The sequence below is a fragment of the Vanellus vanellus genome, assembly GCF_965231255.1.
Source record: "Vanellus vanellus genome assembly, chromosome: 10".
Lineage (NCBI taxonomy): Eukaryota > Metazoa > Chordata > Aves > Charadriiformes > Charadriidae > Vanellus > Vanellus vanellus.
The window spans coordinates 23,776,959-23,849,047 of NC_138915.1; the positions used below are offsets into that span (position 1 = coordinate 23,776,959).

The 72,089-nt window shown below is 46.9% G+C and overlaps 1 protein-coding gene across 1 annotated transcript; it reads right to left on the minus strand.

The window, feature by feature from the left end:
- Positions 1-12,748: 12,748 nt before the first annotated feature.
- HTR2C (5-hydroxytryptamine receptor 2C) lies at positions 12,749-60,242 on the minus strand. The gene is made up of 3 exons (XM_082488118.1): positions 59,809-60,242; positions 26,784-26,984; positions 12,749-13,655 (listed from the first exon to the last, which is right to left on the minus strand). Exons 1-3 carry the CDS (start codon positions 60,191-60,193, stop codon positions 12,826-12,828), a joined length of 1,416 nt encoding a protein of 471 aa, XP_082344244.1. The 5' UTR covers positions 60,194-60,242; the 3' UTR covers positions 12,749-12,825.
- Positions 60,243-72,089: the final 11,847 nt, after the last annotated feature.

The following is a 72,089-nucleotide window of genomic DNA, read 5'->3' on the forward strand; positions in this document are numbered from 1 at the left end:
ACCTCCGCAGCTAGAACTCACCCCAAAAAAGATCAGAGCTATTTCAGTAACTGCAAAATATACAAAGTTAGGCTGAAGCCTGCCTAGAAACCTGCCTAGTAACAGAGTGATAAATTAGGTACATCTACTTATGGTATCTGTATGCCGCAGCTTTACAGGCGTGTTTAGGTAAGGCAAGCCGGCTTGGCCCCAGCGGGGGTCCCCGCTCACCCAGCTCACCCTGCACAGGGTCCTCGCCGCCGCCACAGCAAGACACCCCCCACCCGCTTTCTCACAGCGTCACATCCGCCGCACGTGCAAAATTTAACCCTAAGAGGTGGCCAGCTGCTAGTTCTTCCGAACATCCCAAACCATGCTAGAATTTCAGGAGTACGCTTCCCCCCCCCCATGTTTATAGAATTATACTAATTACTTATTTCTTTCACACAGTATTTGCATTACAGTAGTTTAATTCATTTGCTGAAGTCCATAATTAATATTTTCAGTAAAGCTCTTTCAAAATCCCTCCTTTGGCATACTCTGCTCTTATTGTTCCCAGCTCACGTCTGGGTTCCCTGGTGTTTTTACCATCTTAGCCCCACATGTCTGGTGAGGCATGTCTTTGCCAAACATACTCCTTTGCATACCCTTGAGTTTAGGATCTTTTTTCCGTCTTTGACTGATAAAGTCTTAGAGCCATTTGTTAAAGAATAAAAAGCAACCTTTCCTACAGAGCTTTTTTTTTCCCCTAGAGAATGTCAATACTTGTCAAACATATGAAAGCACGATCCTGTGCACACTGCAGGGAAATGCAAAATCAATTTGCGTCTGTCATATTCTAACTGCTTTTGGGAAGCAGCGAAACAGGGAAGGAGAATGACAAGGTCACCAGAGTCTCTGAACACACAAAATCACCTTCCGTCTCTCACTGAGGTCTATTTTCAAGCTGCCAACAAGAGAATAAATTGAAAAACCAGTTTACCTTCTATTACCTCATTATCTATCCTCATAATTTTTCATTTTTCTGACTGGCCTCTGTATACAAGATTTTGAACTGTTTCAACCACTATAAACTGCCAACGGCTGCAAGACACAAGGAAAGGCTGGCGTCTCTCAGGAGCTCTTTACTCCTCTTGCACTTGAGGAAATTAAAAAGTAGAAGTTGTATCTCCCTGGCTGAGGCATCCCTGCGGAAGTTTTCCATCTCGTACAGGCGCTGGAAACTCCATGGCCACTGGGTGTCAGCATCTGTGTTTGGACGCAGAGGAGGAGGAGGAAAGCAGGTGCAGCATCGCTTCCGCCCGAATTCAGTATTTAGTGCATGAAAATTAAATAGAGGGGACAATGGCTCTCTCGCTGTGAGACAGATGAGTTCTGCTCTTTGTGTACTGCTAAGCGGAGAGGCATCACACCTTCGCTCCATCATTCAGCGCCGGGTCGACTGCCGGTAACGTCACCCCTCGTGCTTCATGGCACCGTGACCACAGCCCAGCGCTGCTGCGCTGACCGGAGCTGCGTCTCCTGTGGCATGTGCCAACCAAAACTGGTCCCTGCCTCTGCCCTGCCTCCCACGCTCGTGCCACCGAGCACCCACAGAAATACCCCTTCTGCTCCAACTGGAGGCTCGGCTGTTGTCCCTGCCTCACTCTGCCATGGGCTCCTGCATCCCCAAGCCACCATGGGTCTCAGCACCCATCCTGGAGCCTCCACAGATCCTGGCACCCACCCCTGAGCTACTGCAGCTCCAGGGAGTACCTAGATCCTGAAAGGACGTAAAGCGGCACAGCCCTTCAGGCTTCAGCTTCCAGATGTTGAGGCTTTGGGGATGCAGTAACTAATGATAACATCTAAAATCTAAAGAGCTTCATGGGCCACGGCAGGTTTGCAGCTCGCTGCTTTGTGCAGCAGGGTACATTTGAGATCCCTGTCAAGCTCTTTATGTCTATGTAGAAGCTGAATTTTCTCAGGAGGGTCTGTGGTTCTCATAGCTTCAAGGCAAACAAGTACAGCTGATGCATGTGCTTAACAAAACAATTTGAGGCAACATATTGTGGCTGAGCTGTCTGAACAGCTGAAACGGCTCTGCAAACCGTCTGTGTCAAGATCCTCTTCCCAGAGTAGAGAGAGATAAAACAACCAGCTGACCAACAAGCCACCACAAAGGCTTGCACCAAAACGAGTATTTGCTTCCCTGCCATCCTGGGCTGCTTGCCTCCCGCGCCAGATCGCCGTCCAGACATACCACGGGACTGCTCAGCTCAGGAAATAAAATGCTGTTTCAGCAAGTGTTACGCCACCAGACACATTAAAAAAAAAAAAAAAAAAGAAAACTAATTTAAAAATCATAGCATCATAGAATTATAGAATCATAGAATCGTTTAGGCTGGAAAAGACAATGGTCTTTTCCCAGTCCAACCAATAACCTAGCACTGCCAAGTCCACCACTAAACCATGTCCCTCAGCCCTGCCTTTGCTGGAAGGTGCAAAAGGTCACCCCCAAGTTCCTGCAGCTGCAGTTGGGGACATTTGAGCCCTAGTCATTAGTGATCATCTACAAACTATGGGGTTTTTCTTTCCTTGCCTGGGAAGCCATAAATGGAAGTTGTAAAGGCATGTCACACCTTTGGTGTGCTTGGATATCCCATCTCACCAAAGCACCAAGGACTTGCAGGAGTCATTTTCATTTAGAAAAAAACCCAAGTAATAAATACCAGGTGGTTTTTTTTACAAACAAGGAACACCTTCCTTTAATAGAATTCACTTAATCTAGATATTTTTATGATTTAAAAAGAAACAGAGGGTGGCAGAATGTTCTTCACTGGAATTCACGCAGTGGTGGAGAAAACATGCATACCAAATGGAAACATGATGTTCTTGGGAGAGAAAGCTCTACATTTCAAGGCTAAAATCTGTAAACACATCAGTCCCCGACCACCCAGGAACAGAGTCAGGCTCAGAGCACTGAAGAGCTGTTTAGCTGCCCACGTTTGGAAAGAAAGGTTGCACTGGAAGGTACACCAGATAAACTGAAGATGCCAAGCGCCCCATGTGAACGTGTGCCGCTGGAAGTGTCCAGCCGTGCTCAGCTCCGTCCTGCTTCGGATCTGCTGTCGATTCACCTGTGTGCCCACTGCTGCGGCACTCCACAGCCTTTTCTGCCGGTCTGCTTGAGCAAACCCTGACCTCCACAAGGACTGCAGCCTCCCGGCTGCCCCTGGACACCTCGACCTCCCCTCCCCAAGTGCCCGTCCCTGCATGGCCATGACACACAAGTGCAAATTCAGTAACAGCAAACAGATGCAAAGAGTGTGTTAAACCATCTGGTGCATACTGCTTTCTGCAGGGAATGGCTGAAGAAAATTTAGACAGAATTACAGAATGATCAGGGTTGGAAGGGACCTCTGGAGATGATCCAGTCCACCCCCCCTGCCAGAGCAGGTTCCCCTAGAGTAGGCTGGACAGGAACCTGTCCAGGAGAGTTTTGAATCTCTCCAGAGAAGGAGACTCTACAGCCTCTCTGGGCAGCCTGTGCCAGTGCTCTGCCACCCTCAGAGTAAAGATTTTCCTCATGTTGAGATGGAATTTCCCATGTCCCTTGTCCTGTCACTGAGCACCACTGAAAAGAGTCTGGCCCCATCCTCTTGCCACCCACCCTTTAGATATTGATAACCATTGATGAGATCCCCTCTCAGCTTTCTCTTCTCCAGGCTGAACAACCCCGGGGCTCTCAGCCTTTCCACATCAGAGAGATGCTCCAGTCCCTGAGCATCTTCATAGCCCTCTGCTGGACTCCCTCCAGCAGTTCCCTGTCCTTCTTGACCTGGGGAGCCCAAAACTGAACACAGGGCTCCAGATGTGGCCTCACCACGGCAGAGCAGAGTGGTATGGTCCCTTGATTACCTCCCTTGACCTGCTGGCCACGCTCTTTTTTATGCACTCCAGGAGACCATTGGCCCTCTTGGCCACAAGGGCACATTGCTGGCTCATGGGCAACTTGTTGTCCACCAGGACTCCCAGGTCTCTCTCTGCAGAGCTGCTTTCCAGCAGGTCAACCCCCAACCTGTACCAGTGCATGGGGTTTTTCTTCCCCAGATGCAGTACCCTACACTCACCCGTGTTGAATTTCATTAGGTTCCTCTCCATCCAACTCTCCAGCTTGTCCAGGTCTCGCCGGATGGCAGCACAGCCTTCTGGCATGTCAGCCACCCCACCCAGTTACACAGGAGAAGAAACCTAGAGACAACAGATGCAAGTTCCCAACCTGCCTGTAGGTACCCGAACATCCTTTGCACCCTCACAGGGTCTGACCGCAGAGCCAGGGAGAGCCACTGTGCCACCGAGAGGTCCCCATCTGATGCGTAAAGCCCAGGAGAGGACAGTCATGCCCTTTTAGCTGATGATGTTCCAGCTCTTAACTGTTGAACTGGAAATATGTCTCAACCTTTGGGACTCTCAAATTGGTCTTGGCTGGTAGCTGCCCAGAAGTTTGTGCCCATGCTGCCAGTTTATTTAGAAACACTCACACTGAGAAAACAATAACCTTGCTGCCTGCCAGGTTCAGCTGAGTCCACTTTTAGCAACAGAGAGCTTCAAAGGCCAACAACACAATTTATTTTACTGAAGCAAAAGCATGAAGTTCTTCGGCTGCACAGTTGGAAAGGCAGCAACAAAGAGAAGCATTAAAAAAGTCAGACAGTGCAAGCACAAAGCAGGCTCTCAGCCCTTAAAGCTGCTCACCAGCGGTTCCTCAACTACACCAGCTAATGGCAACCCGACAGGACATTACCTCAACGCTGTGGCTCTCCAGAGCAGGCTGAGACTGGCTCCAATAATACTCAATGTCCATGAAAATGCTCTTGTGGATAAATAAAAGTTACTTACATGACTGCATGCCGTCAGGCTTGGGCTAGCCAAACTGGTTGATTCTGGATGCTTCCAATAAAGCAAATGAAATACGGCTTTATATGATTTGCGGCTGGGTCAGGGCTGGGAACACGTAGCCTTCATGATCCCTTGACTCCATGTTGTCCTACTTGTGGGAGGTGCCCTGACTTGGCACGGCCTCACCTTGCCTTCCTCCAAAATTGTGGCATTTTTCATGGCTTTGCTAGGACTTGGAAGGACCGTAGCACAAAAAATAGCGTTCTTGCTTCAAGATGTTTGTTCCTCCCACGCGTTGGGCCCCGCCGCCAGGGAGGTCAGAGGTGCCGCCGTGCAGATGGCGGGCTTGGCACCCGAGCTCTGCCAGCCGGGACGCGAGGGCCGAGCTGGGCCCTCCCGCTGGACCCCTCTAGCGTAAATTCCTGCGTGAACGCAAGAGCCGAGCCCTCAGTAAGCTTTGCAGTTGCTATTACTGCTGCCTCACCAGAAAGTGCAGTTCCAGGCCTGCAATACTCCACTTGTTAGAAACCTGCTTCTAATTCCTACTTTGTTTCCAGCCCTTTTTGTACGCCAAAGTTTTCCCCTAGCCTAAACAGCTCCTCTCCCTCCTTAGTCAGAACAAGCACTCCCTGACGTCCTGATGGAGAGCTTGCTTCACCCCTCTTTGGATGCTAGGAGGGACAAGCCAAGCTTTCTACTCTCTTCTCATTCTCTTTATGCCCCTGCCTGGACTTGTGTCCCCCCACCGTGACTATCACGAGGGCTGCTGCTCAGGCCCAACACACAGTTCCGTCTCTTTTTTAAAGCAGAAGTGCCGACTAATTACAGCGCAACAGGCAATCACGTTCATTTACCCTCAAGGAGTAAAGATCTGGCTAAGGAAAACCACCGTTTGCTGCATCATCAGCTTTGTTTCACGGAGTCAGGAAGACATCCCACCACTTTGCCGTGGTAGGACAGCCTGGTAGAGGACGCGGGCAGTTTTCTCTTCAGCAACACCTAGGAAAGGTGCAAGACAGACCGAATTCTCCCATGAAGGTTAACCCACCTGCATGCCAGCCTTGTGGCTGCGCTGCAAAAAGAAGGGGGAGTACTTAGCCGAGGGGGCTAAACATTGCCGCGGCTTCACGGGTGCGTCACTGTGACCTACGGAACCTCTCTGAAGACATTCCGGGATATGAACTACTGGAGGAACCGCCAGCACAGCTGAGATCTCTGCTGGGCATTTGCACTTACCTGTTGCTTTGAGCAGTATCGTGATCTTTGGGAAGCGTGGGCTCCGCAGGAGGGGCGCTGAAGTCTTCCTCCCCAAAAAGTGGCAGAAGAGCTGTTCTCGCCTTCAGTCAGGGAAAAGGACCCTGATTAAAATCTTCAGTGGCTTTGATGACCACCCGTCGCCAGCACCGTCCTGTTCTTTTGCAGGAGGAGACACTAACACCCGCAGCACGTGACATAAAACCGCTCTAAATTTTAACAAATACAAGCAGGCAGCGGTCTAACAGGCACCAGCCTACACATCGTTTCTAGTGTATCAGCAATTTAAATAACTCAAAATGCCACAATTAGATCCTATTAAAAACATAGGTTGGATAATTAGGCTGTGTTTTAATTAAACATTAATTTATCCAATTTGTTGAACTAATGATGATTGAAGCACAGGAAAGTTCAGGAGAGTGGATTTAACATGCCCCTGGGTGATGCTGCATGATTCATTTTTCACATCACCTAACACCTGAGTGTTGGTACCCACTGGAGCCACAAAGCAGCAGTCATTGTCCCAGAAAGCTGTTGGGGAACCCGTATTTATATGCGAAGAGATCCTTCGGTTTTGGGGGAAGCAGAACATAAAGCAACATTCATAAGAGATGTAATACGTAACAAGGATTGCTTCACAGTCTCAATTTTCCACCATAAAAACTTGTAACTTGTGTCACTGTGTTATGGTTTGAAGAACCCACAACAATTTATTGTCCTTTAGACAATTATTCTCTCACCCGATGACCCCTCCCCACCTGGGAAGGGGAATCTGGAAAAACAAGGAAATCCGAGGATTGAAATATAAACAGATTCAATAGAATAAGACTAAATCATTAACATTCATAACACTAAAGAGCCAATATCGATCCCTATATCAATATAAAATACCCAAGGATTGTCCTCAGCCCATTCTATCCGTAGGAAGCCGTGCGCTCCCCGCAGTGACAGCCAACGTGGGACACCGCCAGCGCTGCGGCTGCGGGAGGAAGGGAAGGGCTCAGGGCTGCGGCACCGGGGCGAGGGGTTCTCAGGGTGGAGAGAGAGAACTCCTCAGCAAACTTCCTGATTTCTATGGAATGTGTCATTCATGGTATGGAATAACCCTGTTGGCAGCTCAGGTCCAGTGCCCGGGGCTCGCTCCCCCTCATCCCCACACCCGGCGAGCTCGAAAACACCGAGACCTTGAAACCCGCACACCATGGCTGGCTATGGAGTAAGTATTTTCACAAATTCAGACACCGGAGTTTTCTAAAAGTGCCGTTTTCCCAAGCATTAGAAGGGAAATTAGTCCTGTGTTGCTCAAACCAGGATACACCAAACCTTCGAAGCTGTGGCCCAGGAGATCAGCCTTCTGCTGCCTCTTCTGTGGCTGCACTGCGCAGTAAACCCCGCTGGGCAGCGCGCCCTGCCCAGGGCACGCTGTGCCGGCCGGTACATCCAGCACCCTCGTGGAGGGAGCCCGCAGCAGAGTGCAGACATCCTCCCCACGTACACCCTCCTCCCATCAGCAGAACCCATGATTTAGGGCAGTTTTAAACAAAAGTTGTCAGTGTGTAGCTCATTCTGCTTGTTAAAGACCTTGTGCTGTAGTTCTTTAATTGGCAAGCGTGCCTTGCTGCATTGAGCGTCTGTCTCATCGATATCTAAAGTCACTCACCTGAAGACTCTACGTCTCCACGTTGTTACGGGATCGCAGCATCTCTGCACAGCCAAGACATCACATCGCATAGATAATTCGTTGGCTTCTGACAGCTTCAGAGCACAAGTTTCAGTGTGGGTAAAAGCAAACAAGTAAAAGACCTGAGACTTAAAGAAAAACGAGGGAGAGGAAGAACAGTCAATAACAACTTCACAGTGAAAAATGAAGAAAATAAAAGCATTTTTTCGTACATGCACCCCCACCGCTACGTTACCCCTGGAACAGCCCACATTTCACGGCATCACCTACTTTTGATCTCCCCGTCGCAGGTTGCCTCCCCAGCTGCTCAGCTATTCCCATTTTTTCAAGGGAAGACTGAAGCACGATGACATCGCCTGTTGCTCTCTGGCACGTGTGTGTTCATGTGTGTGTATCTCTGTCCATCTTTGTTCTTCTGCTGCACCTGCCCAACACTTGATGGCCTTTGTATTCTTTTTCCCAGGAAAAAGCTTCTGATTGCCCTTTCCGCCCCAGTCTGAAATGGAGACAAAGCCAAGTGCAGTTCTTGGCTTGGCACGTAACTATCGTAATGATACCGTGACCCAGGGAGGAAACCCATCCAAGAGACATCTGCATCTTGATCACATGCCGGACGCTGCTTTTAGAATGCCAGATTAGCATAATCTGTCTGCAAGAATATCAGACACGCTTCATTAGCTCAAAGCTAAACAATAGTTCTGAAAAGCTGCTTGCGGTTTGCTTGGTTTTTTTCTTGAAAATATGTTTTTCCTTTGGAATTTGGGCGTCTGTAGCCAGGGCCCTCATGGCTCCAGTACATCAGATGACTGCAGCTGGCCTGCTGACTTGGAAGGGAAGAGCACTGGCTGCGCTCCACGCCAGTAGGGCTGTCCAGAAGAAAGGCGCTAATGGTTGACCTGAGTCTCTCTGCAGAGGAAAAGGCACTAACCACACTGCTCACACCAACTACTCACACACCACCCGACATCAGCACCTTTAAATTGTCACTCAGATAACAGAAGGAGAGCCACGCTGAGGTGGGATGCCTTGAGGCTCCCCCAGCATTGGCTCTCATCCGTACCACCTCCCAGATGCCACAGCCTCTGGGTAGCCGCTCTTATCTTCAGCGAGCAGAGGACTGAAGGAGCAGGCTCTTGTGCTGAAAGGACAGCTTTTGAGGCCCTCAGAGGTCCCCAAAGCCACCGCAGCTGACTCCATGGATGCCACACCCCAGACTTGGCTCTGTGGGGCAACATGTCACAGATGTAGATGAGCCAGCTCAGGTCTGGAAGCCAGGTCGCTCAGCCCCAAGGCTTTGTGCCTGAGCAAACATGGACAGCCTCGCTTCTGGCCTCTGGTGGGGAAGGCTGCAAGCCCCTACAGCTCAGGAAGGTGCTAGTTGAGGGGCTGGCCCCATGAGTAGACTCCCTGATGCACATCAAACAGGGTGGTCTGCTGGGTGGGTCGGAACTTCTACGTGCACACTGAGTCTCCCATCTGGTTCAGGAAACAAAGCAACCAACACATTTCAGCCTACAGCACCATTTCCAAGAAACTATTTTCACTTGTTCAGTCCAAACTCAAAACAAAACCCCACCACACACGCTACCCGTAAGACTGTACCTGAGCCAAGGTTTGAGGACTCGCACAAAACTCCCAGCGGGTGCTCCCACCAGGGAGTTCCCAGGGGCTTCTTGAGGCACCACCGTGGTTGATGATGACAGCTCAGGAGAAGCAAAGCTGCTGTGGGGACAACCTGACTTTGGTTAAGTTGCAGAGAACTCCATCCATTCTTCAAATTGAGGTAATTTAAAAAAACGTCATTTTTAACAGTTATCCCTGGAGGGAACAAGGAGAAGAGGGGGAATAGTTTATCACCGTCTTTGTATTCAACAAGTTTTGGGGTTGGAAGTGTTGGGATATCTGCTGACACTAATTTCTGTGACTAAGCAACTGTGGGCCATATTTCAAGTGTGGGAGGAGAAACGAAAGCTATCCTCATCCTTATCTTCAGTTTTTCTTGTTTTGTTTTTTGGTCAGGACATATTTTTCACTCAGGAAGGATTTTAACTGGGGACAGATGAAAGAAAGAGAGGGCACGTTCCTTTATTTATTTTCTGATAGACCATGAAAAAAAATTAAGAGTGATTAAACCAACAAACTTTCTTTAATAAATTAATAGCAGCATCACAAAACCCTGATGTGAATGACCCAAAGGAAGTCGGGTAAGTGACAGTGTTTAACCATTCACAAAAATGTTATCACCCGCTGGCCGGGAGAGAACGCAGGCGCTGTAAGGCAGTCCCCTTGTCTGTTTGTCTAAACAAGTGACATACATCACTACGGGTCCAGCTGAGTCGCAACGCTCGACATATTTACAGTTCTGGTGCTGAATTTTTTTAAAAACATTTATAAAAATTCTGTAAATTCTCTGTTCAGCTCCCACTATTTACATCCCAATATAGTAGGTTCCTTTTTTGCCCATACAACAGAAGCGGCAAGGGTAAGACAGGCAGGCTCCTATGCGAAGACAATGCCTGTGTGTGGACTTACACCGAGTTTGAGGATGCTGTGGAATATGAGCTATTCACACATGACCGATTCACACGTGTGCTAGAAGCTACTGTAATTCAACTTATTGCTAAATGCTTTCAAAGTCTGTGGTTGGCTTTTAAATATATATATATATGTATATATACGTACACACGCACATATATATACACACACACATACATGTGTTAGGAAAAGATGTGCTACGAATTCATCCAAGGAAAAAAAAAAATTAAAAAGCAATGTGGTATTTTTGATTTTTCTGTACTGTTTGAGATAGTAAAATCTGACTCGGAGCCAAGGGCAGTCACTGAAGGCACCAGTTTGTGTCTCTGGCCAGTCCTTTCCCTGCTGGTTACCAGACTTTCTGGAGAGGCGAGTGGATTCCCGAGCATTCAAGCCCGCGGGGGTATCGGCGGGCTGGCACATGGTGCATCTCTGCCGCCTTCTGCAAGCAGTAAGCGACGCTCTGCGCCGGGATACCTCGCCTGCCTGCATGGAAGTACCGTGGATTTTCCCCAGGATGAGGGAGAAGACAGGACCATCAACTTCAACACGTCAAGCTGGGAGCGGCCCAGCAGCAGATGTAACCCCTAGGCTGGGTTTCGGTAGAGGCCTCAGTGAGGTTTTTGCTGTACACGGCAATGCAACAGCACAACGGTACACTAAAGCACTAGCAGAATTTTCCACTTCTTCTGCAAGTTAATTTTGGTGGGATGAACACAGCAAGCTTAGAGTACGAGCAGTTCATGTTAGTAAAATGCAATTTATCCGTGCCTAGTGTAAGCTTTTCTGTTCCGAGGATTTTCATAGCCAGAGGCTGTCAGTGATGCTAAAAGCATCCACCTAAGATGGGCACTGCAGCGGGTTTTGTACTAGTTAATGAAGACGTAAAAACCTTACGGGTGATATCTGGCATTAGACAATACTCTGCACAAGGAAAACCGCATGAGAGGCATCACCCCAGAGACACAGTGTCAGAAAGACACGATGCCTTGGAGGGTTTGTCTACACAGGAACACAGAGGCAAATTAATTCAAATTATACATGGTGTGAATTAAAAGCAGATTACTTAAACCGCATTAAATCCCAGTGTGGATGATTTCATTAAGATGTAAGTGGCATTAATATGATATACTATAATTTACTTTGGGAGTGAAATGGAATAAATCAAATTTAAAAGTTAATCCAGATGAATCTTCCATGTAGACTAGCTCCAGGTCTGCTTCTTTCCCGTCCCTGGTCATCTGCTTTTGCACGATGCCACCAGCAAATGATTCCAGTGACATACTCTGTTCAGCTCTGCCCGCCCCGGCCCGAGACAGGATTTCTTGGGACCCTGCTTTATTTACGCCTCTCTCCTGAGCATCCCCCAGTGAGGCGTATCCTGCACCTCACAGCCTGACCCCGACCAGCCCCATGTGCACAGCAGCTTCTGCTCCACACCCAAACCAGTGTTTTATCATCAGCACTGCAAGTCCCAGGATGTCGAAAAATAAAAGCAAATGCTAAACAAGCTGAGGCATAAACAGACGTGAGGACCGAGAAGACAAGAGCTCTTACAAAGCCAGAGCCCTCTTCTCTGGGTCAACCAAAGACCTTGATCATCCAAGCAACCTGTGAAGGCCGTGCCGTCCACACGGAGCACGGCCTGCTCCATCCCAGAGCTGGTGATTATCTACAAGACCAAAGGAGGGCTTTATATAAATCTGAGGCACTCCGTTTATAAAATGGCTGAAGCAGATAACTGGGACACGCTCTGTGCCTCATGCTTCTTCTCCAAGCGCGCAAGTGACCCCAGCCAGGATCGCAAAACCACACCAGAACTGCATTCCCCACCTTCCTTAGGGCTGACGGAGCCTCCTGGGGAACGGAAAGAAAACAGCAGGAGTGGAGAGGGAGTCAAAATTTAACAGAGGTCCCTTGACGTGCAAGATTGCCCCAGTATGGCAGCAAGCCACTACCCGTAAGAGGACACATCTGGCCAGGTGCCTGCACAGCCGCTACGCGTCCCTGATGTCTCTCGCCAGGTTTCTGTACAGTCTTTACACGGCACAAATAAGGGTGAGGATTTAAAGTATATATTTACTGTCAACTTGAAAAAGAAAGGTATACTGACCAAGTCTAGTAGCATGTATTTGATATATAACTATTAACGTGCCATTCTGGACTCCAGCAAATGCCACCTGAGATAAATATTCAGCATTTTTTGTTCATGCACTGGAAGAAGAATTCAAACATTTTGTCCATGACATATGCAAAGTAACTAATAGTTCTGATCTAGTATTAACAGTAAATATAGAACCTTAAACTTCACTGCAGTATATTAATATATATGTTTTTAAGTACTGGACTGGAAAGACAACTCTTTTTTTTTCTTTAAAAAAAAAAAGCTTTGTTCAGAATGCAATATTTACATTGTCCTTTGACCAACACTTACATTTTTACACAATATAATTTGGCTACAGATACACCGTAGCAAAAGGCTCTGTGAGCCACCTTTACACACAGCTCACCCTCTCGCTTACAACGTTACAGCTGTTTATGGAGAGCTCTGAAGTCCCTGGTTGCATTTCAAGGCCCTCAGCTTCATCTAGTTCCATGCTGTTGAGTTCATTGCCATTTCGATAACTAGTTAAAGTCAGATCTTTCCCATATAAAGCTGTTGAAGCAACATTCAGACACTGGTTCTGCCGCAGCGCGGATTTTTTACTGGTCTTGTATTGGCAACGGATGTAATTGGAAAAAGCCCTGCGGTACGTTTTATTGAAGAGTGTGTATACAAGGGGATTAATCCCGGAGCAAACATACCCCACCCAAACGAAGACATCAAGGAGTTCACTCAAGAGGTCTTTATCGCAGGCTTCCTTGCAAAGGACAGACATGACGTTAGTGATGAAAAATGGGCACCACATGATGAGGAACAAAAAGAAGACGATGCCCAGGACCTTCGAGGCTCTTCGCTCGTTGTTGATGGACTGCATAGTTCCTTTCCGAAAAAGCACTGCCTCCTTATTTACAGGAGAGTTCAAGTGAGATGCCCCCTCGTGATTGTGAAGCATTGAAATGTTCTCTGTGTTGTTCTCCTTCTTGAGGCAGTTTACGCTGCTCCTCCTCTGCTTGGGCACCTCTCCACACATGAACACCGTTGCCTGTCTCTGCAGCACCTGGACGGTCAGGCAATACGTGATCACCATGATGATGAGAGGGATGAAGAACGCCATGAAGGATCCAATGAGGACGAAGTTCTCGTCGTTGAGGACACAGGTCCCATTTACGAACACCCTGGAGTCATCCTGCAAACCAATGACTGGGATGGGCATAGATATCCCTAGAAGAACGAGACCAAAAAAGAGACGGTTACCTGGACGGACAGAGCTCCAAAGACGACGCAGGTCTTTCATGTGCTCAACCCGCTGCCTGGAGGTGTTTCAAAGAGCAGTTACTACTCCCAGAAGGAAGGGAAAAACCCGGTGCAACAACGCTCCTGGGAGCACAGCTCCAGGGCTTCAACACCCAGGAACGACTGCGGCTTTGCAGCGCTCCACAGCTGACACAGCGAATGCAGCGTAACTCCTTTATCAAGTTCTTTTTCTAGCATTAATTGCAATTTGTGGGTGTAGGAAAGACAGTCGTTACCCTGCTCTGTTCCAGCTGGCCTCTCTGTGCCTGCCAGTCTGGGGGGGGGGGGTTGAAATCACTGACATAGGGTACGTAGTAGCAAACTTTAAAGAGGAAAATTATCAAAATGCAAAAGAATTGCAGCTATGAAGATCTAGAAGCAAGTTTCTTAAAGACATGAAAATAATCCTGATGATAGAAAAATGGCCACTTTTGCCATGGCATCACAGACACACGGAAGAAAAGCTCCTGGCTTTCTGGGTCCTTATCGTCTCTCTCGGTGCAAGCAGAGAGCGGTCTCTGCGAGCTCTGCCAGCCCAGGCGTATCGCCCATAAGCAGTGTGAAACTGAGGAGTACCACAGAGACGGTCTTGCTTGAATTCTTAGAGAAGGCCACTACATAGTCAAATGAACGTGCTGCAGCATCTGTCCCGTTCCTGTCCCTCTGTCTTTAATACCGGGCTAAAACCAGGAACAACAGACGACGAGAGAGTAGAAAAGGTGCAGCTAAAATGGCAATCAGGTTGACGGGATGGCCTGAAATGAGAACCCCAGCTACAAACCCTCTGGCTGGAAGGAAGGAAGGAAACTTTAAATGATTCAATTATAATAATAACTATGGCACAGCTTCCAGCTACTCCGTAGCGCTAAGCAGACTAATAAGCCTCGGGAATCACCGCACTTGCCAAGGCAGTTTCTCTTGTATCCTGGTGGCACAGCACTTTCTGTGGGGACAGAAAGAAGACGGAATACAGGACTCATGCCAGAGTACTGGATCGCACTTGAATATTTTTCATGCATACTGAGATCTGAACTTTTTCCCTTGATCTGTGGAGCTCAGTCCCACACCAGGACAGACCCAAAACCTTCCAAAGAAATCTGTCCAGACACAGCCAAAAGCAGCAAAAGCAACAACATATTTTGGAATTCCACAACCGTTGTGTACGTGAGAACATGGAAAATCCACGGTGGGCCAGACCTAGTTAGACCGCCACGGGTTCATCTAGCCCTGCCTCTTGTCTTTGGCAGGTACCAGAAGTTTAGGGCCGTGGTACAAAATGGGGCAGCTGTCAGCATCATAGCTTCAAAAATTCCTCAGCAAGAAGTTGCATCCCCACCTCGTTTTTAAAATAACCTCTGAGAGACCCATCTCCTGTGAATTCTTGATCTCATTTATAACTCCACAATACTCAGCAGTATCCAGTTCCACAACCTATCTGTTTGTCATGTGAACAAAGTAGTTCTTGCTCATTTTACATTTCCTTTGACTCCCCTCAGTTCTTCTACTGTGAGAAACAGTGAATAATCACTCTCTGGTCACCTTTTCCACCTTCTCAGTGATTTTATAGACCTTTATCATCCCTCCTGTCTGGTATCTCTTTTGGAACCGAAGAATGTTATTCTATTTACTCTCTCCTCACGCCAAACTCATTTTATGCCTTTGATTATCTTTCTCCGTTTCTTTTCAAATTCCTCTCTGTCCTTTTAAAGAAAGGAAAAATCCTGCACATCTCAGCACTTCGAGAGCAACAGAATGTCTGTTGTTCTCCCTTTCCTGCCCGCCGGCCGCCCGGCTGGCTGTGAGCGCTCACTCTGCAGACACCTCTGTGGGGTTGGCCGTGCCCTTCCTTAGCTCCTTCATCCGAGAAATAACCAATGCTGAGGCCACTGTTGTGTCTGGATTGCTTTTTTTTCGGGGCGTTGCTGAAAACAGCACAGGTCCTAGAACTAATCCTGCAGGACTCTGAGTTTCTAAACAGAAAGATTAACATGCTCAAGAGATTAATCAGGGCATTTTTCCCATTCCAGCTAAGTGTCTTCCAGGATTCCGGAGAATACATCTGCAATTTGTCATTACCATAAAATTACCATTTGCCAGTAATCTAGCAAAGGAATTTCTTCTGAAAAGTAAGCATTATAAATGCCTTCCTTAGCCCAAGTGATAGTTCCAGGACCCGGTCTTCTTTCCCTCTACATGCTAATGTTTATCAGCTCACCCTTGGCAAGGCAGTTGCCCCTCTCCAGTATGTTACCTTGCCTGGGCCAAATCCCTGCAACCGCGATAACTCTCATCCCATCAAGCCCTTGACCCTCTATCATGAAAGACATCTTTCTAATGCCTTGGCTCCATCAGCCCCCAGACATTTGGGAAGTGGTGGGAGGTGGACAGAGCAGCCTTTACACAAAGAAGAAATCCGAATCAATGGCATTACACCGGGATTATATTTGCATGGATAATTTTATGCTTTAGAGCTCTCTGTAACGCATGCCCTTTGAAATAAAACTCCAAAATGAATAACAGTTCGTTCGTGAAGTAATCATCACTGAATTTAGTGTTACTGCTTCAGCCAAGGGAAACGAGATGAGGTTTCGGGATATCTTCATGGTCACACACATAAAGTACATTTGGGAAGAATAACCTAGTTCTGGGAGATGATGAATATACAAATCAAGAGCACTGATGGCAGCCTAAAACTCTGCATGAGCGTGAGATAACTCAGCACTGATGACAGGGAATGAGGAGGTAGCTGCTGGAACAGAAAAGTGTCCCTCATCTCTCTCATAACGAAGGGGGATTTCAAACTGAGAAAGCACAGGAAAGAGAGAGCAACAGGTCTTTCCTCCAATCCAGGAAAATCCCATCGTTGACAGCAGTAGGAAGAAAGATGCCCTCAGAGGAGCTGCCAACACGCATTCATTCAGCTGCCAGCCAGCCTACAGCACTGCCGAACAGGCAGCGTTACCCTCATCTCAGATGCTTCCTTCTGCCTCACGCTTGTCTTTGCAACTCATTCTTTAATATGAGATTTATCGCTGATCCACCCCACAACCCAGCCGTAAAGGGAACGAAGTCTGTTACACGACTTGGGCACCAGAGACCAACTCTATACCACCCCAGGAGTGAGAAGTGAAGCGTGGAAGGTCTCAGCCACTCCAGAGGGGCTTCCTTCGTGGGGAGATACCGTAAAATTGCTACTGCCGTGGTCCCAAATGCACAAATACCCGCTTGCAGACACAGCTCACACCCTGGCCCTGATTTCAGTAGGGTTATCCTGATCAGTACGTGCTGTGCTTGCCATGCATTCCCACGGCGCCCGAACACGGCTAAGCAGGAATGCTTGCTGTTTGAGCAAGCACGGAGAAGGCATTCAACCCCACTTGACTCAAGCAAACCACAGTACTAACACTGCGGTAATAACTCTCCATAATTTAAGAATTAAGGTCAGTTGGTCAGAGAAACCCAACCTCGCTACACCAGCGCGAGGACGCCTTGCCAAACAGGCAAGAGATTCTGAAGCACGCTCCTGCTCAGCCTTACCGCTGCTCAGCTCTCCGAGCCCCAGTGCAGAGGTTTCCTGAGCTTTTGCCTTGCGCCTGAGTTGACACTCTTCACCAACAACCGTCAGGCTGATTTAGTGAGCTGAGGTCTCCAGCCTCGGAGGCGTTTTCCAGTTGTGTCACATAACCCTTTCTTACTAACACAGCAGGGAATTCCCAAAGACAGGCGGTGGTGTTCCAAAAACTTGCAAGGTAAAAGCTTTGCAAGCTTACTGTGTATCACACACTGCTCTTCAGAGCAAATTTGGTCCTCTTACTTGATGTTTGAGCAGTGCCTAGGGCAACTGGTTTTGACCCAGTAAGAAGAGAGAACCAGCCACCAGCAGACAGCAAGCCATGAACGAGTGACAAGTGGTGTTCCTTGGGGGTCGGTACTGGGACCAGTGCTGTTTAACATCTTTGTTGATGACATAGACAGTGCAAGTGCAGGCACCCTCAGCAAGTTTGCTGACAACACTGAGCTGTGTGGAGTGGTCAATACGCTGGAGGGGAAAGATGACATCCAGAGGGACCTGGACAGGCTGGAGAGGTGAGCCTGTGCAAACCTCATGAAGTTCAACACAGCCAAGTGCAAGGTCTTGTACGTAAGGCAATCCCATCACAAATCCAGGCTGGGGGCAGAATGGACTGAGGACAGCCCCAAGGAGAAGGACTTGGAGGTCTTGGTGGATGAGAAGCTCAACGTGAGCCGGCAATGTGTGATCACAGACCAGAAGGCCAACCGTATCCTGGGCTGCATCCCCCGCAGCGTGGCCAGCAGGGCGAGGGAAGGCATTCTGCCCCTCTGCTGCGCTCTGCTCTGGGGAGACCCCCCCGCAGTGCTGCCTCCAGCTCGGGGGGTCCCAACGGCAGAAGGACACGGAGCTGTTGGAGCGGGGCCAGAGGAGGCCCCAGAGATGCTGGGAGGGCTGGAGCCCCTCTGCTGGGAGGACAGGCTGGGAGAGGTGGGGGGGTTCAGCCTGGAGAAGAGAAGGCTCTGGGGAGACCTCAGAGCCCCTTCCAGTGCCTAAAGGGGCTCCAGGAGAGCTGGGGAGGGACTCTGGATCAGGGAGGGGAGCGATAGGACGAGGGGGAATGGCTTCAAACTGGAAGAGGGGAGACTTAGATTAGATATTGGGAAGAACTGTGCGGGCGGTGAGCCCCTGGCCCAGGTTGCCCCGAGAAGCTGTGGTTGCCCCATCCCTGGAGGTGTTCAAGGCCAGGTTGGACGGGGCTTGGAGCAACCTGGGCTGGGGGGAGGTGTCCCTGCCCAGGGCAGGGGGGCTGGAACCAGATGATCTTTAAGGTCCCTTCCAACCCAAACCATTCTATGATTCTATGAACCAGGTCCCTGCTAGGCTCAACACTGGGAGCTCTGTGCACCCTTCTGCCAGGCAGCAGCATGAGTAGGACATCCCTTCTCACCAAAAGCAGATTGCAAAGGAGAAGGTGAATGTGATTTTTTCTCTTGTCCCCTCCTTTAGCTTCTGTCTGACAGAGCAGCGGGAAGCAAGACAGAGAGAGATCCTCCAGATTACAAATCCAATTACAGTCCTTGTCCTAACTGTTCCTTGTCAGATGTTCTTAAGCCAGCAGAACGTTTCACCAAATGGGCCTGAAATGATGCTGCGGACACAGAGTAACAGATGCTCTTCACAGATTCTTAATAAAACCAAACCCAAATAACTACAAACAAAGCTTTGTAAAACATTTACTAGCCTGGTCCAGAGAAAAATATGGTTAAAAAGTCTAAATTGACATTCACAGAACTGAGACTTAAATGAAAAACAGTAATGTTTTTGTGTTGAATATCTTGTTTTCTTCTGTGGAAGCCCATGATAGAGATTACTGGAAAGATGGTTATTTCCACTGAGAAAGGAAGTGATTTCCATTCTTTCTCACAACATTCTTATACAAGAAGATATTTCATTTCCTCCAGGGACAACCACCTCACTAAAGAACCCAGAGGCCTGCGTGTGGGTTTACTCTGTCCTCCCCACGTGTGGGATTCTCAGGGCTGAACACACGAGGGGTCACATTTTGCTGCGGGGACATGGGCTTGGGAACGCCAGGGATCACCTCTCGTGGTGTCAGCACTGGATGCAAAGTCCGCTGTGGTCCGTGGCAAGGGCTCTGCTGATGCAGGTGGGCTTTGGACCTCACTACCATCCTCTTGGCATTTACACAAAGTTTAAAATAAAAAATAAAAAAAACCCCAAAAAACAGGAGAGAGAAAGAGCTGTGTGCCAAGCAAGCCTACGGCTGCCACAAAAGCAGCCTGCGCCGCAAAGCCAAGAACGCTGCTGGCCACGCTAAACACTGCACGTTTAAACCTGTATCTTTAACCTCATGGTTATTATTATAAAAAATAAATGTGGGTTACAACTTTAAGAGACATTCACCTGAATGTCAGCAGCTGCTGTAAGGACGCATTCACGTTAAAGTCTGTTAGGGGAAATAGGAACTGATTCCCCCAACCCTCCCAGAAAAGGGAAAAGAAAACTAAAACACATCTGTGTGGTTTCTTAACAGAAGCGTCCCTCAAAGTGCCTGCGCGTTTCTCCGATAATAACTAACAGACAGCGAGAAGGAAAGCCCAGCGGACAGCAGCCTCCCGACTTGCCTTGTGAAAACGAGAATTTAGGAAGCAAAGCTCTTCAGAGGCAAACTGAGGAGCGTGGGCTTTCGAAGTGTTCAAACCCACAAAAATTCCATATATTCCCCATATGTCAGCAGACTAATTGCAGCGCATTTCATGTGCTAATGCAGCAACAACGCACCTTCAGGGCAGGGTTAGGTCTAGCTTTATCCAACTGTTGTAATAAAACAACAGTGCCAGCTTTGCATCGCTTCAAAGTCAAAGCTAAAAGGGGGCCGAACTTGGGAGGATCTCCCTGCCCGCAACAAGCACGACTGCAAACAGGGGAACGTAATTACCGACTGTGCCTGAACAAGCTGCTGACCTTTACTTAAACCTTGCAAGAGCACTGAACAACCCCAGCCCAGATGGAAAACCGGCAAACGCCAGTAAAAGGCAGAAGAAACGAATTATTTTCCCACCTGCCCTTCTCTTTGGCTAAATTACTCCTCTTGCTCAGCCACGTGCGTTCGAACAAAGAGGGATGGGGCTCCTGCCCTGCTCGCAGCGCGCCCGCTACCAGGGCTGGGCTTCCCCGAGGAATCACACAGGGATGTCTGAACCGGTGCTCAGCACCAGGAACCTCAAACCGGAGACGCCAGCAGCTCCCTCGCCCCTGGGAACGGGGGCGGTGGGATGGTCAATCCATCTTCTGTGCAAAACGCTTCTATCACCGCTTGCTGCTGTCCCCAGCAAAACGTTTCGCTCGCGTCTGACGGCAAAACCAAACCAACCCAGGCGCCCGTGCCTGAAATCCCAAGGGAGTTCCCTTGCCAGGAACTCAGCTTGTTATCAACTGCTATGGTCTTCTTCACCCCGATGACTCTTGCTGATGTGCTAGGGAGATCAATGCCCCTCTCGGGAATCGCGTATAGACACTCAAGCGACGGAATGTCTTCAGAGAAAATAACCTTGTAGTCAATTAAAACAAACGGGCAAGAAGAGGCAGCCGGAGCCCTAGTGTCACGCTCTAGACCATAAAGCAAGGGTTTCTGGCTCACCCACGACCAGAAGACAGGCCCAAAAAAGTTTTATGAGCACAAACCTGCTCTACTGCTCCACCAGAAGCAAGTCGTAGCCTGGCTTGCAATGCTAATGCCACCTCTGCGCTCACTTGAGGCTAACAAAAACTATCAGGATTGCCACCACCGCGGCACCTCTGCCTACGGAAATTATCCACTACGACCCTCCTGCCCGCGAGGGAAGAACGGCAGTCAAACATACACTGTCAGACATTTAATGCCAAACACAAAAAGGCAAAAATACATGAATACAAATTTCTCCCAAATCTGGAGAGAAACTAACGCCACCCTCTCTTAGGCTTTACTCACATGCAACTGTTTTTCTCAGCGAAAGTCCTTCTACCAAAGCAGTGCCTGTGGTCAGGAATTTGTACGCTTTTCCAGGAGGTGAAGGCTGCCTGTCTAATTTTTCCTTTGCCGGTGACCGTTGCCTCACCACTGCTTCCGTGTCTCCAAGGGATGAGCCACAAACAGAACCAGCCTGCCTGGGGGGAAGGGTTTGAATAAAATCCCCATAACTCCATTAGCTGTAGTTTTTTGTTGTTTGTTTTTTTTTTTTTTTTTCCATGAAACGTGTCCAAAGGTTGGTTTGCTAACCAGGGCCTGAAGCCTGCAACAAAATTCGTGGGTGCGTGCTCCTGTCCCAAAGCCCAGCCTCTCAGGAGCAACTGCTGCCCAGCACCGAACAGAGGGTGCTCAGGACCAAGCGTGTCTCATCGGCAAGCTGAGAAAGTCACTGATCCCAGAGACACAGCTATGGGGCAGGAAGGCAAACCAAACCCCTAACCGTGCTCTCAACCCATGACCCGAGGGCGGCTACGTGAATTACTCCAGTCCCTCTTTACCTCCACACGCGACCTGCTCTCAAGCCTGTAAGGAGACTACAATTCCTTTTAGTGTCAGCGGTGCCACTCCGAGCACGTTCCTCAAACTGAGTATCATTTCCCAGCGGGATTCTCCCCAGTGAGATAGGGGGAGGCTTAATTGATACCTGGAGGGTCTTTCAGGACATCGTTAGGACAGCTTGGGCGCATGGGGCTGCTCAGCCTGTGCGAGAGGCACACTTGGGGCAGAAGGAGAAAGCTGTTAGACATCAGATCACTTAATCTGAGATGAGTATTTACTGCTCCTAGCAGTACATGTCCTTCATACGTCTCTAAATAGATCTCAATAAAACAATGAAGTAGTAGGGAAGTTAAATGGGGATGTAAAATCCCTTTTTAAAGTTGAATGGTTTATTATATATACAAACCCCAGATAGCTACCTGAAATCAAGATTATAATATCATTAGTGAGTCAGAGAGAGAATGGAAAGAAAAAAGTCCAATTTTAACACAACACATATCACGGTATTACCATAATGCAACAGCGCATTCCCTTTTTTAGTTACTTATTCTTTTTTCAAACAAACAAACAAAAGACGTGGGGTCTGCTTACGGCAGCGATGCAAAGAGCAGAATTTAAGGGCTGGCCTTAAGTCGCTTATCAAGTAAATTGAATTTACACTGTTACTACGGATGTAAAACTGTGAGCTGGGAAATTGGTAGCGTGTGTAATTTTGGCACTTTCTAGTAAATGACCAAACCTTGAACTTTCTGGGAAGCAGAGGAAACCCCATTTTGGGCTGGCAGGCACACAGCCGGGCCGTGAGGAGCTTCAGAATTAAAAGGTTTTACTTTTTTCACATCAGTAGCAATGTGTGTGCACCCTTCCACATCACTGCAGCTCTTTCATTCACACTCCCAAGGTGATATTTCTTTTATATTAATATCACCCAGTTAACACTTTCTCCTGTATTAGACAGTGCGCATTTAGCGTTTGACTGGCTCCTCCTCACTCCTGCCGAGAGCTGCGCGGGCATCTCCTCTCTTGGCCGGGGTGGCCCAAGGCCACCTTCCTCGGAGCAGGGTACAGGGGGTCCCTGAGATGGTCAAGCCCACACGTTACTAGTGAAAACCTTTGCACTTGCAACTGCGCAACTCTGAAGTCTTGAAACAACATCAAGATCCTGCCAGCAAGCTCACATCTATAATTTATTTTCATTTTCAATGGCGTGGGTGTTTCTGTTGCCTCCGTTTCCATCTCCAGCCTCAGCACGGTGCTATCTATCGCAAAACCTCACGGCACTTCACAGCACCCACTTTTTCTCTAAGTAAACACAGAGAGCTTTGCTCAGGTTGCTTTTGCTGAAACACGGGACAATTGGCGGGGATGTACTTTAATCTGGAACAAAGAGGGCTTTGGAAAAGACCCGTTCGTAAAGCCAATGTCAACAGACAGGAGGACTCTGTTACGCTCCCCTGCTCAAAAACCTAATCATAGGTTTAGGCGTGTGCAACCTGCCAAATTCATAGCTCAATGAGCAAAGAACCTCTATTATATATTTTGCTGTCAGCATTAACATTTTAGGAAAATGGAATGCAAAAGCTACCAAATTAAGACAAATTACATGCTTTTTACTTCCTATTTTAAATTCTGATTCGGGAACTGAATTCAGGATTCTTTACATGGGATGCACGTAACATTTTCTGCAGTCCAACTGAAGCAGGATGTAGGAAATGCCAACTGAGCAGCCCGCGCTTAAGTGCTGCTTTGAGTTTGATACTTCATCATGTACAGAAACGCACAAATTCTTTCGTGACACTTAATACTGAAGGGAGGGTGAATTTATTTAACTTATTTCATCCTCTTGAATATTGCCTGGGATTTCCTCAGGCCTTTCTGAGTGACAAGTAGGTAAGAGATGACAGACAGCAACAATACACTTTGGGTGAGATCTTCTCTTTCGGTCCATGTTCAGTTTATTCCTTTGTCTGCCACATTACTGAATTCATTTACGAAGTAAAAACAGTTACGCTAAAGTAAGCTAGGTACATACCAAGAGTACTTTTCTTTCTCCATTTAACACAACCTTCCGGAGCAAGCCCGAGTAAACGGGTAAGCCCTACCGCATGCACTGGGAAGGGTGGAAATCCAACAGCACTTCAGTGCCCTGAGCAGACTCTCTGGGGAGTATCGATTCTGCCTGTATCTTCAAAAAGAGGGATGCAGGCAAAGACTTCCCTGGTCCAGCGGTATCTGCACAAAGAGGATGAACAGAGCACAAACAGAGCCCAGCGATGCTGTATGCCCTCCCAGCTCTGGTCCCGGCAGAGGAGGGCACGCAGGCACGGCTGCCACCCGCCTCCCGAAGCACTGTGCGCTGCCGACATCCCGCTGAGCAACCGCTCACGGCTTCTTCCTAAAGACTTTTGGGTGCTGCAGAATAAATGCAGCACCCATGGCCTTGCTGTGGGCTGACGAGCCACGTGCCTGCAAAGGAAAAGTGCCCTTCCATCTCCTTTCCCAGCTATTTCTTTTAGTGTTCATCATTTCACCTGTTTCGCACCTTATTATAAATGCAGACTGGTTAAACACCACCCGAGAAAGCTGGGCAGGGGTGAGGTGTTTGCACTCTACAGCAGCACAAAGTCACCTCGCCTGTCCTGGCTTGGGTACTTTTGTTCTTGGGGGACAGTAGATCCCATAATGTTCCTATTTCCATCATCCCGAGCCCATTCCCCGCCCAGTAACTCCAGCAAGAGGTAGGTCTATGGCTGTCTTTACATCCCTTTGGTCAGGCCCCAGCTTTGCTTACTCAGTGAAGCATGCACGAAGTTCCACTTGCCTTACTTTTATTCCTTGGACCCGTAGCCCAAACCACAACTGAGCTCTCAAGGCGCCTGCGCAGGCGGCCGCGCTCGGCACCAGCCAAAATTTCTCAGGCTACCTCTGCAACGCGTAAGGCAGCATGGGCAAAAATCCGCAAGATAGCTCCAGAAATGGAAGCCGGACGGTTTTATTGCCAAAGTTTTGCAATGTGCAGCTTAATGCCGCTGACAGCTTTACCCGGCTCTGCAAGGCGGGGCCAGGGCTGCGCGTCCCGCCTGGCGCCGCGAGGCACTCATCCTGCACCCGCTGCGAACCGCCCACGCGAGTCAAGCCCAAGCATCCCGCGCCCGCCCGCTTACGCGCTGAATTCAGCGGCTTTCCTTCCTATGCCAAACAGGCAGCACAGAGAGTTTAAAATAATAATTAAAAAAAAAAAAAACACCAAAACAACAAAACCAACAAAAAAAACCTTAAATGACTTGATTAAACCCAATCCAGTTTTACTGGGGACTGTATTACCTAGAGGAACCGTAGCAGGTCTGTGGCACATGAAAATTTGTTTCTAACAGATATTCTTGTTATATTAACGAGGAGAGAAGGTACATTTCCCTTTTTTTTTTTTTTTTTTTCTTCTTTTTTCCATAGGCTTTTCCCACGGCAAGCTTCCGCCCCTGCAGCAGCCCGACATCTGGAATCGTATTCCACTTCTAAAGCAGGCAAAACCCCGAGAGAAGTTCAAGCACCTGAAACATGTTTTGCCTCGCAGTACAGCGGTGAAAGCCACAACCACTTCATAAAGGAAAAGTTAAATGTTAAATCTTCGTAAGACTGCATTTTATTCAACCAAAAAAGGCAATAAGGCAGAGGGAAGTGGTCATACAGTTCTTCTGACCCTACCCCAAATGCCCCTTTTATAAAGCACATTGAACAAACGCCCCCAGAAATGTTTTCCTTCACATAATTCTGGATATTACAGAGTCATCTTACTATCGTTTCCCCTTTTCTTCCTTATTTTACTGCTGCTTTATTTATGGGGTTTTATCACAGTGACACAACAGTATCTTCTGTTGTGTCTACTCCTCATTCATGGTCCCTTCAGCCCTGCCACCTCAGCACCGGCAGCACTTCCACCGTGGCGGCACGGTCATAGAATCATAGAAAGGTTTAGGTTGGAAAGGACCTTGAAGACCATCGAGTTCCAACCCCCCTGCCATAGGCAGGGACACCTCCCACCAGAACAGGTTGCCCAAGGCCACGTCCAGCCTGGCCTTGAACACTTCCAGGGATGGGGCCTCAACAGCCTCTCTGGGCAACCTGTTCCAGTGCCTCACCACCCTCACAGGGAAAAACTTCTTCCTAATGTTCAATCTGAACCTGCCCTCTTCCAGTTTAAAGCCATTCCCCCTCGTCCTATCGCTACATGCCCCAGTAAAAAGTCCTTCCCCAGCTCTCCTGTAGGCCCCCTTCAGGCACTGGAAGGCCTCAGTAAGATCTCCCCGGAGCCTTCTCTTCTCCAGGCTGAACAGCCCCAACTCTTTCAGCCTCTCCTCATGGGAAAGGTGCTCCATCCCTCATGGGTGCCTCCAGTCCTCGTGGCTCTCCTCTGGACATGCTCCAGCAGGTCCGTGTCCTTCTTATGATGGGGACTCCAGAGCTGGATGCAGTACTGCAGGTGGGGTCTCACGAGAGTGGAGTAGAGAGGCAGAATCACCTCCTTTGACCTGCTGGGTCACACAGGCGACAAAGCCTGCGCGCGAGCAAGGCGCACCTCGCCGTTCGCCTGCCTCCAGTTCTGCGCTGCTTCCCTTAACCCGCTACCCAAATTTGAGCCAGTTTAACTGCAGCAACTGCAGCCTAGCCCTGTCAGCGGTACTGCCGGGGTTTGCCTTCCAGAGCCTTTGCTAACGCCGTTTTCGGCTTTGTTTACGCAGCAGTTTTATGGTACCATTTGTCTGCGTTACCGTCGTTATCGGCATATCGATACGTACACAGCAGCATTGGAAGCGGCGCTACTCTGAAAAATGACTACTTATTTTGGTCACTGACCAACCGCAATGAAAGACTTCTGCTTCCCAGTAACCATTTGTTATATTCAGGCATGCAGGCCAGGTGCATTAATTTGCGTATCCTCTTAAAAATCCTAAATGAAAATTGGAGCAACACTATTATTCATTAAGACACAGTTAAGATCGTGAGCCGCATTGCTTACCTATGGATATGGTCCAAACTGCAGCAATTTTCATAATAGCCTTGGTGCGGGAATTGAAGCGGCTGTGCTCAATGGGATTGCGTATTGCTACATACCGATCAAGAGAGATGGCACAGAGATGCATAATAGATGCAGTTGAAAAGAGCACATCTAGGGAAATCCATATAGGGCACAACTGTTTAGGCAAAGGCCAAGCATAATCTGAAACATAGAGAGAAAAGAAATGAAAGGAAAAAAGAAAAGGAAATAATTTGGGAAGCTAGGCCATCATTTCTGAGAAACTGTCGGGATATTTTAACTCTACGATACCAGTAAGGGGCAGGTGCGCGAGGAGTGGACAAAGAAACCTCTCCGCACACTCCATAAACCCGTACCCGGTTCCCGCACATCTGTCTTCCATGACCAGTAGCTGAAGGCAAGGGAACATTAATTCGGCAGTGCCTCCAAGTGACCGGCCTAGCTCTGTTCCTCCTTTAACCTTTCCCCCATATCTTTACGAAACGAAATATTACATTCATCTGTAGTTGCCTCATCACATTCTTTTCGTGGATTGCATAGCGCTATGTGGCTTTAACTTTACTCAGATCCTTTCCAAAGCCCTCTTGACGTGTAACTTCTCAGTGTCTGTCTGCTGAGGAGAAAGGCAGCGGACGGTTTTCCTGCAGTCTAACAACCAGCTAAGTGACACTATTTCACCTTAAATATTCTTCCCAGGCAGCGTGCCTTAATAACAGGGGAATACTCGCCTCCTTCCAGAGCAGCTGGGATTGAGTGGCTGAAATTTGAAAAACTCTTTTGAAGGCAGACAGAGCCGAGTATTATTCTTTACAGAAACAAGTACGCCAGCAAACAGAACGGACCAGACAGCTACATCTGGCAGCAGCTGGCACGCAGCTAATTTGGGTGCCTGCATTTATTAATCCCTTTACTCAGCGCTGAAGTACAGCTTGAGAGTAAGAGTGACCCAGAAGGATCCTCAGGGGGCACCGGTATTTAAATTAAAGCTCCGAGAAAATGGATTTGTGAATGATACTCCCACGTTAATGCCCTGAACGCGTTGCGTGAGATCAATAACGTGTCCTGCCAAGCTCGGGGCTTCTAACACACTTATCAAAACAAATCAACAGTATCTACAGCAGCTGAAAACAAGAGAGACTTCATAATAGTTGAATAATGAGATATTCTTGTGTCTTCATTCAGAATGTGGATACCTAAAGCAATCTTGAAGTTTACCCCAAGGATCAGAAACATCACTCTGCAGAATCAACGTTACATTAAGAACAGTGCAGCTCCATCCCACTGATCTCGAATGGAAAAGGAGAAACGTTAGTCTCAGAAAGCATATTTTGAAACAAATTACCCAGCCACGAGACACCCAGGATACCTTACATGCGGAAACCCGAGAGGAACTGAACCAGAACAAATAACTACAAAGCCAAAGCCAGGAACGCTTCACAAAGAGCGGGGCAGAGCGAGATGGACACATTAGCTCATTTTACCGGTGGGAAACCCACAGAAGTGCGAGGTAACTCCTGAAACCCACACAACAAGACCTCAGCTCCGGGGAGATAAACCATTTCTTTCAGCACGATTGCGCCACCCCTACTAGACAGACTGTAAGCGGACTGAAATCCAAAGCAGCAAGCGTTTAAGAGGTCCTTATCAAAAGGAATAAGTAAAGCACTTTGTGGCTGGAGCATCTTAACTTTAAAAGGCACCTCTGCTCTACAAATGAATCCAACTTGGTTATATTATGACTCAGCCCCTTTACGAAGCTACGATCCAATTCTGCTCCTCCTGCTCATGTTCACCCTTTGCAATAGCTCAGGACACCATAGCCATCAGCCTGCAGTTGAGCTCAGAGCTCCAGCTAAGCACCCCTCTGGTTTGCTGCATCTCTCACGATGCCTCAGCCAATGCTCCAGGGGAGAACAAGTCTGATCTCCTTCAGGTGCTACCTGTGCTCCCTGTACGGCCCCAGGCTGCTGCTGCCAGCCCAAGCTAAACCACGTTCAGTCACGCTTTATCCCTCACGCCTTCTCCCTGGGAGCTGCTGGAGCCAGCTTTTGGATAGAGGCTGAAACAATCCATGGGCACGAGACCTGGAGGAAAGCACCGGGGAGCGCGCCCTGATGGACAAAGTGGTCCCTGCGAACACACGTGGGGCCATGGTGGCTGTGCAGCAGCCTCTGCATGGAGGGATGGTGATGGTGACGGTGATGGCTGCTCCCCGCATCGGGCAACCAGCCAGGAGCTCTGCGGTGTCTCCAGAGAGGGACGCCGGGCGCCCAGGCTCCCTGTGCGCCGGAGCATCTCCAATCTCATCTGTGGCTCTGCGGTGGGTACGATCCGACTCGTGACATTTCCTAGACCTGGAAGAGGTTTCTACAGCAACCACCTTTTCAGCGTTATTGAATGATGAATAGCCTCTCTTACTTCTTCCTTCGAGCCACCCGAACGCTTCTCATGCCTGATTCTCCCTGGAACAACTTCTGCTATTGATGGGAACTAGGCAACGGCGTTCCTACCGAAAAATCAGCAGGAGCAAAAGCGACAGGGAGAGGGCATAGCCGCCGTGTGAGGTTAGTAGGTGTCGCCTGCTGTCAGCCCTGGCACGGCAGCAACCACAGCCCCCAGCACATCAAAGAAATGCTGCCCAGAATTACCACGGGGCAAACCATCAGGAGGTCTTTAAAGAGAAAGGTGACATGAGAGCCCTCCTAATGGCTAATCCTTTTAGTCCTGGCTGCCCCAAGGCGCTCCGTTATGCTTCTAGCTGAAAAGGCAGTTAGATGAGCGGACGTTTTACTTTCTCAGGAAGTTGCCTAAAATGATCCGCAATAACAAAATGCCACTCTGGAAACCTGGAGAAAGGCAGTTTGTAACGCATGGCTATACCTTGATAGGAAGGGCATAATATATAACCTATCTCAAAATGCAATTACTTTTAAGTAAGCGTGGTGTGCGCGTTCGAAAAACACCTACACAGCCTACAAAGGCAGTAACCTGTACAAAAAGAAAAGAAGTTTATTCTGTTTCAAATAAATGTACAAAACATCGGAAACATGCCCTGTCACTGTGCCAAGACGCAAACAAGGATTAAAAAAATTCTGTTAATGATGTTGTATCTTTAAAACTACCTTATCCTCGGAAATACTCTATCTGCAGAAGGTAACGTTTCTCTGATTTGTTCTATTTTCTCTCATTTCATACACAAAGAACAGCAATTACCATATATTTAGAAGTGCAGATGACTGAATGAAATGAATTCTTGGACCCCAGCACTCCTAAGCTTTAGTAATTGCATTTCCAATGGAAAGCACGCATCTCAGTCCACATTTGGCTCCAGAAAGAACGAAACAGTGCTAAACACCTGGGTAAGCAAAACCCCCAATTTTTCGTAAGAAACTCTGATTTTTGTACCTTGAATTAATCTGCGCCCTTAAAATCAGTCTTCTGTTTAATGCACTGGCTGGGAGACCAGATAGGAGCGTGCGGGAGGGAATTCGATGAATCCAGCAGGTCAGAACAAAAGGCGATATTTCTTTACCCAGCGTGTAATCAAACTGCAGATTTTTTTTTTTTTTTTTTTTTTTTTTTTTTGCCTGCAGACATTTTGTGGATGCTAGAAGTTTACGCCGGACAAATTCACAGAGAAAAGCGCATAGAAGCCAATTGCAACGATATTACTTTTAGATCAGCGTTAGCTTCTGGCTGTGATCAGGAGAAAAACACCGTGTATGAAATCCTGGAAGGAAACTTTCGCAGAATTCCTGTGTATATCGTTTCAGCCTCCAAAGCGGAATAACACCTCAAGGAACCTGAGATGCTGTCGCTCTTCACGGGAAACAGGGGTCAAACACTCGTATTTAACCGGGGGCCACGGTCCATAGGTGGGATTTCACCTCCTGGGCTGGGACGGAAGAGCAAACCACGGTTCCTGCGTGTCACTGAGCAGCTGAGATGGGCACAAACCGTTGGCAGCGAAATAGAGAAACTCAAAAGCATTTTGGCAAAGTCACGGACCACCTCTGCGTGTAGCTAATTTGCCGTCGGATGAGAGTTCCCTTAAATTTTTTGTGCTTTCCATCAAAGAAAGATGGCAGCAATGAAATCTAATCACTTTTGTCGGAGGTTTGATGCATATGGGCAAAAAGTGTTGTATAACACTGTTATTACGATCACTGTGCTGTTCACGGCGTGAGTCAAAAAATTACCAGCCACTGCAGCGGGAGGTGACTGAATAACCCAAAACACAGCAAATGGAAGCAAAATTAATTATGTCGAATGGTAAAACAGAATTACTCCAGATTGTAGGAGAATGGCTGAAGGAAAAAAAAAAAAAAAAAAAAAAACAACTAAGAAAAGACGCTAGACCCTGCGGCTGAAAAGAAACTGTGGGACTGCAGAAGAGACGGAGTTCGATACAACCCCCCTTCCCTTCTCCCCCAAACCTCGAACAAACTCTCATGAGTTCTCTCATGTTCTTTTTGTGCTGAGCCGGAGTAGACGGGAGTTGTATGTGCACATACAAACACACCACACGCCCCCCCGCTACAAACGCACTGGCTCACTATATTTACATTTTAAAAAATACCTATTGCTTGTACGTATTTACCACTTCTACAGCGCAACCTGCCCCAGGATACCTCCCGGGAATACGCAGTGTAACACTCGGGACAAATCTGGAATAACAGTGACGAAATAACCTGCTTCCGCGATAATAAAGCCAAGAGTTATGTAAAATTCATCCCCCGAGCTTCAGAAATTTGCCATGGCAAGCTCACAGTAAGCCGCAGCAATCAGTTCTTTTCCAACCACGGCCAGGAGTTTGGAAAAGGCTTCAGAACACGTTTGTTGTGTTTAGCCAGTGCTTTATATCTATCGAAAGGGATAAAAGGGTAAAAACCACCCTTCAAAATCGCACAAGAAGACTAAAAGGGTAAAAACCACCCTTCAAAATCGGACAGGAAGAATAAGGGTATATTTTGTCTTTTAGGCTCATGATGACATTTTATATATATACATATAAGCACACACGTATATAATGTATATATACATATGGATATATATATTAAAAAAAAAGAGCTAGGAGATGCAGAATAAGAACTAGAGATGCATATCTGTTCAAATATAGCCTCTTTTAACATTGTTCGGCTTGGCCAAAAACTAAAATACGCGCACTATTTCTCCTTTCGGGGTTCTGATATTTACTGTATTTACGTTTCGCTTTAACTCCTCGTAGGCCTTGAACGAACTGAACTAAAAACAGGAGGAAATCATTACGTGTGAATGACTTTTAACCCCAGGACAAAGCACGGTTTCCCAGCAGGTAACACGGCAACGCAGCGCGTGCTCGAAGCACCTCTTGGGCATCCTCGCGCTGCCCCGGCTCTCTTCCAGGCCGGATGCTGATCTACTGCTCTGTGTGGTGCTCTGACTCTCGGAAAGGCCAATGACAAAAATCCCGGGAATCCTGATTCCCTGAGAAACGAGGATGTGGCCTTGCAGACTGAGAAGAAGAGCGCAACGCTCAACAGCGGCGTTCGCTCGGGTTTCCCTGCTCTGACTCAGAGCAGCGTGAAGACGATGGGAAACAGCAACCCAGAAGATGTACCCAAAAGCCGTCACCTTCCGATACATTTTTAAGCTTTTCAAAATTCTTTCGCGCATTCCAGGGAAATCCACTGCTGTGGGCTGTGGAAAAAAGCCTACCCTTGCCCAGCGCTACAAGTCTTTTTACCCCCATTGCGTCGTTAACGTATTACAACTGAAGCAAATAACCAGACTTTCCAGTATTCGCTTTAAAGTTTCATAGCTGCCACGGGCTTAACAAAAATAGAAAGCAATTACATACAGTTTTAACATTACTGCATTGCATTATTCCCAAGGGAAGGAAAGAATTTAAATTATTCTTCTTATCTAGGAAGGAAAGTATTTCTTAGCTTGAACTACCACATCGCTAAGTGTACAGCTATGTATCTCTGTTTTTTCCTAATTTATTTCCTTCAGAATTACATCGACAAATGACTCGGAGACACCCGTATCACCCTGAGAGTCACACAACCGAGAGTGTTGAAAATCTCTGACGCGCCTGAGAAGTACAGAACGTCTTGCTTGACCACACGACCCCCCCGCCGCGGTCCTCAGCGATCACCACCGTGTCCACAGAAGGGACCGCGCGCGCACGGCCAACCTTCCTGGCTGGAGGAGCAGCTGGGCTCGGGGGCAGCACTGCCAATGCTTCTGATTTCATCACCAATAGAGAGGAATTTAATGTTTTTTTTCTGACACATTGAACTCCTGGGCGCTGGGTTACGTGAGAAATTGAGTTTACCTTTAAGTTTCCAGCCTGCATTTTTCTAGAGGGGGAAAAAAAGGCTATCCTAACGGCTATCCTTTTTCCCTGCGAGGGCGGTGAGCCCCTGGCGCAGGTTGCCCCGAGAAGCTGTGGCTGCCCCATCCCTGGAGGTGTTCAAGGCCAGGTTGGACGGGGCTTGGAGCAACCTGGGCTGGTGGGAGGTGGCCCTGCCCAGGGAAGGGGGGGGGACTGGATGGTCTTTGAGGTCCCTTCCAACCCAAACCATTCTGTGATTCTATGACTGTAAAGCTATCTGGATCCCTTAAATAGCACATATTCCCGCACAGCCAAACACAGGGACGTAATCTATGCGCAAAGAATGCAGATGCCTATTAGGAGAAGGACTGTGTTCTTGAATGCTGCAAGTCCACAAAGGCTTAGCAACAGATGCCCAGAGGAGGATGGGCTCTCAGGTGATATGATGGCGAAGGGAGTGGGAGACACCACCAAGTAAGAAAAGGAGAGTGACACTGTGTCCTGACATGGTGTTAGTGGGACCACTGCTGGCACCCTGCCCCTGGCTTGAACCTCTGCGCTTAGAAGATGCTCTTTTGCCATAGTGCAACACTGCAGAAAGGCTTTACTGGAGTCTGTGCCACCCATCACATCCGAACAGGGCTGTGCCACCGCTCCTGAGCTTCGGTTTTCCTCTGAGCTATTCATTTTTCACCCCATGGAGCTGTCGGCACAAGTGCCCTGGGGCAAGGAGCAGCAGGCAACGGGCACAGAACAGTGTGGTCTCCATGGGAAAGTCCCCCCCAGCGAGGGAGACCCCTCCAACAGCGAGGGACCCCCCCCCCCAACCAGTGAGGGAGACCCCAGCGGAGCCGATGTGCCTCCAAAGGGCTTTTGGTTCTCGCCTCACAAGTTATAGCAATTAATTGATGTGACTGTATTTTATTGCAAATTAAACAATTGAACCCATTACGCTGTTTTGAGAATTTTGAAAAACTGCGTTAGATTTTGCTTTCTATCCAGTACGGCAATGATTGCAGCCTTGACAGGACTTGTAAGAAAGAAGCAACTTTAAAGCCGGAATGGATGTAATTATCTCATCTAGGGAAAGGTTGCTTGAATGTCATTTAAGTAGTATTTTAAACGCAAGGAGCCAGCTTTATCACATACTATACTTAAAACAACCCTGCTAATAAAATGGGATGTTTGCTAAGAAGAAAACATAGAGAACACTGTTGCCACCCCAAAGGTAGCATCTCTTCTCTCAGGGAATAATTAAATTACTCTGGTGCAGTCTGTCACTCCGCAAATCCGTATGTTACGTTCATCGGCAGAGCCTAAACCTATGTTTGAAGTCAGAGGAAGAATTTCTAGACTCAATAATGTTCTTTGCTCGCAGTTTACGCATCTGTAGCTACATCTGGAATTTTTACATTGAGTGACACGGGCAGTTAACGAGGCAATGGTACAATTAATTGAATTGTATCACCAGCTTTCTGCAAAGGGTTCCTTACAGCATTTTAACTCCAACAGAGATATGGTCTCTTCACACAATTCTGAGATATTAAGTTCTTCGTAATACTTTATCTAAATGAAACCACAGTCTAATAAAATAGTCACACCAGCAAACATTTTCTTTTTACTGATGCTTTCTATGTCAGCACAACAGCAGGGTGTCCTTCATTGCAGGTTATGGATCAGCCTTCACCCGGTATTTAAACAACTAATAAACCAACAGTTGAACCAACATCACACTGGAAAATAAGCCCACGAGCAAACACAGACCCCAAATGAATACCTTCTACACGTAAAAATATAAATATTTTCTAAAAAACTGTTTCATAACAAAGTGCACAAACATGTGACAATAACAGGTGGTTTTCCCTATTTTTGATGAAATTGAAAAAGATCCATTATCACAAGAAAGAGCTGCCAAAACATACAGATCGTTTGAGGAAACTAAAATGCAGAACTGAAAATGATGTGGCATTATTCAGATTACAGCTGGCTGCTGAGCCGCTACCTTAGTTGGAACAAAGAAGCCATCTGCTCGAACCCAGAGTTTCTGACATGAAATACAGTTGAGACTATGGCTCTACCCTAGGACTGGCTCTGGGGCCAGGGAGGGGACACAAAACCATACAGAGGGGATTTTTTTCGGTCTTTGGTTTGATTTCGGCGTGAGTCAGTGGCAATTCAGACGTCCTGACAGCTGTCTGGGAGCCTACCTGGGATTAATCCTCCTTCTCAGTGGCGGCTCCCTCCTGATGATGCAGCTGAACAAACTGGGCTCCAAATCCTGATAAAACATTTTGGGACGAGACATAAAGATTTCCTTCGTTTGATGTAAAGGGTTCTGTATTCAGAGAGCACAGGTCTGTTGTCATTAACGAGCCAATGCTTTTACTACATATAGAATCATAGAATCGCTGAGGTTGGAAGGGACCTTTAAGATCATCAAGTTGAACCATTAACCTACCATCACAAAACCACTTCTAAACCATGTCCCCGAGTACCACCTCTACCCTTTTTTTAAACACCTCCAGGGACGGCGAATCCACCCCCTCCCTGGGCAGCCTATTCCAATGTTTGATAACTTCCAGAGAAAATTTTTTTCCTAATATCCAATCTAAACCTCGTCTGACAGAACTTGAACCCATTTCCTCTCATCCTATCACTTGTCACCAGGGAGAAGAGGTCAGCCCCCACCTCTCTACCCCCTCCTTTCAGGGCGCTGTAGAGAGCGAGAAGGTCTCCCCTCAGCCACCTCTTCTCCAGGCTGAACACCCCCAGGTCCCTCAGCCGCTCCTCATGAGATGTGTGCTCCAGACCCCTCACAGCTCCCTTGCCAGAGGGACACGCTCCGGTCCCTCTATGTCCTTCTTGTCGTGAGGGGTCCAAAACTGAGCACAGCACTGGAGGTGGGGCCTCACCAGTGCCGAGTACAGGGGGATGGTCACTGTCCCAGTCCTGCTGGCCACACTATTCCTGATACAGGCCAGGATTATTCCAGGATATTCCAGGGAGATGGCCAATTTAATAAGAATTGACCTACTCACTCTAAACTAACTTCTGCAAATCACTAGCGTTAACTTGGAGCGTACAGATGCAGAAGTTTTGGGGAGTTTTGTTAGCCTGGTATACCTTGCACACCCGGTCAGTATTTTTTTTCCCCACGCGGGTGGAAGAAAAGAATTTCACCTCGAGATATAAAGCATAGTGTGAGGCCAAAGCAAGACGTGCCATTTGAAAACCGGCAGTGATTTTGCCTCCCATTTGCCCGCGGGCTGCTGGATGTGACCAGGATACAACCACGGTTTCGGCTCTCGTTCAGCGCAGCGCTACACTAACGCCAATGGAAAGTGCAACCCACACCCAAGCGCTTCGACGAATTTAGGGATATCAAAGGGGTTCAGTGAGTCAGCTTTCCTTCTTACTGTACAGCGCACCTTCCTCAACAGCAGGAAAGCTGTTAGGGACGGCGGGTTAATTGTCTGGCTGAACTTCATGCCAGCGTGAGTCACAGCGTGCTCGGCTGATAAGGTTAAAAGGCAGTACAAGCAGTCCGTGAGACCGAGAACGGCGAGAAATCGCTTCAAGTGAGGGAAATGAGCCATATTTTGGTCACACTCACAGATGTTTACTTCCATTTCTCTGACATTTCTCAGAGCAAAGGGCTTGCAAAATGCATTCCCTCTCTAGCTTCCTCCAAGCTGATGGGCATCTCCCATTCTTCGTGATTGTTTCCAGTGTGAGAGTGCTCCACAGAAGCCGCTGTAAAAAGCAGTTGCCAAGAAGCCTAGAAATTCTGCTCCGTATCCTTGAGTGCCATCTACTGTCCTCCTGTCACCAAATACCTTAGACACAAACCTCCCACTTGCAATGCGTTTCTGCCGCCCTGCCCAGGCTGCTTCCGACCAAGAGCTACATCTTGCACTGCAGGAGCACTGTCAGGCCGGAGTTCGTCACATTGGAAACTTTCACTGTGGGAACCTGAAAGGTGGTAGAACAGCACCTTCAGCGGCTTTCTCAAGAAGGTCTCCCCTCAGCCCCCTCTTCTGATGAACACTATCACATATGCAGCAATTCCAAGGAAATCTGTGAATGTGGAATCATAGAATCATAGAATGATTTGGGTTGGAAGAGACCTTGAAGACCATCTAGTTCCACTCCCTGCCCTGGGCAGGGACACCTCCCACCAGCCCAGGTTGCTCCAAGCCCCGTCCAACCTGGCCTTGAACACCTCCAGGGATGGGGCAGCCACAGCTTCTCGGAGCACCCTGCGCCAGGGGCTCACCGCCCTCACAGCAAAGAATTTCTTCCTCATATCTCATCTAAATCTCCCCTCTTCCAGTTTGAAGCCATTCCCCCTTGTCCTGTCACTCCATGCCCTTGTAAAAAGTCCCTCCCCAGCACTCCTGGAGCCTCTTTAGGGACTGGAAGGCCACTATCAGGTCTCCCTGGAGCCTTCTCTTCTCCAGGCTGACCCCCCCAACTCTCCCAGCCTGTCCTCCCAGCAGAGGGGCTCCAGCCCTCCCAGCATCTCCGGGGCCTCCTCTGGCCCCACTCCAACAGCTCTGTGTCCTTCTGCCGTGGGGACCCCCCGAGCTGGAGGCAGCACTGCGGGGGGGTCTCCCCAGAGCGCAGCAGAGGGGCACAATCCCCCCCTGGCCCTGCTGGCCACGCTGCGGGGGATGCAGCCCGGGGTGCCGGGGGCTTTCTGGGCTGCCAGCGCACACTGCCGGCTCATGGTGAGCTTCTCATCCACCAACACCCCCAGGGCCTTCTCCTCAGGAAGAAAGTATGAACTTGAAATGCTCACGTTTAATCAACCTGCTCTGCAGGACAGTATGGACAGAATCACAGCGTGGGCATGTCTCTACGTTAAGCCTCAGAGGGAAGGTGGCTTGTGGGCTTCACCTTGGCACGTTGCAGTATTTCTTCCTTTCTTGTCTGCAGAGGCCCACAGGCAAACTCTGCCTCCAGCCCAGCAGCCAGCAGCGCTACGGCCAAGAGACTCACGCCCTGGCCCTGCCATAGGAAGAGATTCATTCAGCCCCGCTGGAGACCGAGCTGGGAGTAGACGCTCAGAGAAGGCTGCCTCGTCCCAGGGGCCCTTGCCGCGAGCAGGGCAGGTCACCTTCTCACCAGCGTCCAAGCACCCGAAGCAACCCTGGGATAGCTGGGGTCCGGCCAGGCTGCACCTGGCCAAAGCCACACCGTCCCTCTGGAGGAACACAGGACATCCGTGCCCTCCTCACCCCACGCACCCCCAACCGGAGGAATCCAGCGCCATTTTAAACCAGCCCTTTACTCCAAACCACCAATTTGTTATTCGGTGCAACAGCCCAACGCAGAATCCCCGAATCCCAGCGTGGTGAGGGCTGGAAGGGCCCTCTGGAGCTCCCCCAGTGCCACCCCCCGCCAGAGCAGGGGCACCTCCAGCAGTGGCACAGGACACGTCCAGGCGGGTTTGGAATGGCTCCAGAGGGGGAGACTCCCCCCCTCTCTGGGCAGCTGTGCCAGTGCTCTGCCGCCCCCACAGGAGAGAAGTCCCTCCTCAGGTTTTGATGTAAAACCACATAATAGGATGTTAAGGATTTGCATTATTGTAGGTACTTCGTACACAACTCATTACTAATTAAAACTGCTCACTACTAACAGAGTCTACTATAAAAGACTTGAAGTTGTTCTAAGATTTAATCTTAGATTATGGTGCTTTCATACCGCAGCATTTACAGCCTATAAAATCACTGTTGTCAAACTGCCGCGTGAGGACACCTCAGAGTCAGCTCAGCTCAGACTTCTTCACAGGTCCGAAGATTTAGAGACACCTCAGAGACACACGCGCCTTCATCCTCACAGCCAAAAAGAAAACAAACCGCCAGCAGCATCAATCCTGCCTGCCTTTCCGTCCCTCGCTGACGAACGACGCGGGCGCACGGTTCTGGGTCCCGGGGAGGGCTGTGCTGCAAACGGCAGCGCGGGACCAAGGGACCCCCCGCTCCCATAACGACGTTTCGGCACGCGGAACGTGTTCCAGATGGGTAACAGAGGCAAAGTGAAGCCTAATGTATGACCACCACCCGGGCACACCTGTACTCCTTGATTTTTGAGTTTTGCAGGAATTGCAGGTCTATTGTAACTTCCATTAACATGAGGTAGAAGTTTAATTTAATAGGGATAAATGAAGTGTGGGCGTACTGATATATTAGAAAGAATACTATTACCCAGCAAATTATAGTGGTCTCACGAGGTGGAAAAGGAAACTAAAGAAATGATATTTAGTTAAGTTATACCATTGGGGTTTTTGATAGACTTGTTTTTGCTTTGTAATCAAGCGCAACGTTATTTTATTACCATGGTTATACTGTTATTACAGGGTAATCTCGCACTTGATTACAAATCAAAACCAGGGATAACTATGATGATAAAATAACGTGTTAACAAAACAATCTAGCAAAACGTAATAAAATACATGTTGCCGTAGATTTAACAAATGTAAATGAGTAATATGGGTGCCATGGTAGAACTAGTTACTCCCAAGACACGAGAGGCACTTATCCCAATATGGAGTAGAAAAAGCTTAGAAAAATCACTATGGAAAGTAGACAAAGTAAGATGTAAAGGGTGTGTTTAAAGGACTTCATCTTGGAAGTCGTTTTTCCTGTGTTCATGCTTGTCGACTCGCCATATCAAACAAATAATCTTGCTCTGCTCGTTGTGCGTCTTGGATGGAGACAGCCAGCTAGATTTTAACAGGAAAGGAGACTCAAGGACTTTTGGCTTCTGCTGCGTTAAAATGCAGTCTCTCCTTCCCTTCGTTTCAGATCAGCTAAAACCAAGGAATCAACAAAAGATTAAACGGCAAATGTCAAATTTTACCCAACAAATTCAAAATTTAGATAGAATCATAGAATCGTCTAGGTTAGAAGGGACATTTAAGATTGCCAAGTCCAGCCATCAACCTAACACTGCCCCAAACCACGGGGCAGTGTGAAGTAGTTACCGTCCAGAACAAATGTGCAGACGTAAGGACAGAGCTCTGCTGCCTCCTAAAACCAGTCATCAATATTCATAGGTGTCAGACACGCATTTATAGTCTTCTGCATCCCAGTGGGTGCCAAACAGGTACGGAAAAAGCCTGTCATACAATTTCCATATCTCAACAGCACCGAGACCTTTTTCTACAGCTGCTGCCTCTGATTGGGGACAGAAATAGACTTACAAAAACAAGCAAAATGCCCAAAACTTACCCAAAATAAACACATTGCAAAAAAAGAAATAATAAAAAAGATCATACATTGGAAGGTGGAAACGGATTGGTCAGGGTAACAACTGGTCTGTCCCGATAACTCCAGCACAGCTGGAGAAGAGAGCCTGCTGCCAACATGTCAACAGGAATGGAAATCAAACCGCCTGAAAAATAACAGAGGATCAACAGAACCTTATCGACCGTCCTGCCTTGCCCATAAAATCTCGTACCTAAGAGCTGATAGAGGACCCGGGTATTTCATGTTTGCGCATTTCTCGTTGAACTTTGTAGTCCTGAACCTTTTTCATCTAGAAACCGAGACGGCACCTCGGAGGAGAGATTCGCTCGCTGCTGTCACCGAGCTTATCAGGGTTCCTGCAGGAATAATAAAGTTTTCCAACAACAAGACTTATTACAAGCAGAAAACACAGAGAGGGCTGGAAAAATGGAATATATATTTGAAACTGATGCATGAAACCAAAATGTTGATATAGCACATATTGGTAATCATAGCCTAGGCTCCCTGACAGGCTCATGCACAAATTCCCCTCATCTCATTAGCATCTTTAATGACAATTTTGGCAGAAAAGCTAGCGAGGATCCATTCTGTTTCTCTTGTGAGTTGTCCATTCAGAAAAGGGTTGTATTGCGTCAATGAGGCAGCGTGCAAATTAGTGCAAGGCAGAGCAATTGGCATGTGGCTGCTCTTCCATCAATGTAATTTCCATTTAATTACCATCCAAGCAGATGAATCACATCAGAGCCTCTTTCCCAGCATGTGCTGATAAAACACAAAGTGGGAACTTAACGCTGCTCTTACCATTAGGTCTAAGGGAAGCGAACTAACCTGTGGGGATATTTGTGCATATTTTAATGAATATTAGACAACTCTAGCACCAGAATTTCAAGGGATATGCCATGTGAATTGGAGAGAGACATTAAAATCATAATTTGCTGAGTAGAATTTAATGATATCAATTTAACAGACAGATGTGAAAGGAAGTAGAAGAAAAATTTGAGTTAATTCTGAGTTAATTGACCCAATCCTGGAAATGTGCATAATTCAAACTAACGTATTACATCGGTATATTTGTCTTACAATACATCTAAGTGCTTTTCAGAGATGTCACCTCGCTTCTCCATATTTCTTTCCATCTCGCGTAAAGCGGCTGTCTATATATGCATCGCCCTGCATAACGGCAGTGATTTTTCCATGCTTCTGAGCTCAAAGGCTGGGTTGGCCCATTACCCACACCGCTTCTAGAAATGGAGTAGTCTGTTCCTCGGGGTCTTGGCACATCACCGTCACTCAGGTTGAGCCCTTAGGCAAGAAATTACGATATTATCATATACATCATATATATGATAATATATATATGATAATATATATATGTTATGGCTGCCCATAACACAATACAGTAAAAGCAACAAATATGGTGGGATGCACACAAATATACCAAATGCTGACATGAGAGATCTCTCTGCACGCGACAACAGACTTCCTGACTGAATATAGGGCATAATTTCCAAACAGAAGAAGGATGAAAGAGTTTTGCAATTACACATTAAGTCAAGACGGGGCTGACCATCCTTGGAGTCCTTCTGCTCTTCCCCTCAGGTCCTCCAATAGCTGCAGCTGCAGCCAGCACAGGAAAATGAGCCATATGTTAATCTTTACAACAGACTGTAAGTAGGACGGTTCCTGGAAATTCTAACTGCTCGTTGGCAAGTGCTGAGAAACACGTGCTACTAACTGGTTCCTCATCCCAATTTCACTCTGCTGGGGTGAGTGAGAAGAGATAGCAAGTTCTCTGCATGAGATAATACATCCTAGATATTTGATTTGTGAAAGTGTTGCTAGATTTAGCTGCAGGCACCTTCTAGGAGGGGAAGCAAGGGCTTTTACGGGTAAGAGAAAACAGAAGTAGAAGTAATAACCAGTACAGGGTGTTTGGGATGGACAGAACGGATGAAGCCGTTAAGATGTATTTCTCGGTCACAGCTCAGGTCAGGCTGCTGTGGTCACATCTGCGCTTTAAGCTGCAGGTCACACATGGGACGCTTCTAAATGCGGAATATTTTATTTCCCACTTTCCTAAGTTAATTTAATGTTTGGGTAAAGATTAAGAGGAGTTGCTGTCCTTTCTGCTCTGCTGTTCCACGGAATGTACTATTCCTCTCTCCTTTTTTCCCCCTCCCTTTTTTTTGTTTAAAAAACAAAAATAAAAAAAAAATCACTCCCTACAAAAATCAGTAGAAGCAAATGCCAGCTCGGAGGCAGCCCCCTTGCTCATTAAGCGGATGCTGCCTGAGCACCAGGCTTTGCCGTGTGGTTGGAGAGACGGTGCACATTTCAACTGGGTCCCTCTCCAGATGGCCAACAGACCCTGCGAACAAGGGAGCCCCGAGCCACAGCTACGGCTGAAGCCCAACTCAGGCGAGTTTGGCTAAGGGGCCCCTGGGACTGGCACCCATATCTAAGACAAAGTCCCTGTAAGAAGCTATCACAGGTAAATACGCACGTACAATGACACGGACTAAAACCAACGCAATCTTGGCAAAATGTCTGCAGTTCTGGCTAAATCCTTTCTCTTTATTTTAAATTCTAAGTTGAAGTTTAATAGGGCATTAAACATACCTAAGGTGGCCGCGTCTCACATGGCCCCCGCGCCCGGAGGCGGAGTTGTTCTTCCTTTCAGACGAGGCTAAATCTGTCTGTGGGAAAAACATTAGCTGTCTTCGTTTTACTCGTTATCTCAGCGATCCACCTGGCACCTTTATAAAGCAGCAAATTTATCTCTGGAACAGTTTATCATCGTAGGGTCTTTCTTTTTATAACAACTCTGCTTCTCTCATTGTCTTGTAGCAGTTTCTGGTTTGCTACAAAGCGTGTAAGTTTATATTTCTTCTCAACTAAACTCATAAAAGTTAATTACACTGAGGCGATGCACTTACAAAGCTACTACTGGATCTAACAGGTTACCGGCATAAAAAGTAAACAAAGATTCACGCATTTTAAAGCATATTTAGCTTCACTGATCTAGAAGCAAATTGGGCGTGAGAAGATTGCACTGACAGCATTAAAACTGCTGTTGTATTTAAACCAACATCAGTGCTCCGCTAAAACAGAAATGTAACTATGCACACTCCCGGTTTTGGGGGCTTTACAATCCGGTGAATTTTAAAACCCATTGCGTCTTCCAAAAAATTTTAGCTAAAGGATGAAATTAAAAAAAAAAAAAAATTGGATCTAAATCTTTATTTGCATTAAATAACAGCATTTAAATTTGTGCCATTCAAAATCATTCTAATGAGTCATACTTGAGCATAAAAGACTTATTTTGGATGAGCAATTCTCAATTACGCTGGGCAGGCAAGACATGCCTGTCCAATTTAGTGTCTCAAATATGAAAAATAGCTCCCTGATTGGATGCGGTATACACGCTGTGGGTAAATTAGAAAACTATAAGGCCATATGTTCAACTAGTGCAGGTAGGAGTTAATCCCCCGAAATCATCCAGAGTATATTTTAACATTTCCCTTCCCCTCTCAGGAACCAGGGAGGAGGACAAAGGTGGACTCCGACGGCCTTTTCTGCCACGTCTGTAGAAGCCGCATCCACGGCAACGTCCCCACCGAGGTGCCGGGGTGATATTTTTACGTGGTTAGTGCTTCCCGCGGCGCGTTTTAGGGTGAGACCACTTGTCAAGCTGAGCTGCGGAGCTGGAAGCGGTGCAAAAACCCCACCTCTACTTAGCGCGTGCCCAGGGCGGCTTCGATGCAGAACCCGGCTCTGCCGCCCGCTTTCACTGCCAATTAGCTCCTGGCTCTATTTCAGACCACAGCCTTAAACAGTTTAGAGAGTATGTGCTTAACTGACCCGGTGATGACTTCTGGTGCCCTGGTGGAGCTGCGAGAGAGGAAATACAGAGAACGGGTTCCCCCGGATAAAACTGCAAAGGGGAAGCAGCCCGGTTTATCCACTTTTGACGGAAAGTTGCAAAGCACGTTTAGGAGGCTCTGCTTTTTATTTTTCACGCTGCAGTGTTAGCGTTTTCTATTTAAAAGCCGCTTCTTGCGAGAAAGTTGAGGTGGGCAAAGAGAGGAATTACAAAAGTGAGGATTTTGTAATAAGGTGCTCCGAGATTTGTCATGGCTTTGCGTGGCTACACACCGACACATACAGATCCTGGCTTCGGCATCCCACCATCAGGCAGACCTGAAAGGAAAGAGGCGCTGGAAGGTGTAAGATATGACTGCAGTAGCTCAGCGTCTTACTTGGTAGCGAACAACAGGACACAGCGAGTCAGAAAGTCCTTTTCACTCCCAGATTGCTGTGGGGTCAGGAAACTCTCCTTAGAATCTCTTTGCGATTTCATTTCCCTATTTGGATCATGTCGCTCAGCAAAATATGATTTCTTTCTCTAAGGTGAATTGGCTTCCTCCGCCGTTTTAAAATTTTTATTTTTTTAACCAAACCCAATGAAATAAACCAAAAAAAAAAAAAAAAAAAAGCTCAACAGTCTCAGCCAACCCAGAAGAAAGGGGTTCACCCCTTTTCCAGCAGGAAACACGGAGCAAAAGAGAAGTGCCGTAGGGAGAACCAGCCTCACAAAGCCACCGCAAAGGCAAACCCAAGGAGCTTTTCAACCCAAACCACAGTAAGCAAGCGAACGCCCGCTGAAATACGAGTTGGGATCAGGCCCTGCACGGGCTGGGAGCACATTTTGGAGCTGAGCTGAATGTTCCACACTGCGCAGCATTAGGTCATCTTACCCAAACAAACACCAGCTCATTGCTTTTCCCTAAATGCACCGTAAAGCTTTAACAGGAGAGCGGCTCACGCTTTGCGTGATGATGCTGAATCCTAATAAACGGCCACACCACGAAAGGAGCTGCACCGCGGCGGCGGGAGAGATCTCCTCAGACTCAGCGGAGAGCAGCAAAACACGTGGGACCCTTCCTGATGAAGGATGCTGCCACGGTCCCACCAAGAGCTACAGTCATGGCCAGGCAGGAGGGGTGTAAAGAGGGTTGGAGGAGGCAGAGGAGTGTTCTGGCAAATGCCCTCTCCTCTCTGAACTCGCTGCCAATGTTCCCACCGACTTTAGCACAGCCAGGATCTCCCCCGGTGCGTTTTGTAGGAGGCCATTCCCTAGGTCCACCTGTAAGCACAGGGGAAAAAACCCACACGATGTTACCTACCTGCAGCCTGCAGATCAAAGCAGAGGAGGCAGTGACGCACGTAGAAAATAAAATCTAGGGTGTTTTTTAGCATTCCGTTTTTTCATTTTTCTACATTTAGGGGAGGAAAAAAAAAAGAAAAAAAAAAAAAAAAAAGGACTTCTCTTTTCTACTTGGCACATCACCTTTCTCCATCTCAGAAATATGGATTCATGCTTCCATGCAGCATTTTCCAGATTAGCACAACCAATTTTGCTCAGGCCTTTCTGCAAGAGGCTCTGTCCACAAAAAAACCCACAACACTGTCCAACCCACAGGGCAAACGGTGGCTCTCTGCAGCATCCCTCACAACCTGCGACAAGCGGGGCCACAAGCACGTTTTGCCACAAAAGTCCGGGATGAGGTCCCAGCCTGAGACCATCGAGCGGTGTACGCATGCCTCGCTCACTCCTGACACCCACCGCTGCCGGGCCGGGAGGACGGCACATCCCCCAACCCGCCGGTGGGGACCCTGCTCTCCAGCGCATGCCCAGGGTCTCCGTCATCCCCTTCACCTCTCCGGAGGGGTGATGTTTAATTAAACCTAACACACGCTGATTCAAAGGGTGTCCAATCACTAAATTCTCTAGCAGCCACGCAACCTTCTCCATGACCAGCCCTCAGAGAATCATAGAATGGTTTGGGTTGGAAGGGACCTTGAAGACCATCCAGCTCCAACCCCCCTGCCACAGGCAGGGACACCTCCCACCAGCCCAGGTTGCCCAAGGCCATGTCCAGCCTGGCTTTGAACACCTCCAGGGATGGGGCCTCAACAACTTCTCTGGGAAACCCGTTCCAGTGCCTCACCACCCTCACAGTGAAAATTTTCTTCCTAATGTTTAATCTAAATCTCCCTTCTTTCAGTTTGAAGCCATTCCCCCTCGTCCTATCACTACATGCCCCAGTAAAAAGTCCCTCTCCAGCTCTCCTGGAGCCCCTTTAGGGACTGGAAGGGGCTCTGAGGTCCCCCCGGAGCCTTCTCTTCTCCAGGCTGAACCCCCCTACCTCTCCCAGCCTGTCCTCCCAGCAGAGGGGCTCCAGCACTCGCAGCATCTCCGGGGCCTCCTCTGGACCCACTCCAACAGGTCCATGTCCTTCTTATGCAGGGGACTCCAGAGCTGGACGCAGTACTCCAGGTGGAAAGAGAAGCTGTTGGAAGCTTTTGTGCTGTGTTCATCGGTGCTGGATGGAGCAACCGGAGCTCCGTGTCCAGCAACCTCATCTCCAGCACATCACGGGCTAAAGGGGGCATTAACCCACAGCAGGCAAAATAACTGGGCGCTCAACAGCAAGAGGTTAGGAGAAACAACAAAAATCATGTTTACAAATGCAAAGCGTTTCTAGTTCTCTGGTGTTTTCTCCTAAAGCTGGCATACGGACAAGATCCTCTTGTCAACGGGAAGGAACACAGGGAGGGGATAAAGAACACCCCTGCCTACAGCGAGCAGCGGGCTGAAGCCAGAGCTAGGTGATATACAGGCGGCGCAGAGTGAAGAAATAACAAGAAAGAGGCAGGTGGTAAAAAAATTAAATAGTAACGTTCCTGCCTCTGTATCTGACAGCAGAAATTGGCCTTCAGAGTCCCATAACTGATGCTCCACGACGTGGGTTATAGCTGAGCTCAAATTAGTCATAAGGACGTGGCACAAAACCGCCAGACCCTACCCGCAGCAGGTGAGAAAGTTGCCGTTCAAACTCTGCCCTAAGGCTGGCACTGGAATTTGTTTTCATTCTGCATGAGAATAAACATGAGAATTTTTGAATATTTTTGCAACAACTGAGTTATGTTAAAAAACCACACATTTTTAGGACAGAAGTTCTACTTTGTAGCTTGAAATATAGTCCGATACGCCCCAGTGATTATTATGTTACTGGTTAAATTTTTAATTTCTGCGCAACAGATCATCATGAAGCTGGCAGAATGGGGACTTGGACTCCCACATGCTGCAAAAATACTTCACCAGCGACGAGAATCAACCCATTCCTCTTCCAGCTCCCGGGGAGAAGCACTGTAGACATGGATACACTTCTACAGAGTTTTCCGTTTTGGCAACGCACTGCATTTTAATCAAAAATGTATTTGGACAAAAGCCCTCCGAGCAGTTTTATTCGCCATGAGACACTTGCTCAGGATGCTACGTGTCCCCAGAGCAGTGGCCGGACGAGGCCGCTCTTAGAATCATAGAATTGTCTAGGTTGGAAGAGACCCTTGGGATCATCGAGCCCAACCATCTACCCTACGCTACAAAGTTCACCATATCCCCCAACACCATGTCTAAACGTCTCTTAAACACATCCAGGGATGGTGACTCATCCCTCTCTCTTCCGCGACGAGAGGCATGGAGTGGTGTGTACCACAACGGAGTCCAGGCTCTCACGAGCTACGGCGGAGCAGCTACAGGAGAGAGGGAGCTTCACTGCGTAGAGCATTCATTTCCAGAGCGTGTAATGAAGAATAACAGCATTCATTTCCAGAAGGAAAGCGCAAGAGTGGCGCACCTTGCCGAACGCGACCTTCGCGTCCATAGCCAAAGTTAATGAAGCCTTGCCGAGAGCCCGGGAGGGACACTCGTGCATTTGTTATAGCCCGTTATTAACACCCAGGCCACTTGCCCTGCCTCGGGTAACAGACGGCAGCGCAGGTAAGATGGATATGGAACTATCGCGGTGGCTGGGTGACAGTTACGGTCGGTTGCACTTATGCGTCGCTGCCGCACATCACTTGCCCTGACTCTCCCCTACGCATCGCACGCGGCAGAGAGCACGGCCGGGGGTTTTTCCTCCCACGCGGGCTGGAGGAAAGACTCAAACCGTCCTGCCAGGCAAACGGAGCGGGAATCACGGCCACGAGGAGCTGCCTGCGACCCTTTCTTGTGGGGCACAGGACCTCCAAGGATGCGATTCAGACCATAGTTGGGGCGCACGGCCGGCAAGCCCTGACTGCTCCTCTCCCTCCCAATATTCTGAAATATCTTCCCGGCTGTCACATCCCGCTTGCCACGATAACGCTGCAAATTTAGCGGCTGCTGTTGCCACACAGAGGCCTGCTAAGGAAGGGACAGATTTGTCCTCAGGGAGAGAAAAGAGCTTCCATGCAGAAGATTTACAGTGGGTCCCACGGAATTTTTTAGGAGGAATTTACAATGCAAGCCAAGGTTTTACTAAAATCTGAATTTTTATGGGGCCGGTTCCTATTATATTAAAAGTGACAAGCTTTCTAAATCTGTCCATGCGGCTGCAGCACACACAGAAAAAACAGCTCAGTTACTGATAAAGGACATCACCATCTGCCCAGAGAAGTGATGGCAGGTCAAACGCTGAACACTGTTATAATTTAATCTACTGGAAGACAGACGTATCCTGCAGATGTTGGAAGTGATGCAAAACTACTTTCCAGAGGAGCTAATTGCACTCTGTAGCACTTCTTGCTCTACCCAACTTTGAGACACTGTTCAGAAGTCAAATCCAACTCAAAGTAATGCTTTAACATAATTAAAATAAACCTCCTAATTGACAACAGCCTTTCTGCAGGCAGCAGAGATTTCCCTGACTTGCTTCCTTGAATTTATACAATTTATTTATGGATTGTTGCCTTGCTTGCAAGCCTTGAAACCAAAACGCATGCATTGTCTCAAAAGGAGAAACTCAGCAGAAAGAAAGCCAAGATATAAAGCTTGGCCAGGAAACTTTTCACTGTCTCCTTCCTGGACCAGAACCTCACCATCAGTGCACTCTGCGTGTCTTGTTTTATGTATCACAGCAGCAGCTCATCGTGGAAGAGGTGGAAACGTCCCTTCTCCAGTTTTATGGGCTGCTCATTTTTTATTTTTGTCTTACTCAACCTGATGAGGACAAAAACTTCAAGAGTGCTCAGGAAGGAGTGTATGAAGAAGCCACTTGAGTCAAATGAATGTTCCCAGACAATAGGAACGATCAGTACAGATGATACCAGTGACATGTTATTTCCTTGAAAATAAAAGCAAGTTTAAGCCCCACGTCTCTCTATCAGGGGGCAGCTGTGCCCACACAAACATGTTTTGTCACTTAACTGCATCCATGGTTTGACATCAGTCGTGCTTCCTCCACATTCCTGGTCCACCCAATATTCTGAATTCTCTTGGGATGGTTGCACAACCTCTTGGAGAGGAAGACAATAAAAAAATCAAATAACTCAACTCACCTTCACCAAGCACTAAGCCTTTTTTTTTTTTTTTAAAAAAAAAGGCTATTTTTTTTTATTTTGCATAGCAACATGCCTTCCAAAAGAATGTCCAGCAGTTTCTTCTATGAAATTAATTGAGAAAATGGAATGACACAGAAAGAAAGATAGCGCATTCATGCTGATCTCATGTAAAGTATTTATCTCAATGGAGAATATTGCACTAGAGTCATCCACAACCTGACTCTTGAGAAAGTCCTGGCTATTGGGCTGTTCCTTGGATGAACAAGTGTCTAACATCAGTTAAACAAAAAAAAAAAAAAAATAAATGTCCAAATGACTGTATCCAGCTCATATCGGTGCCGTTCTGCAAATATCAAATTCGATTTCTCATCTCTCATAACAAAAGAATACAAAAGCCTTGAGGACATTTTCAGACAAGACATCAATAAAAAGACACATCAAAATAATGAGGAAAGAAAAGCAAGAGGCTAAAATAAGTTCAATTCCTGTGACAATTTTTAAAAACAATTCTGCCTTAATAAAAGTAGCAAGAAGATGACTCTGAAGTACCATGGAGCACTACTTCAAAGTGCTTTGCACTGCTCAGATGATGACGCTTTCCCCACTAATCTGGCTCCCAGTCTTTGTTGTGCCGAGGCCAACATTAAAGATGTAACCAAAAAACAAAATAAACAAGATAAAAAGCCAAAAACAAGACATGGACAATCTCAGATGAGACGAGAAATTAAATTAAGAAGAAATGTATGTGTATGGAGCAAAGCCAGCTGCCAATATAACAATTAAAAGCCAAAGGCTCCTACTCAAAAGTGTTTTGGAAGAGGTTGATGTTAATACAAGTGACCAAATTTAATCCCTGCTGAGGAAGGGCATCAGTCCCTTGTCTTGCCAGGTGTGGTCACCCTCTCCAGCCCCGAGCTCCTCTGCTGATTTCAGCTCTTCAGACTTCTGACTCTCACTTGACCCGACACCATCAGTTCTCCACCAACGCAAGCTAAAGCTCCGTCGGGTCCTAAGGCGATTTCCAAACATGACCAAGCAGAGCATCATCACCAGCTGCAACGTTTTCAGGGGCTCTGGGAAACCCTGCAAGTTAACATTTAGCTGCCACAAAATACTTCACAACCGGGGTCCCGCATTCAACGGGATACAGAGAGTACCCAAGAGGGTATTGAGTATTCCCGCCCCCTCCCCTCATTCTAAGCACAATTTAAACCTGGGGTGGCAGAAGAGAAGCTTTTATGTGGATTCAGGACACACCATATGGAGCTGTCTTTCCCCAACAGCAACACAGATATGCCACAGCCTAATCCCATTTGTCACATCAGGTAAAGGGGTTCATGCGGAGAAAATTCAGTAGCGGGATACTCAATATTTGAATTCAAGTTTTCTATGTATTTATGAAACTGGAAAGAGGGTGAACAACGAGGTAGGGCGTTTTTAGATTTCACAGACTTATTTAGATTAGCTGAGGGTACAAGAGAGCTGTGGCTACTTCAAAAGAGAATAAATGCTGCTGGATGAGCACGTAGCGTAGCAGCCAATGGATTTTACTGCTGGCAAAAGATAACAAATTAATACATGCTGCGGGATAGAAATTTCATTGCATGCATCCCAGGTACAAGGTGTCATCGGAGAGCAAAAAAATGCCATCTCTGAGTTTATGACACAGTAGATAGTGCGAGCAGCCTAGGTGCTCCCATTCCTTCACACTCTAGCAGAGGAGTAAGTTCTGGTAGTTACTCAGTACAAACAGAAAAGACATGCATTTAAAATTAACGTGCATGAAAAATAATTTCTGAAGATAATGCAACTGCCGCCTGGAACTCGGTGCAGCCAAGATGCGCCTAAGGCCATGAGCGGGCAGGATTTTTTAAATTACCATTTCTAGGTACCGGAATATCACATCACAAAGCGCTAAAGAAAACCTTGAGACACGCAGACAACAGGGGATATAATTCTCATGATAGAGGGCACGAGTCAAACACCAGCCAGCACAGCTGGAGGAATGCCCCCACCCCACCCCCCCTTTTCTGTAACAGTCTGGCACAGGAAAATTCATGGCTTTGCTCAGGGCCCTGTGTCAGAGACAAAAAAATATTAGTCTAGTTGGACCTCTAGTCTGATTTGGTCTGGCAGTTATACCCCAGGCTCGTTCGCCAGGGTTTTCCATTCATTAAGACCTCAGTCCATATTTTAGATAACAGCAACCATTTATATTTTGCTGTTGCCTTTCTTATTTTCCTTGCAGCTGGTGCAAGGCTTGGGGTCCCTGCGACTATGTAGTTTGGGGTGGGGTCTTTTCAGAGATTTTAAATCGTTCCCACTCTTTCATTTTCCTCTCTTCTGAAGGGAAGCGCATCGCCCCGGCACCTCCTGCCCTGCCTGCAGCTGTCCCCGCGGCTCCCGGACCACCTCCAGCGCAGCCCTGCCCATGGCGGAGCGGATCCCGCTCCCCGAGCATCACCCGCACGAGAGGTCAGGGTGCGCGTTCACAACAGCAGCGTTTGCCTCTGGGGATCAGAGAACCGAGGCCCATCCGCATCTGTCCTGGTTTGAGGTAACACAGAACCGATTTTGTTCGGTAACTTCACTTCTTAGCGGGGCCTCTTCTAACTACTGACATGAACTGCACATTGTGCAGACGGTGTTCACTCTCTCAGAGTGATGAGACCCACGTTTACAGCTGACGCCCGGGCATGGGATGCAGAGAGGCTCTGCTTATACTTACTGCTGTGACCCCCACGGCCAACCCACTTTGTTATGTGCCCCGTTGGAGGGTCGGAAGCGGAAAAGCGCAGTGGGGTCCCACCTGCGGGGAGGAGCGGACAGGACAGGTGACCCCAAACTGACCAACGGGGTATTCCATCCCATCTGCCTCGTGCTCAGTATAAAAGCTGAGGGATCAAAGGGTCAGCGCTCTTTCTTCAATGGCCGACGTCTGAGGGGGACTCCGTTCGTCTGCCTGTGATCCCCATCCTGAATGCAGATCCAGAACCCAGTTCCCGTCCGTCACTGAGTCCAGCCTGGGACTGCCCCAGTGCCAGCCGGTGACGTGATTGTCATCTCGGGAGCTTGATACGGTTTTGTATATATTTCGTTATTTCTTTTTATTTTATTATTAATATTTCATTAAAGTAGTTCAGTTTCTTCTAAACTCATAAGTCTTTTTCCTCCTCTGCCTCTCTCTTTGAAGAGGGGTAGAGGAGAGCATCTGTCGGTCCCATCCGGGGTCCCCCAGGTCCCCAGTAGCCGATTCGGCCCAAACCACGACAGCATCCTTAGAAATAATTTCCTTATAAATGCACCCAAACTGCTGCCGAAACACAATTTTCCCCGGGCAGAGGAGGGTGTTTATAAGGCTGCGGGAGGCTCAGCCTGCTCTGGCTCACACCGCGGCGCTGGGCTGGCAGCCCACGGCGTTTACCTTCACCTCCAGCGGTTTGCTGCGGGCATTTGCTTTGCCATTGCTGCTCTTATGCCAGGCTCTGGGTCTGCTTCCTCTTCTCTTTGGGCTGCTCTCCAAGGATCCTGGTGAAAAGCCATGAAAAACTTGTTTTCCCTCTGCTCCTTTGCGCCATCGCAGCTCACGCGTCCAGGAACCGGCGCTGCTCCTTTTGAGTGAAGGCGTTGTACCTCTGGCATCATTTGTGAGGGCATTATTTTAAAGAAGGTGAGATTTCACCTTTCTCCTGTTAGTAATCATGTTAATACTTAATATCAATCATATAAATATTTAAAACCTCACTACAACATTGAGAGAGGCAATTAGTAAGTATCCCTGTCGCCCTAGGAGAGCTGAAATGCTAAACCTGATAAATATTCATGTTAAAAGATCTCCTCGAGCTTCCACTGAGCCGGGAGATGCTGCCGGGGCTCTCTGGGGATGACGCCTCGGTGATACTGTGCTGGTTTTCAACTCCTTTTCTCAGGATGATGTTTCTGCTCTCCACCGCCGTGCCGCCAGCCCTGGCTCCAGGCACCACTCTGCCCGTGGGCCAAGCAGGGGAGGGCTCCAAAATCCCAGGACATCTAAATTTCCGCTGACTCCCATCGCCAGCAGAGCTGAGCAGTTTCTGCTGGCGGTAACACCGGCGGTTAAACCCGTTGGGAGGGGAAAGGGAAGCCCTTGGTCCTCTCCAGGGCGTGCGAACGCACATCCATCAGCCCAGCACCGCGGGAGGATGGTGCCCCAGCACAGGGAGGACAACGCCAGCGCAGGGCGATGGGTCAGGGACAAGATGTCCAGTGCCAGTTCACGGATTTAGGGTTTACCATTTTTCCGGGCCGCTGATGGATTTTAAGCGCAACTTGTTACATGAAAATAAGGCAGGGCGATCGCACCAGTTCGCTACGTCAGTCATAAGCCAGTGACAAGACCGGATAGTAACTAGCTAAAATCTGAGCCAGGAGTTTGTCAGAAGGAGAAGACTTAATTAATCCAGATGGACTGATACAGTCTCTTACACATACACGTGACGGCAGTCATAGAATCATAGAATTAGTGAGGTTGGAAGGAACCTTTAAGATCATCAAGTCCAACCGTTAACCTACCCTGATAAAAACACCACCACTTCTAAACCATGTCCCTAAGCACCTCATCTACCCTTTTCTTAAACACCTCCAGGAATGGTGAATCCACCACCTCTCTGGGCAGCTTATTCCAATGTTTAAGAACCCTTTCAGTGAAAAAATGCTTCCTAATATCCAATCTAAACCTGCCCTGACATAACTTGAACCCGTTTCCTCTTGTCCTATCACTTGTCACCAGGGAGAAGAGGTCAGCTCCCATCTCTCTAAAACCTCCTTTCAGGTAGTTGTAGAGGGTGATAAGGTCTCCCCTCAGCCTCCTCTTCTCCAGGCTAAACAACCCCAGATCCCTCGGTCATTCCTCATAAGGTTTGTCCTCCAGACCCTTCACCAGCTTTGTAGCCCTTCTCTGGACACGCTCCAACACCTCAATGTCCTTCTTGTAGTGAGGGGCCCAAAACTGAACACAGTACTCGAGGTGAGGCCTCACCAGTGCCGAGTACAGGGGGATGATTACTTCCCTAGTCCGGCTCACCACACTATTCCTGATGCAGGCCAGGATGCTGTTGGCCTTCTTGGCTGCCTGGGCACACTGCTGGCTCATGCTCAGCCGGTTGTCCACCAACACCCCCAGGGCCTTTTCTGCCAGGCAGCTTTCGAGTCATTCAACTCACAACCACGGACGCACTAAAAGCTAAGGAAACTCCAGTATAAGAAACATCGCTTTTTTATTTCATCTTTTTCTTCTTTTTTTTTTTTTTTTGGGGGGGGGGGAGGGGAACCCATGACTATTTAACTCCTTGTATCCTTCCCATACAGCATTTGAGCGCAGGTGCCTGTGGCAGCAGTAACTACTAACTTGTTACCTTGAGAGTCGTTACTAGAAATGGGTAGGGAAAAAAAATTAGACTAAGAAAAAGCAAATAGAAACCTGCGGAGTATCTGATGCCCTATCACACCAGAATTTTTAATTAATCAGAAGCTTCTCCATTGAGATTAAACATGGTGTTAATTTCTCATTCACTCTCCCCAATACACGCTTATTAATTAGCATACTAATTTGTTTAGTTCTTTAGGAACCACATGCCATGGAAAACATTCTAAGTTGTCAAACGCAACTCATCGATTAGTCCAAGACATTTAGGAGAGACAAATTGATAAGTATATCCGAGCGTTGACCAATTAGTGAAAAATCCAGCACGATGCATTCTGCCATCCCTTCCTTTGTAATAAGATTCTTGAATTAACTGACAACTTGATTTTTGCACCTTTTAATTAAGAAAAGAAAACCACTGAAAACCAGAAGTCTTTGTGGAGGGTGTCTATTCGATTTTCCGGTTACGCTTGAAGTCAAATCTACTTCATCTACCTCATTAGCTGAAAAGTAAGGAAGCGAACCTACTCTGCAAACTGGAATTTATCATTGGGGCTGAGATAACTGATGTGGGAACTTAAAACCAACTCCATCACTTTTCTATTTATTATATGTATTTTTTAATGTTCCTTTCTGATTACATAATTTAAAAGTGACTTCTGCAAATCCAGAAGAGATGTGCTGCATACATTTCTCCGTACAGCATATGGCAGATTTTCAAACAGCCCAGTGGCGTAACATGTAGACCACACAGAAGGCACAGGGTAAAATATACAGAGTAAAAATGACTGAACATTCACAATCACGTCTCCGAGCAGTAACGCTCTCCCTGATCGGTCCCGTGGCCGTGAACCCGGTTACTCGCGGAGGACTTCTGCTGATGTGTGAATATTTGTCCCCTTAATCGCTGACACCGCTGTCTGTGCTACCACGTCAAACAGAACGTAAAAGCTACTGAAGCATTTGTACGTGTTTGGATTTCCTGACCTCTAGCTCTTAGAAAACCAGCTGAAGTCCAGTGTCCTACTGGGCACTGTGGCATCCAGAGCGCTTGCAGGCTGCTGTAAGAACCGGTTTTCCAAAACCTATAGCTCAAAGCAAACTAAGCCAAGAAACCCCGCGCTACACACGAGGCCAGATTTTGTCCCCAAAACCACTGTGTGCAATGGTGCGGAACTGCTACTTATGACACCAGATAAAACAGACTCTGGAATAAGTGATGGATCTCTGGAGGCTGTTGGTTATCATAACAGCATTCGTTAATCCTGCGACTCTGCCAAGAGCCTTTCCAGCTGCTGCCTCATGTTGCCGTAAGAACTGGTCCACCCCGCCCAGTATAACACAGACGATACCTGCCCTCCCCTCCCTGCCACCACCAGAAATGGGTGCAGGACCTGGGAAGCTTGGTGGCTCCAGCACACGTGAAGCCGAGGAAGACACGGCTGTATTTCCTCCAAGTAGCGAGGAGTGACAGGTTTAACCTGCTTTCCCTCTGTGCTCTTGCATGTTTTATTTACCTGAACCATCAAATCATGGAATCACGGAATTTTAAGAGTTGGAAGGGACCTCTAGAGATCATCTAGCCCAACTCCCCTGCTAAAGCAGGATTGCCCAGAGCACATTACTCAGGACTGCATCCAGGCGGGTCTTGAAAATCTCCAGAGAAGGGGACTCCACCGCCTCCCTGGGCAGCCTGTGCCGGTGCTCTGTCACCCTCACCGTAAAGAAGTTTTTCCGAACAGAACTTCCTATGTTCCAACTTGCGCCCGTTGCCCCTTGTCCTGTAACTGGGAACCATTGAAAAGAGCCTGGCTCCATCCAAGCCACCCTTTAGATACTTGTACGCCATAATAAGGTCTCCCCTCAGCCTTCTCTTCTCCAGGCTACAGAGTCCCAGCTCTCTCAGCCTTTCCTCATACGGGACATGCTCCAATCCCTCAATCATCTTAGTTGCCCTACGCTGGACTCGCTCCAGCAGTTCCCTGTCCCTCTTGAACTGGGGAGCCCAAAACTGGACACAATATTCCAGTTGTGGCCTCACCAGTGCAGAGCAGAGGGGGAGAATGACCTCCCTCGACCTACTGGCCACACTCTTCCCTATGCAGCCCAAAAATGGCAACAAGGGCACATTGCTGGGCCATGGATAATTACCACGACCCCCAGATCCTTGTCCTCCGAGCTACTTCCCAGCAGGTCCGCCCCTAACCTGTACTGGTGCCTAGCATTCTTCCTCCCCAGGTGCAGGATCTTGCACTTGCTTTTGTTGAACCTCATTAGGTTCTTCTCTGCCCAGCTCTCCAGCCTGTCCAGGTCACACTGGTATCACCAGTTTGGTATCACCAGCGAACTTGCTGAGGATACACTCTGTGCCCTCATCCAGGTCATCGATGAATATGTTGAACAAGGCTGGACCGAGTATTGACCCCTGGGGTCAATAGGTTGCTGATGTGCCCTGTTAGTCTTCCAGCTGAAATGATTCTTCTAGATGCCCATAAAAGCACATCCGCGTGTTATGGTGGGTATAAAGAGGAGCAACGCCCTTGACACAAGATCAGCCTTTTTCCTCCGGTCCTCTCTCAGACATACCCAGTCGGTCCATGCCCTTTAGCTCCTGCGTATCAAACCAAGCGTTTATTTTCAGGATGCGTTAGCAAATAACCACTTGGGAGAGGGGAGAGACTTTCCCTCCTCCCTCTGGCAGCGTTGTCCCCTTGCTGCTGGAGCGGCACAGCCCTGGCTGCTTACTTCTACAATTAGTAGCTTAAATAATATAGAAAAGGGATTTCTCAGGGGTCCTATTCAAATCAGGCCACAAGTTCCCCTGAGGCTCCATTTTCCCCAAACGGAGCTTTTCCTCGTCCCCTCGCAAAGCCCGAAGGCGGCACATGTGCTCCGGGCCAGGGGAGCAGCGCCAGCGCCCGGCACGGCTCCGGCAAAAATAAATAAAAATGTGTTTAGTGCCGTTTGCCTGCGGTGAAGTGTTTGGGCCGTCAACAGCTAATACCGGTGCCCTGGTAGAAAAGAGGAATAATTACAATTCCTCTTCAGATCAATGATATTTACTTGCCTCTAAATATGCAGCATGGTTTACACCTTTAAACGACCTTAAGTAATCATTTTCTAGGCCGAACAGAAAATCCATTTCCATTAGTTTCCAAAGACTCAGAAAGTACGTATGCAGGAAGATCACTTCCATAAATCCACCTTTTTAGAGTCACTGGGTAACCCAGAATTTATGCAAGTGCAGGTCAATCAAATCATTCAGTATTTATACGCTCCCTTTCAAGCTCCAGGGAACTGGAGTAAAATGCTAAAAATAAAATACACGTGTTGTAATAGGGAGAAGATTTAGAGATGGAACTATTCTGGCAGCCCAAAATAAAAAGCTTTATGCACAAGATCTCAATGGCGAGGTCTGTACCTAAATCACATATTGATTTAACTCACTGTGGACAAGTTATATAAGCTCTGGAATTATGTATGCTTGATCAATGTGTTTTAGAAATGAATCTCTGCCTGACTTAATCATTTAGGCAAGGGAAGAAGTCGCATAAATATCCCGACATTTTACTTTATAGGACAGTAAACCAATTTCTAATCAAATCTCTAAGTAAACAGCATTATTTGTTTCCAAGAAATATCAATATTAAAAATACTTTTCAACGAACATCTGAAAACAGACTTCAAAAATGATTAAGCGTTACCTATTAAACACACACACGTTCTATCGATACACGAGTATACACACACACTATGATTAGCGATACAGAGGCGAACGCAATACCCCGTTGCAATATCCAGGGACGGAGAGTCCTAGCACCACACCGAAAAAAAAAAAAATAAAATATTGGATTCGGAGTCTCGAACAGATGAGAAAGTTGGATGTGTTGGATATTTTACTCCTTGGAAGTGCTAACGGTGATTCTACACCGGAGTGCAGGAGCAATGCCCCACTCCAGCACAAACACACCGACCCCGCTATGGTGGGGGAGCAATAAATGCTGACCCCGATACGAGCAGATCTCAAAGTGTTTTAAAGGGGAGGGCGTTTTCTTAGATTAGAGACAGGGAAACTGAGGCACGGAAAGGCAAAATGACCCCCTGAAAGGCACAAAGCACAAGGTACTAACGCCAAGAGTGAAGGCTTTTATCTGAATGCCAAACCTACTAGTGCGAACCTCCTTTCTTAACCCCGTTATTGCTCGAATCCCACTGATCTCAGTGGGAGCTCCAGGGCTGATTCTGACCTGGCTTAGAGCTGGGTCAGTCACAGACACACTGCTCAGCTTTTCCCAAAGCTCTCGTGTCCCAGCTAATTTTTGGGCAGTCCAACCAAAAGGTGAAAAGCTGACTCACTGCTTCAATTTCTCTGGGTGGCCTCAGCAATAAAAAAAAAAAAAAAGCCCAAAGGTGACACCGTTCCCGGGTCATTCCTGGCAGCGTGGAAACTGGCTCTGCTCCCAGCAGAGCATCGCCCTCACCCAGCAGAGCGTGAACCTCAGCACAGACCCGTGGCTGAGTCCACACCGGTACTCCCCAAGCTACCAACGCGTGAAAAAAAAAAATAAATTGGGCAAAGCAGAGTGCTGCAGCCTCAGGGGATTCCCTGCAAAAGCGTATAGTCAAAGAAGGAGGGAAGCCACTTACCGTACAGGACTGTAATGAGCGACACGGGCATGACCAGGATACCCACCAGCATGTCTGCCACCGCCAAGGACATCAGGAAGAAGTTTGTGGCATTCTGCAACTTCTTCTCCAAGGACACAGCCATAATTACCAATATGTTTCCCCCAATGGTCAGCAGGATGACAACCAAGATCAGGAGGGCCGGCCAGTTCTTCTCCCTCACGGACATTCGAGAGACTTCGCCCTTCTCAGAGGCATTAAGAGGATCAGATGTAGGTAAACTCTGATTCAGAGTCAAATTGCTGCTTAAGGACCAAGCCATGAGACCACCACGCAAACTAAAATCCAGCGTAACAGACACTGTCGTTAAGCTGAGTAATATTCCAGTGCTACTTAAAGCGCTCATCGTCTGGGACTGGTTTTTCCGTCTCTTAACCGTGCCTCAGAGATGATCCCTTTGCCGAACTGCAGGTCCGAGGCAGATGCCGAACTTCACAAAACCTGAGCCAGAAAATCATTTGATCTTCCATAGTGAAGCAAACCTCAGAGAAGTTAGCGTGGAGCTCTTCTAGTTTCCTTGGGGGTGGTGGAAGGTGACCGCTGACCAGCGACCTCGAGGGAAAGGAGACTTCGCAATCTCCAGCTGGTTCCCAGGTCCACCATTCTGAAAAGGAAAGAAAAAGTATATTCTTCACTGAAATCACAGGACCTTCTTTATCCCCATGCAAATCACATTCTTATTCTCTCCCTTCCTGCCGGTTAGGATGTTCTCCAGACTGCGAGTAATTTATCTTATGGGTACAGACTATGCCTACAATTATGGGGGAAGGAGAGGGAGAGACTCCCATCAGTGTGCTCTGGCTGGTTAAAAGCTGATTACCCCTAATTAAATGTTTTGTGAAACCTGCAAAAGCAAGTCTGAAGAGCAAAATATGTTCCAATTGATAGCCACTTCACAGATACTCTGCCGCTGCGTAAAATAGTAATTGCACGAAATTCCAACCAATCCAGACAGTGCAGCCAAAGCACAGCGTAAACCACCACCTTAAATGGAAGCGTTTGGGTATATTTTGCATATTCTGAGATAAAGCGCAGGTGTTGTAAAAATCTTCGGATGTCAACGATTAACCCTCCTACAATAAAGCAGACTATCGTTTGGGGGTTTTACTGGGAAATAAATGGTGGCTAAGACGCAATATATATCAGGTAAGATTATACGGTACTATGCTGTCAATCTCCCCAAACAAACACATAACAAAGAGTTTAGAGAAGAGAAAAAACAACATTTCATGAAAGCCGAGTAGTTATTTCTGCTCTTCTTCACCCGTTTTCCTGCCGCCGTGCTTCCGTGCCGATGGCCAGCAGGCAGCTGGGCCAGTAAGCCCAGTCCCACCAGCCTACCGCCCAGCACGCGCAAGTATCAGCGCCCTCATCGCACCCACTGAGGCTAAGGGCACGTATTCCCAATCCTGGCTAAATTACAGCCTCAGGAACTCAATCGCTTTGACCGCCAGTCCTGTACAACCCATGGAAACAGCAGCTTTGCTTTGCATTTCCGCTATTTCCGTCGGCGCCAGGATCCCAACAACCACGTACGGCACAGCACTAAAGCACTCAGGGAAGGCAGTTAGAACAACAACAACAACAAAAACCCCCACACTTCACAGAAGCCGACCAGTAAGTAGAATAAGATCAAGAGCACGCGACTGATGCTGAGCATATCCCCAACTTTTTGTGCAGTCCCCAGGAAAAGAGCTGTTCTATCACTGTGAAATAAATAACTAAATAAAAGCCAGATTTTAGCCCTTGGATACAGTGGCGCACGTGTGACACAGCAATTTGCTATCCAGGGATCAAAAGCGAGATGTAATGCATGGGATTACATTAGATTTTATGTAAAATAAGCAGCACTCAGAGTCCCATAATAAAATGTTTAACATTCACGGAGGTTTTGGAAACTTACTAATGGGCTTTGCGCACAAAAACATTTCTTAAATGAGCAGTGTGTACAATGAACCCAGATTTGCTTCTGCATTATAGTTAATTACTCCCAAAGGGTCTCTAAACCTCATATTTAGGAAGAAGTTTTGCACTATGTGCACAGAAAATAATTTTGCAGCTGCACATGCAGATGAATTAGCAAGTAGTCACTGGACCATTTATTTTTCCAATTTAGCCGGTCTAAAAAAAAGTCTCTAGAAAGTTTCAAAATACTTCAGAGTATTTTTTTTTTTTCCTCCAAAACACAGCTTTTACTTTAAAGCTGTGAACAAAACTCACCATTTTTCCAAATCACCTCTCCACAGTGGAGGAGACACTAAGCAGCTTTGTGGCACTGGAGCTTTGCTGTACAGGACACCCCCCTTAAAGCCAGTGGCAATTTCTGGGTCTCCAGAAACTCTCTCGTTGGCTCCGTCACTCTTGGGCGCTCCTGATGACACCACAGTAATACTTTGAGAGCAGGAGCAGAGAGCTCATATCCAAATATGAGGGCACGGTCAGACGCCAAGGCGCCCAGCCTTGGTCTTGCTTCTTCCCAGGTCTGAGCTCTTGGAGGTTTTGGAGAAGGTGATGCTATCACCACTCTCGCCATAGACGTGAACGAGCTTCATGTCCCTGGCAGGTGCTAGTTGGGGATTGCCGAAGGAACACGGGCAGGGAGATACTTCAACTCTAGATCATAAAAAACCCACCCCACAACCCAACCTAACCGCAAGATAAGAGTTCTGAATTAAAAATGTCTAATTTTATAACCGCTCAGGACCAAATTCTGAAATGGTCATTCTCTTTTGCATTTCACAAATGTATCTTCAATAACTTTGTCTTCCATGAATGACGTTGCATCAGCACATGGAGTTAAAAATCAGGAGGTAGAATTATCACTTGCCTTTTCATTAGTTTTACTAATAAAACTAAAATGTATGTTATTTGGCTACTAAAATACTACAAAGCACGGGGTTCCAAAATTATACTAGTCACCGAATACAATTTGCTTTGAATTAAGTTTTCCTAGGGAGAAAAATCGGTTTTGTGAGGAAGATCTGAGAAAGGGAAGACTTCAGAATTCATCTGCTTGCTCTAAACGAGCAGTTTTCAAACACACACAGAGACAGCCTTTGAGCAAACTGCTTTCTACACAAAGTAAATTCTGCAACTCTGGTACACACTAACTTCTCAGCAAGAAAATTACATTTTCTAAAGTCTAACAGATTTCTCAATAATCCTCCCCCCACACTCCTGTCAGTAGTTAAAAATGTACATGTTCTACATGCAAGAGTAAAATTATGCTCCGATATTGAGAAACTAAATTTTTTGAATCAGGACTATAATGGTAAAAATGAATCTCAGACTCCAAATTCCATCTTTGCTATTAGAAGGAGTTATGATTTTTTTAAAAAAAAAAAAAAAACAAAAACTCGGCCCGTTCACCTGTCTGTGTAGTGACTCATGAAAAGAACCATTGCTATTTTGGGGCCAATACAGAACTGGGAAAAGAAAAGGAAATCACAAAGACACCTAAAAAAAACCCAACACATTTTCCAGGTGCACTTACGGAAATGCAATACCTGAAATCACTCTTAGGTCTGAGCCAACGCTGCTGGCTCTGTTCCACCACATTTCTGTGAAAAACCCTGTGCTCAAGTCCTTACCAAGTCTCATTGACCCCCTTTTTTCTACATTGCTTTTATTTATTGGTTTATTTTCAGTTTTCACTGCCTGGAGAATCATTGTTATTCATCCCAGAATAGCATCAGGTTCTCTAGTGGCAGGAATACCTCGGAGAGGACATCAGGATAATGAGGGTTTTCAGAAGTGGTATAGGTTTTATCCAAGACTATAATGGTCCAAAAAAAAAAAAAAAAATAAATCCATCAACTGCCTTAAAATCAATAGAGGAAGCATTTTGCATATTCATTTTGAAAAATGATATGTAGGAACTTGACTACAGCAATGCTCAAGATTGGGGTCCACCTTCAGAATTAACCGTCCCATTGCTTTCTTAATACTTATATATTATTTTACATAGATTTTGGCTAGAAGTCATCAGCTTGCTTTTTCACTGCATCCCTCGGTCTCCACAAGGTAAAACTTTATGACTAATTCCTTCAGCTACAGTCTTCTAAGCGCATCACTGTACCAGAAAAATAATTCACATTTTATTCATGAATTCTGCACATATTTAAGAAATATCTCCATAGTTTTAAATTAAAACTTGTGCCTACCACAGATTTTTTTCCCCCAACAGCTCACTTCAAAGCGCACATACTGAATTTTGTGGTCAGTCCTCATTTCCAGTCCAATCTGCTACCGACAGTCCTTAAAACTATAATTTAAACATTCAGCAGAGCCAAGTTCTTGTCTGTGCCACTCTTGTGTTTGGGTAGAGGTAAGTAATGAGTTCTTTGGGCACGTTTTCTTTCCTTCAGTATTTAAGTCCCGTTTAGAATAAACTGAAGCTAGATAAACATTTTCGCTTCTCTTCTCTCAAGAACACATGAATTATTTAAAGCAAGGAGTTTGGCACGCTGAACTTTTCAGATATTCCAAAAGGTTAAGTCGAAGGGAAACAAAACCCACGGCGGTTCGTAAGTCTGTACTGGTGGGGCACTGGGGGGTTCACGCTCCGTTGGGAGTGTTTACCACCATCACTCTTGCTAAAAGGAAAAAAACAACCAAACAACCAACCTTTCTTGGAATAAATACAATTATTTTTCTCCATTGAATTAAATGCATTCGTCTTTGGTTGTTTTACCCTTCAAAGCTCAGAACATTTTTTCCTGGAGAAAATCAGCCGCCTGCTGAGAACTCGAGATGTTCCCCGGCCCCCGGCCAGGATCCTGCCTCTCCTGGACAGACTGCAGCGCTCCTGCGCTCTCCTAAATCAGTTAATAACTCTCTGGGACTCATAGCCTGAACGTTAACAATATGCATTTGAAATTGGGTAAGAAATCACGGATTGTCAATTTAGCCCCCCAAAAAAAGAACCCGAGTCTCAGGCAGACTCAGTAGGAGGAGAACAATATGTTAATTCATGGCAGGTCTTGCTGTAAAAAACAAAAGTACTTAATGATCAAAAAGGGATGATTTTTCAGCAATTCCCTCCCAGCAAGAAAAATAAGCGACATCCCATGGTTTGTCAAAGGCTCAGAGACCAGTTGTGAACAAAAGAGATCTCTTCCTCCCAAACTATCAGCAGTCTTCAATTCTCTGAGTCACGGTCCCATTTCATCGATAAGCAGATGAAAGCCAACAAGTTGTTAAAAAATCAAAGATATTTTAAAATCCGAAGTTTTCCCTTCAGCCTCAGCTTTGATGGTAGACCTCCATGAGGGTAAAACTAAATCGGTAGTCGAGCAAACCGAACTGCAAGTACTGCAATTTTTGACAGGCAAACAGTTGCAGATAGTTTACAACTATCTGAGCCAGATAGTCAGCTGACATAAATTGTTATAGCTCCATGAAGGCCTTTACAAACTGGGAAATTATTTTAAATTTATATAACAGGATACACAGTTTAGGCTCAAGAAGGCAGATTTAAGGCCTCATTCTTCACTCTAAACTCTGTCTTTCCTATTTGCATCTTTACTAAATGGGTTTTTTAACGCATTGCCAAATTCATTTTCATTTTTCTTTGGAACAGAAGGTGGCTTTAAAATACATCTTTTCGTGACATCCTTGCCAGGGCCCCTTTAGTTTTAGTGACTGAGTAAAATTGTAATTCTATATTTACAGGATTCTGAATTTTAGGCCCTTGCAACTCATCTTTCTCCTTTTTGTAGCAGCGCTAAGATGCGGCCTCAGTTCTGCGCAGACCTATTTTTAAATGGTGTGAGAACGCAGCACGTCCAATGGAGACCGCCGAGGTCATTGGGGCTGAGGCACATTAAAGACGGAGTTCCCTTTAGCACCGGATTTACTTCAGCCCAGAGAAAGGACGTTGAACGGGGCCTTATTTGCTGTCTGCAGCGACCTGCTGGTGCTTGTAGAGGAGACAGTGAGACTCTTCCAAGAGCTGCGTAGCCAAATGACAAGAAGCAACTGTCACAGTGATAGAGCTAAAGGAAATCGTGGATAAAATAGGAAAAGAAAGAAAAAAAAAAAAAAAAAAAAAAAAAAGGTAAAAGAAATCACAGTGCAGCTGCTCAGACAAGGGAGGCGGGTCACAGAGAGACTGAGGGATCTCCATCCTTGGAGATGCTCAAAACACATCTGGGGATCACCCTCAGGCAGCCGATCTGACTCTGACGTTAGTCGTGCCTTGAGCGTGGAGTTGGACTAGAGACCCTCAAGAGGTCCCTTCCAGCCTAAATTATTCTACGATTGGATCAGGAACGTGTTTCTGAGCGAAGCTGTCCGACCTGGGGGTGTTTTTGAGTTCCCATCCCTGGATACACACCCTACGCTTGTCCCTACTGCTCAGGCTCGGGATAAGCCCGGCGCATCCCATCCCCTTTTGTTTCCCCAAAGCCAGAAACAAAACCCCGTGCCCAGAAGGGAGAGCGCAACCGTGAGGACCCCAGTCTGGACGGTGTGGGGACCAGGACCCCACAGCTGTGCCAACACGTGCCCCTGTCACACCGTGGAGGTGCACACAGCGATGCCAAGTCCTCGCCTCTGGTCACCCGCCGAGCTCGCGGGCATCCGAGGAGCATACAGTTTCAAGTGTCTCCTGTAGAAAGCCCTGAGTCGTTTTAATCCCTTGGGAGCATCAGGAAACCTTCCTGTCTTTGGAGAGCAACAGCGGCACTATCACCACAGAGGTACGTTTTCACAATCGTCCCTGTGGGAAAAGAAAAATCAAACCCTAATGATTATTCTGCGGATACCTGCTCCAAAATTAACTGAAGATGCAGTCCAGGGAAGTGCTTATGCCTAATTTTAAGTATTTAAATACTTTCCAGAGCCTCTCTTGAACTGGGGACCATATTACGAGCAATTTGATTAGGGACTTTCTTTCCAAGGAAGTGTTTGATACTCCCTCTTCAGTTTCACAAGAAATTCTGGAAATTTTCCCAGCAGATACTGGAGATATATCAGTGTAAAAAACACTTAAAACCTTAGGGAAACCTCCCCAAACACAGCTTTTTACCACTGTTTTTTAATTCCAACACAGAAAATAACTATTTAATTACTTGCAAACTAAAGAAACAGTATTTCATTTTTTCACAGCAAGAGGAAAATGGATTTTCCCAGACACAAGCTCAAGTAATGATATTTTGTAGGGTCATAATAATGAATCACTACCATTCTGTCCAAAACCAAATAGCATTAATTTCCCTCTCTGTATCTTCTCTCATACTGAGTCAGAACGGCATTAATTTCTTTTCCAGACATCTCAAGGCAATACAAGCACACAGAAGAGATCTTAATCTACCTTCTGGCAGTACGACTCGCATCCTTATTTTTTTTTTTATTTTCCCTTGGTGGAAGAGCACCTGGGAACCTCACGAGAAGATGTAGATACTCTGCCACTCCCTGCAATGATAAACTCGTTCTCTCAGCTCAGAAACACAGAAACACCAAAACAGAATAAATCTGAGTCTCACCACATACTGTCCTAACTTCTTGGAATGATTACACCGTAGTTGTTCATATTTTCTATGTGTAAAAATCATTCCAAACTGCCTTTTTAAAAAAAGAAAAAAAAGTTGTGTTTGGGTTTTTTTTTTTTTGTTAAATAAGCATGTCCCCAAGTGGCTGAAATTCATCTCTGGATAAAGACCAGCTGAGCATCCCTCAGCCTCCTTGGCAGGGAGGTTTTGGGATCCTTATTATTGCGCGGGATGTTTACCTGCCACTGTGCGTGGAGTTAATCGCGAATTAAAATTTGGATTTTGCTTCACCGTTATTGATAAATGACAGAACGCATTCAATACCAGCATTAAAAAGTCAACCCTTGCCATAGGCATGGTGCGCGTTTGCTCCCCGGCAGGCAGAGGTTTGAGAGTCTGCAGAATCCCCCAGGGCAGCTCTTGTGCCAGTGAAGACCCCCCCGTTCTGCCACCACTGGGGTGACGTTCCCTCCGTCCCTTTTTAATTCAGCCATAGGACATGGTAAACATCAAACATAACATTGGTGGAAAATCTTGCGGAGTAGGTTTTTTTAGCCTCAGCTTTTCAGGGTTGTTGCAGTATGGTACTATTAAACTCTTTCCTATTTGCGAGAAAGCCAATTTTTCTCTCCTCTCTTAAAAGCTTTGCATGACAGCTCTTTGTTGTTTTGTTTTATTTTGGGAGCAAACATTGCCAGTGCTCATTTCCAGACCTTAATGCTGTAAACAAAACCTCTTGCCCGGCTTTCTGTAGCTAACTTTTTGCGAGTTTTAAAGCCACACCTATTAAAAAACACCAGAAGACTCAGAGATTTTCAGCAGCTTTTGCTGAAAATCTCTCTCTGTCTAGTGCTCTATCCCATGTGTGGTTGAATATCTTCGTAATTCTAAGCTACCACATACATGGCATTTGTTACCAGTATGTGCGCACGAGTAGGACAACACACTTAAATGCATACATGCATCCAAATGAAAAAGAATCATGAAGTGATTTCTTTTCAAGTTATATTTTGGGGGAAATCTCACATTCAATGAAAATGAAGCTGACGTTCTTATGTTATTGTGCATACTTTGCAATAGTAATAGAGAGCGGCAGTCAATCTGGGAAGCGAGGACGTGAATATTCACTGGGCCAGATCATGACTTAGGGCATGAACATACACACGTCATTAAATAAAACACATTTTTAGGGGAATGGTGGCAACTCATCTATTACTTAATAAGGCAGACTTCTTAATCAAGCAAGAAATCATTTGATGTTGCATTTGTAGCTTCCTTTCCGCTCCCATTCTCCGAGTCTTCCGAAAACCACACTGGTTTGGTAAAGTCACTCGTTTCCCAACGAAGAAGCTGGGATTTGTTACGCAGTGCCGTGGCACCGCGTGTCGCACGGGACGCAGGGAGACCGTCCCCTTCGCTTCGCATGTGGACCTGGGGCTGAGGCAGTGCGACCCTCGCCAGGGCACGGTGCTCCCCGCGGCGCTCACATGGCTGAAATCGATTCTCTCTTAAAACGATTTTCCCGGTAAGCACCCGAACCTGCAGAACCCTCTAATTCAAAGCTCGGAGAGCTATTTATTTTAAATTATAAGAACCTTAATAGAGGCCTCCTACCTAATGTGCTGGTGCATTATTAATAGATGCCACTGAGTGCCCCTCCTGTCGTCAGCGCTGCCCGAGCGGCTTTGAAAGAAATCACAGCATCGGATTAGCCAGGGAAAAGCAAAGCAAAGGGCAAAGCGTAATCAAAAGTGTCCCTAATGAACTGACAAACCGCTCAGGGCTTTTACTCTAATAGTATAATTAAATATGTGTTTTCACATACCTGTACAATGTCAGAAAAGGGATTATTGAAATATTCATGAGCTACTTGACTTATCGGCATCTCATACACAGCAACAGTTGATAGAAGAACAATGACACAGAAAACGTAGCTATTCGTAGCAAGAGCAGCCAAAGGTTACAACTGTGTGGATAATGCTCATGGAGTGACCCCAAGAGAGCTCTCAAGAGAGCTCTCAGCAGCGCACAGCCTCTTACACACCAAAGCTCAGGTCCCACCACGGCACCTCTTCCTCAAGGTCAACGGAGATGCTCTACTGACTTCCCCCACAGAGAATGGGACCATGACCCAGCAGCTGTATTTTTCCCTCTTCTTCCAGTTTTACAGGCTCTCACATGGCTATTTAATACATGAGGAATACATTGGATCCTAGGAAAGTTAGGGAACAAAGACTGATAAGAGGTACGTTAAGTAATTCCTTAAAAAAGATTTTAAAAGAAAAAAAGGAAACAAACCAACAACAAAACAAAACCCAAACACACAACCAAAGAATACTGCAAAAACGCAAGGTTGGGTGGGTTTTTTTCTGCCCATTTTTAGTGTGTTTTGTTTGGTTGGTTTTCTCTTTTTCATTTTTTCTTTCCCTTGGAAAACTGATCCATATGGACCTGAAAATGGATGACTGGCAGTATAAATTCAGAAAGCCAACACTTTTCTGATCTAAATATGTCACAACTGGATATTTTGGTAAATCAGTACTATGGGAATCCCTAAAGACAAAAGTAGGCAGATAAGAAAACTCTTAACAACAGGTATTAAAAAAAAAAAAAAAGAAGGGACGAACAACATCATCAGACTGAAATGGTTAAAAGAACTGGTCTGGGTGGTGCCTGTATTTGAAGATAGAAAGTGACCACACAATTATAAACCTCTTAGTTTGACACTAACCAGGCAAAATTTCAGAACAGATTTAAAAGGAAAACTAAAGGCATGAAGATACATGGAAAGCATGATAAAGTGTGACATGAGTTTCCCAGATGTACATCGTAAGAGTCCGTAAGAGTCTTGGTGTCTTGGGATTTTGTTTGTTTGTTCTTTCACACCCCATTCTCTAGGCAAAAAAGAAATAAAAATAATAATGCAGTGGTTCTAATTTACATGGACTTCATTAAACCATTTGATATATTGTCACCAGAGAAATTATGAGGCAGACTCCAGAGACAAAGATGAAGAGAGCAATTGTGAAATTGCCATGGTATTGGCTGCAGAGGAGATGAAAATGGATTAGGGTAAAAAACCAAACCCTGGTCTGGAAGTAAGTTGTTCATTGAGGTTGGCAAAGTTTCATCTTGATAGTCATTTCATTCTGATATTTTTTTTTTTTTTTAAATGATGCCAAAACAAAACATTTACTTTGGGAATTAAATGTACTGATGATTCAAAGCCAGGATGCAACACCCACATTGGGAAAGGCTGGAACATCGCACAGGAGAAGCTGAATGGCTTTGAGGACTGAACTAATCACATAACTAATAATTAAATATGATAATACAAACTAAAAATAACCAACAGAATCTGGCTGTAAACTAAGAGTTTATCGGTTGGACACAAAGCCATACGTCAGCACAAGAGGGACACGAAAGAGACAAATACAATCTAAGCTATATATGCACCAAGCAAGAGATTTCTGGTAAAGTTGAGGAGGAATTAACGGCACTGGAGTCCTAAAACTTGTATTTTTATTCACTAACCTTCTATTTTCAAGAAAGATGATTCAAACAGGAACAAGCCTGTGCATCCATGGACAGGAGCGTCCTGCCAGCTCCAGGCAGCAGGCCACGGATACATTTCACCTAAGACGGGTTAGTGCACCGAGAAGTTGAGTAAGCACCGGAGATTGTTGTGCCATATGGACACGGCCATGCAGACCAGCACCAGCACGTACCCAGCCAGCTCAGAGCCTGGGCTGCTCCTGTCTGTGGGGACAGCAGAACAAAAGTGTCATCAAAGAAGAAAAGAATAAAAGGTTTGGCTTGTTTAACCATACAAGGGGACAATACGTGGGACTCCAGCAAAGTGGAACTGACCACCATCCACCATCCCTGTGTCCCCATTGCCTTTCTTTCTGTAGGCTCCACTGAGGCAGGGTCATAGTGGTGACTCTTGCTTTGAAGAAAGGAGATGATGTGCACAAGCAGGTTTGTGGTATCCAAGCAAAGCCTCTCGTAACGCATTTCTGAACTCCAAGTATTCCTCTGCCTTTCTTGGCAAGTTCTCTGTTTGCCAAAAGTACGTTTTCTTCTTCAGCTACATTGATCATCCAACTGGTCTTCAGCATCTAAACGATTACGTGGTTCCCTGCGTGCCAACTTGCTCTCACCCCCTCCTCCTCACTCCCACACCATTAGATCCCTCGCCCTGGCTCTCTCCATCAGTTTTCGCCCCGTTCCTTCCTCACCCGCAGCACCCCAGGGTGGTAACATGGGTTGTCCCCCCGGGAGGTCACCCACATCCCGGCTGACCATACCCCCCACCGACACGCACCCAGACTAGCTCCAAGGAGGCTGACCCACAGATTCAGCCCAAGAGGCCATCGGCCAGTTTCCACCCCCCACCCCCCCGCCCAAAATCCAGGATCCCAACTTTCACCTATTTTCCATTTTCCCTTCCTTTTCCCTTGGAAGAGACGCATCCTTGCACGCGTATGCAGGCACCCTGCAGGCCTGCTGTCCCTGTTCAGCATTGAACGGGGGCTGTTTAATACTAATTTTAATTTGTTCTAACAACAGGGCTTTTTGATTAAATCTTATTATCTAGACTTTTTTTTAAAAAATCTTATTAGCTTGACTTTTTAAAAAAGTGTTTTGTTTCATTTCTTTAATTCCAGCTTCTTTCCTTTCCTAGGCCTTACAGCCGAGAGAAACAAAAGAGGGGCCAGATATCAAAATGTTTGATCAGCTTTGATT

Bases quoted from the DNA above. Each gene is read 5' to 3' on its own strand.
- HTR2C (XM_082488118.1), bottom strand. From the start codon at position 60,193: ATGAGCGCTTTAAGTAGCACTGGAATATTACTCAGCTTAACGACAGTG. The intron at 26,985-59,808 runs GTAAGTGGCTTC...TCTATGTTTCAG, and splicing joins GCTCATTACAGTCCTGTACG to ATTATGCTTGGCCTTTGCCT. The intron at 13,656-26,783 runs GTAAGCAATGCG...TCGTTCTTCTAG, and splicing joins AGTTTGGACCATATCCATAG to GGATATCTATGCCCATCCCA.